Genomic DNA, 72,089 nt, shown 5'->3' on the forward strand with positions numbered 1-72,089 from the left:
CAAGTATATGTCTTGGGGTGGGCCTGTTGGGGTTTATGACTTGTGGAGTGCGCTGTGCTTCTTGGATATGTACATCTGTCTCTTTCAGTAGATTTGGGAAGTTTTCAGTCATTATTTCCTGCAACACTCTTTCTGACCCCTTTCCCTTCTCTTCACCTTCTGGAATGCCTATAATACGTATGTTTGAGCGTTTTGCATTGTCATTCAGGTCCCTAAATCCTAATTGGATTTTTTCTATCTTCTTATTGACCCCTTCTACTATCTGTTTGATTTCTGATGTACTGTCTTCCACATCACTAATTCTCTGCTCTGTCTCTTCTAGTCTGCTGATATTTGCTGCAAGTGTATTTTTGATTTCTTGAACTGTGGTGTTCATTCCCATCATATCTGTTATGTTTTTGCGTATGTCTGCAATTTCCCCTCCAAGTGATGTCTTCATGTTGTTAACCTCTTTCATTACTGCATCAATTTTGTCGGTGATAAATGTTCTGAGATCTTTCATTGCTTGTGCCAAGTTTTGCTCCCCTTCGTGATTATTGGTTTGTTGATTGGATTCAGCCATGTTTTCCTGATTATTGGTTTGGTTCGTAGATTTTTGTTGCTTTCTGGTCATCTCTTTATTTTGACGAATTTAATCAGTTCCTTAGCTTCTTTGTCTGCTCTTGGAGGTTAATTAGTTGTTATTTTTGCACAGGTGTTATATCTTCTCTTTGTCACTTTTATCTTCTTATTCTAGTTACTTGTTGTTGGTTAAGTTCACTTTAGAGGAAAGTATTAGTGTTGGGGAAAGGCAATTGTGTAAGCAAGGGAAAAGTGTAAAGTTGTATTGGTGATGTATGTTAATAAAGCAGGAATATGAGATCTGGAAGGATGGAGGTTAGATTCATGTAGATTGTATAGAGTTATAGCTGTAGGTAGAGTACCTTTTATGAAGTTGATGACTGAATTTGGGAGGAATATGGTATGAACTACACAGCTATTGTTTTCATGAGAGAGGGAAAAAGAAAAGAAAGGTAATAGTTTCAAGAGTGGATAATAGACAGAAAACAGAACAAAGGTATTAGAAATTAAGAGTTAGACACTTTGTGGATCAAAGAACGGGAGGTGGGGGGTGGAATATAGGAGAGACAGTAGATGATAGTGGATATCAAGATGCAGGGGAAGGGGGATAGTGTAGGTAGCCTAAATCAGTTCACACAGAAATGAGGCAGTGGAGGATGGGAAAACCCAGCAAATGTGAGGTGTTCCCTGTAGCACCTATTGTATACTTGAATTAAAGTAAAAATAAGTGGAAGATGAGGGACAAGAGGGAAAGAGAAAACCGAAAAAAAACAAAAACAAAAAAAAAAAAACAAACTAATTATAATAGAGAAAAAAGAAAGGCAAGAAGAAATGAAGAAAGAAAAAGAGGATGGGCAAACGGTGGGGAACGGATAGGGAGAAGAGAGATACAGGTACACACGTGTCACAATTGCAACACTATCTAAAACAACAACTTCCCCCCGCTTTGCCCTAAAACCCCCCCGTCTGTCTGCCCAAATGGGTCTGCAAGCACCTCCCTTCCCACAAACCCCCAATAGGCCGCCCAGGGCCCACGAACTCCCCAGTACTGCAGATGCTAAAAAAAAAAAAAAAAAAAAAAAAAAAAAAAAAAAATTTAAGTAAAATTAAAAAAACAAACAAACAAACAAACAAACAAACAAACAAAAAAAAACAAAAAAAAACAGAAACCCCTCCGCAGGCCCGGCTCCGCCCGCCGCGGAGGCTTGGACCGGCTCTGCCCGGCTCCTCACGCCGCCTTGGCCTGGCCTGGCTCCGCCCAGCTCCGCTCGCTACAGCGGCCCAGCCGGCTCCGGCATCCACCTCCCGCCACCGCGGCCTGGACCGGCCCTGCCCGGCTCCGTACCCGCCGCGGCCTGACCCAGGCCCGCCCGGCTCCAAACGCTACTGCGGCCCGCAGCCGGGGCCTGAACCGGCCCCGCCCGGCTCCAAGCGCTACCGCGGCCCGCAGCCGGGGCCTGCACCGGCCCCGCCCGGCTCCAAGCGCTACCGCGGCCCGCAGCCGGGGCCTGCACCGGCCCCGCCCGGCTCCAAGCGCTACCGCGGCCCGCCGCCGGGGCCTGCACCGGCCCCGCCCGGCTCCAAGCGCTACCGCGGCCCGCCGCCGGGGCCTGCACCGGCCCCGCCCGGCTCCAAGCGCTACCGCGGCCCGCCGCCGGGGCCTGCACCGGCCCCGCCCGGCTCCAAGCGCTACCGCGGCCCGCCGCCGGGGCCTGCACCGGCCCCGCCCGGCTCCAAGCGCTACCGCGGCCCGCCGCCGGGGCCTGCACCGGCCCCGCCCGGCTCCAAGCGCTACCGCGGCCCGCCGCCGGGGCCTGCACCGGCCCCGCCCGGCTCCAAGCGCTACCGCGGCCCGCCGCCGGGGCCTGCACCGGCCCCGCCCGGCTCCAAGCGCTACCGCGGCCCGCCGCCGGGGCCTGCACCGGCCCCGCCCGGCTCCAAGCGCTACCGCGGCCCGCCGCCGGGGCCTGCTCCGGCCCCGCCCGGCTCCAAGCGCTACCGCGGCCCGCCGCCGGGGCCTGCACCGGCCCCGCCCGGCTCCAAGCGCTACCGCGGCCCGCCGCCGGGGCCTGCACCGGCCCCGCCCGGCTCCAAGCGCTACCGCGGCCCGCCGCCGGGGCCTGCACCGGCCCCGCCCGGCTCCAAGCGCTACCGCGGCCCGCCGCCGGGGCCTGCACCGGCCCCGCCCGGCTCCAAGCGCTACCGCGGCCCGGCCCGGCCTGGCTCAGCCCCACCGAGCGGGGCTAGATGCCTCGTCTCCGCCTACCCAAGAAGGGAATCCTCTGCAGGTAGCTGGGATCTCCGTGTATATTTCACAGACGAATCCTCTCTGTTACCTTCCCTCCAAATCGATGTCCAGACACCTCCGGACCAGCAAAAATCCCGAAACAATCCGGTCCCCTTCATGTGCTTTTTAACCACTTGTATTTCTTCTTTGGAGAAGTATCTGTTCAAATCTTTTCCCCATTTTTTAAATGAGCTGTTCATCTTTTTATTTTCAAGATATAGGAGTTCTTTGTATATGCAGGATATGAGTCTCCTGTCTGATATATGGTTACCAAATATTTTCTCCCATTGTGTTGGCTCTCTTTTCACTTCTTGACAAAGTCCTTTGAGGTGCAGAAGGCTTTTATTTGGAGAAATTCCCATTTGTCTATTTGTTCTTTTGCTGCTCATGCTGCTCATGCCTGGTGTGAAGTTCATGAAGCCATTTCCTATTACAAGTTCCTGTAGATGCTTCCCTACATTGCTTTCCAAGGTCTTTATGGTCTTGACTCTTATTTTTAGGTCTTTGATCCATCTTGAATTGATTTTTGTATAAGGTGTGATTTGGTAATCTTCGTTCATTCTTTTACATATGGATATCCAGTTCTCCAGGCACCATTTGTTGAAGAGGCCATTCTCTCCCATTTGAGAGGGTTTGATGGCCTTGTCAAATAGTATATGGCTGTAATATATGAGGATCTATATCAGAACTCTCAGTTAGGTTCCATTGTTCAGTGAGTCTATCCTTGTGCTAATACCATGCCGTTTTCACTACTGTAGCTTTGTAGTATGTTTTGAAGTCAGGTAGTGTGATTCCCCCAATTTTCTTTTTCTTTTTCAATATGTCTTTGGCTATTTGGGGTCCCTTTCCTTTCCAAAAAAATTTCATAGTTAGTTTCTCTAGTTCATTAAAGAATGCCATGTTGATTTTTATTGGGATTGCATTGAATCTGTAGACCAGTTTTGGTAGGATAGACATCTTAGTGATATTTAGTCTCCTATCCATGAACAGGGAATATTCTTCCATTTATTTAGGTCTTCTTTGATTTCCTTGAACAGTATTGTGTAGTTTTCTGTGTATAAGTCTTTTACATCTTTATTTAAATTTATTCCTAGATATTTGATTGTTTAATTTACTATTATGAATAGTATTAGATTCCTGATTTCCTCCTCAGATTGCTCTTTATTGGTGTGCAGAAATGCTACTGATTTTTTGTGCATTGATCTTGTAACCTGAGACTTTACTGAATTCATTTTTATGGTCTAGAAGCTTTGTTGTAGACTTCTCAGGGTTTTCTATGTATAGGAGCATATCATCTGCAAATAGTGAAATTTGGACTTCTTCCTTTCCAATTTGGATGACTTTCATGTCTGATTCTTGCCTCAGTGCTCAAGCAAGTACTTCTAAGACTACATTAAATAAGAGGGGTGATAGTGGGCATCCTTGCCTTGTTCCTGATCTTAGAGGGAAAGATTTTAGGATTCCATCATTGTAAACAATGTTAGCTGTGGGTTTTTCATATATACTCCTTATCCTGTTCAGAAAGTTTGCTTCTGTTATGATCTTTTGCAGTGTTTTTACCAAGAAAGAGTGCTGTATTTTGTCAAATGCTTTTTTCTGCATCTATAGATATGATCATGTGATTTTTTTCCTTCAATCTGTTTATATGGTGTATTACACTAATTAATTTTCTTATGTTGAACCATCCTTGTATACCAGGAATGAATCCCACTTGGTCATGGTGTATAATTCATTTAATGTGTTGTTGAATATGATCAGCAAGTATTTTGTTGAGGATTTTCATGACTATGTTCTTTAGAGAAATTGGTCTGTAATTTTCCTTTCTTGTGGTGTCTTCGTTTGGCTCTGGTACTACAGTAATGTTGGCATCATAGAATGAGTTAGGCAAAGTTCCTTCTGTTTTGGTTTTTTGGAAGAGTTTATGCAAGATTGGTGTTAATTCTTTCCAGAGTGTTTGGCAGAATTCACCTGTGAAGTCATTTGGCCCAGGGCTCTTTTTAGTTGGGATGTTTTTAATGACTGATTCTATTTCTTTACTTGTCATTAATGTCTTCTTAATATCCTTTATTGCTTTAACCATATTTTTCTTTATTTCCTTGAATTATTTAGGAGATTTGTTTGAATATCTTTCATTAATTGTTCCAGATTCTTTGTCTTCTCTGAAGTTTGAATTTGTTCCCTTGACTGGGCTTTATCTTCCTGTTTCTTATTATAGCTTGTAATTTTTTGCTGGTATCTTGGCATCTGATTTTCTTGATGATTTTTCTCTGAAGGTGAGTATCTCTCTCTTGCATGGGGTTTTCTTGAAGACTGGATTTCTGTTAAGTCTCTTCTTTGATGCTTAGTTCAATTTACTCTAGACATTTAGAATAGCCTGAGTTTAATTGATCATGTTTTTTCAGTTCTTATTCATCTTACTCTTGCCATGGATGTAAGGTACAATTTTTAAAATAGCTCTTTTTGTGCAATTATTTCACCTCCTGGAGAAAGCTTCATTTCCTGTTTCTTATCCAGGTATCTTTATCTGTTCTGTTTGTTTTTGTTTGCCTCTATAGTTTTTATACACTCCTTTCATTGTCTCTATCTGCTTTTGCTTACAGGGCAAATTCTGGGAGGATGGTCAACCCAGAAAGGAATTTCCCAAGTAAATATTTCCCAGTTTAAACAGGGCCAGGGACCCACAATGGCATGCAGACCAGCTCCAAAGTGCTCTGGGGAGGTGTCAGAAGGGCTGCCAAATGACTCTTGGATGGCTTCCCAAAACTGTGCTTTCTTGGGATACCCAGCAGATGCTGCCCTTCAGCAAACTGCTCCCCACAACCCTGAGGAGGCACTGTGTCTTTAAATTTCCACTGCCTTTTCCAATGTCTGGGATTGCGTTGAAACAATGGCTGCTGCCACCTTTGTCTGTGGACATTGAAACATCCACAGACAAAGCTCAGAACCAGGATCTAGCAATCCAAATTTGCTAATAAAAAGTCATGATGAGTGCTCTGCCTCCTCTTGGGGATGAAGACTTTTTTGTCCCTTTCTGTCAACAGCAAGTAGCTGAAGACTGCATTCCAAGGTGGCCCACCATGATGGTGGGGATGGGCACCAGCAACCATCATTCAGAGAGATCTACTCCTTCGTCTTTACCTTAGTTTATCAGCTTCTTCCTTCTACTCTTCCCTGGATGCTGTACAGTGTTCTTCTGGCCTCTGGAGTCCCAGAACAGTTGTTTCAGACAGTTCCTGGTCTTTAATAGCTATTTCAGTGGAAAGATTGAGTCCTGGAGCTCCCTAATCTGCCATCTTCCCCTGAAGTCTCCCCCTCTAGTGTATTTTTTAATCTTCCTTATTGTGCCTTTCATCCCCTTAATATCTGCTATGTTCCTTTTCAATCTTTCAAAAATATATGAGGTACTGGGGACCAGGGATTGAACCCTGGACTTCATATGTGGGAAGCTGGCACTCAACCACTGAGCCCCATTGGTACCCCTGTGTTGGTTTTTTCTATTTATTTATTTATTTATTAATTTTTTTTTAAGAGGCACCAGGAACTGCAGAAACTGAACTTGGGATTTCCCATGTGGGAAGCAGATGCTCAACATCTTGAGCCACATCTGCTCCCCAAATTTTCATATTTTATGCTCACACATTGTCTTCTTAATATCCTTTAGTTCTATATCCATCATTAGTTTATTTCCATATATTTCTTCATGTCCTTGAATTGATTAGGAGATTTAGTTGAACTTCTTTGATTAGTTGTTCCAAATTCTTTGCCTCCTCTGAGGCTTTAATTAGTTCTTTTGACTGAGTCATACATTCCTGTTTCTTAGTATGACTAGTAAATTTTTGTTGATATCTGGCCATTGGTTTACTCTGAAAGTCAATTTCTCCCTCTTGCCTTGGTTTTGTTGTTAATTGGCTTTGTGTTAAGGCTCTTCTTTGATGCTTGGTCCAACTTATTCTGGACCTTTAGAGTAGCCTGAGTTTAACTGTTCAGGTTTTCTCAGCTCTACTATACCTGATGCTTATTCTGGATATATGGTATAATTTTTTAGATTGCTTTCCTGCATGCAATTGTTTCACCTCAAGGAGAAAGCTGCCTTTCCTCTTTTCCTTCTTTGGGAATTTTTATTTGTTCTGTTTTTGTGCAGAATTTCCTCCCCCAACTCTTATGATTTGTTTAAATTCTTCTCCTCACTCATACTTTTATTATACTTTTAGTTCTGGGACCCACCATATCTTATAGCAGTTTAGTCTCCCCACCTATTTTTTTCCCTGTGAAGCTTTTCTGTCTCTGGTTCCTTCCCTTTAGGGTATCCAACCCTGGGGAGCCAGGTGGTGTCATTCCAGAAAGGTCCATATTGCATTTAGGTGGTCCTGGAAAGAAACTGAATTGAGTGTGTACAGTTTACCATGGTTTTTTTTTTCCCTGGGGACACTTTTGTATATGACACTCCTCAGCTGCTTGTGTTGTGCCCTAGGTCTCTGGGGACTTGGGTCCCTGTGCCTGTATATTTGTGGGGTTCTAATTCACCGATGTGAGTGACTCTCTAGTCCTCATCCTTGGCAGGAGGACACAACTTATGCTGCCTCTGTGTGACTCTTCAACTGCATGGGACCAAGTGAGGAGGAGTTATCTAGACTGGCAGGTATGGGATATAAGTCTCCTACCAATTTTGTTGTTTCTTTTTGTTTCTTTCTTTCTTTGATTCAGCATTCATGAAATCCTTCTCCAGTCTCTGTCACTCTTCAGAGTTCCAAGGAAGTGGGGTTTGTCTTTTTATTAGTTGATTAAGAGGGAGATGTTTCCAGTGGATGTCTTACCTCTGTATAGTATTTTTAAGGAAAGGTTTTTTAACAAGGAATTCTTGTAATTTGGACATATTAAAAATTTAAGTTCTTAAATATTAGTGAGGATCTGCTAAGTTTTAAACATTGTGCTAAGCATGGAAATCCAGAGGTGAAAAGCAAATCCTGTTCCATTCAAATCAAATGAATGGGAGAATAATCCCAAAAAGAAGATCAAAATGATTAGAGGTCTTCAAAACTTTGCAAGATTGAAATTTTAACTTACATTAAATTAAGCCATAGAATTTTTACTTCTCAGCATTGTGATGCTGTGAAAAATACACTGTGATCTCTTCATTGGCATACCAATGTGGATGAACTATTTCTGTACATCTGAGCACAGATACTGTTGGTGATGTTCATCAAATGGAAAACAGCTGATCAGACCATGTAATCTTATATTGAGGGAGATAGTTTGCTGTGAGTTATAAAGATTCAGGAGGCTTAGTGGTAACAAGGAGGACGACTAACTTATTAGATTATTCTAAATCATTTTCTGATGGGATATATAAGAAACCCTAATCAGAACAGTAATTACTTCTAGTAAGCTTCCATGCAATATGGTGGGCAATCAGTGAACAGTGTGATGGATATATTTAAATGTACTAAGACAGTCTTGTATAAAAGTGATATGAAACAAGCATATGTCTCTGTTGACAGTGTTCAATACTAGAATTAATGTTAAATACCAATGTTAAGTGCTAGAATTTTTGTGATATGCCAATGGTGCCACATATTCCAATAATTTAGAACCAATAAGTGCTTGGTTTCATTGAATAGGATACATAAAACCAGATAAAAATCATAACAGACATTCTGATAGTTGCATTTTATTATATTTAATATTGCTATTTAAATAACACCTTTCCTTTAAGTTTAAAGAAAAAAGTACTAGAGTTCAAAGTATTATTGAAATTTGAGAAGTGACCAAATAGTTCTATTATGTCAATTACACATATAGACGATCAGGTTAATTATTTGATCATAGACATATGTAACACAGATGGATTTAAATTTGTTTTTGCTGTTGCAAAATCTTAATTTATATATTCCATAAAATGATTCAATAGCTATTCTTATTCATGTATGAAGAAGCATTAATAATCCTAAAATATGATGATAATTTTCATACATTGTTGCAACAATGGCCACTTGTAAAATTTAAATTCTTTTAAAAAACAATTTAGAAAGATGTATTTTTCTAGAGAAAAAATATATTTTTTCTTAATAATGTCACTTACTTTTAGAAAAAGTGGGGATATGTATGTTCCATTAGCAAAGTTCATGTGGATTGCAAAATCTTAGGAACACAGCTGATTTTGCATAATACATAATATGCCATTTTTTTCTTCATTTTTCATTATGATAGGTTTTAGGTTTTATCAATAAATTTAAAGAATAAATGTATCTTATCGAAAAATTTTATGTGAAAATGGTGTGACATTTGAAGCTTTTGTGAGTCCCTGAAAGGATCATGTTCTTGGAGTGAGTCCATTCCTGTGGGTGTGGGACCCTCTGATTGGATTGAATTCAGTTGTGATTCTTTGATTGGAGTATTTCAGTGAGTTGTGACCTAGGGTGGGTCTTGGCTGTGCTGTCCTCTTTTGCTGGAATCTTTTCTAAATGGGAGAAGCATTCAGAGACATACAGAGAAAGGGAGCACCATTTTACCCTGCCATGTGAGAGAGGACTCCAGGATCGCTTGTAGACAGAGAAAGACAGAGAAATCCTCAGAGGCTGAGAAAGGCTGAATGCTGAAATCATTGGAGCAACCAAAACTGAAGCAAAAAGGAGAGGGGGAAACGAGCCATATGTTTGATTGTCCTCAGTTGACCTCCAAAAGAAAGCATCTTTCGATGACAGTGCTATGTGTGTGATCGCCCACAGCTGCAACTTGGTGAGACAGCATTTCTTGATGATACTCTGATTTGGATGTTTTTACAGGCTTCAAACTGTAAGATTTTTCCCTGGTAAATTCCCATTATAATAGTCAACACATTTCTGGTACTTCTGCATTGGCAGCCTTTAGAAAATGAAAACAAAGTTACTTTCCTGTCATACAAAAGTCAAGAGAACAAAAATAAGACTAAATGGATCACATTTGAACTCCATCCTTATACATATTATAAGCATATGTAATTATGCATTCAAAAAAACCATTGGGTTGATAATGGGCAGTCCATAATTTGTAAAGATAAGGCCGAGTAAATCCAAAAGAAATAAGTGAGGTCAACTTCAATGCTATCTTAATAAGGGTTAATTAAGTACATGTTTTATACATTACTAAAAAGGAATGTTATTGCTTAGTTTGTTATAGTAATCATTTCCTATTTCTAAGTCATATATTGTTCCTTTGAAAGAGTGATTACTGAAATCTTCGACACTAGTAATTTTCCTTTGCTCAATGTCCTTATTGGGTGGAATAAAATAAATCAGAGACTTGATATCAATGGAAAATCTTGGCTAAACTTCTTCAAGTTTTATGTGGTTAAATATATATTTACTGCCTCCATACTTATTAGATAATTCAAGATTTAATAAGGCACACCATGTGCTGAATGCATTATTAAGAATTTCTGAATGCATATAGGATGGGATTATATTAGACAAAGACTGTTCACTAAATTTTCATTCTACTAAACTTAATGCAGGAATTTTTTAATGCTGAAATATCCTTCTGGATCATATTTTACTTAGCCTACATACTTGACATAAGTTCAAATGGATTCAGTTTTCCTATTTTTCATGACATTATTCAGTGTTGTGATCTTTACCCACTTTTCATTTAAAAATTTTATTTTGAATTTCCCCATATTGTGGAGCTGTTATGAAGTCCTCTCTAGGAAGTTCACTAAGAAATATCTGAGAATATCTCCTACTGAGGTAAAAACCTTAGCGTCTTATTTCCAAATGAACTTAATTCAGGGTGGTGCTACTAGCTGGTAATGATTGATGCAGAAATTGTGCTTCTCTGGGTAAGAAATGGCAGTCACTTATAAATATCTCAAAATTTGAACTATTTCATTATGTTTCTAGGAAGTAGACCTCATAAAAATTATCTAATATTGTTATTTAATTGTCCATGTAGTAGTGGTCAATGTCAAAATTTGGACTATCTGATAGGACATTTGCTTCTCACTAGGCATAGCTTGAGACCATTTAAAAATATTTGGACTTTTTCCCAGACATGAAATATTAACATCTGTTAAACAAGATAAGGTTTTGAACTTTTTACCTTTAGAATCCCATCTAATTGTGTTTCAAAGGACGATATTAGGCATTAGGAGCATCTATTGGATTTAGAAGATCACAAGCATCGGTTGTCTTCTGTAGCCTACCATTACCAAAATAAGGGTTTGTTCAGTTTCTGGAAGACCAAGTTTATCTGGTCCATGGTCTAGCTTACATTCTCAGTTCTCAGTTATAGGGAATTGTGTAATTTTTCTGGTTTGACATCTCTGGACTGGCTCTAAATCAGTAAAATTTATCTAAAAAATCATAAAGATCATGCACCCAATATAAACCATATTATTTTAAAGTATATATTAGCTATATATAGGCTCAACAAATGTGAAAAAATAGACATATGAAGCATTTTCTCTTACCATAAAACAATTTAATAGGAAATTAACAATAAAAGGAAAATGACTTAAAAAGTTCTTTTTGGAAACCTAAAAATACATTCTCAAAGAATTCATGGGTTACAAAAAATATTTTAGAACTGAACAATAATAGAAGTACATATCAAAACTTGTGGAATACAGATGAAAGTGGTACTTAGAACAAATCTATTACCTTAAATAAGCTTATTAAGAAATATTTTATAGGTCTCATGATAACTCTTTTCTCCTTATCTTTGAAAAATGTGTTATCTATCCAGGCTATATATTTCAATAGACAAGATGTTGGATTGTCTTTTTCACCCTTTGTGTCCATTTGAGACATGCTGAATCCACTTTTCAGATTTATACCTGGAGGTCAGGTTGAGAAAAGAAATGTACCCAGGCATCACTTGGGGGAAAATTGAATTCATTTCTTCTGTGCATAGAGATTTTATAGATTTTTGCTCTAAACTGTCTGTCAGTCTTAGTTTTGGGTGGTGGTGTGTTTTCCTCTTCCCCATGTCTTTATCAGAATTTTAGTGAAAAGATAGGTGAGGCAACATTGGATTTTAACGGGTACCATTTTAAATCTTCCTACTAATCCCCATAGGAACTGCAAATGTTTCCTGTTTCTATAGTTCTGCTTAAGTGGTGGTAAATCCATAAATGCTAGGCTATATGGTTCTTGAAAATATTTATCTGCATATTAGTGCTTTCACACTGGCCATAAATTCTTTTATTAAACTGTGTAGTATATGCTACTATTGTAGGATCAACTATGACAAATATGTTTTGAAAGTATTTAGGTTCCCAAATTCTAAGAGTTGAAATAATTGGTGCCATCTGACAAACTGCAGTATACTACCAGGTGTGATGTTCTATATAATAATCCCTTTCATCATCATTCCTCTAAACACTTTGGATAGCTCACTTGTAACAAAGTTAGGACATAAAGTCCATGAATTCTTCTGCAGAATTTTTATAGGTCTAAATGTATGAAATTGTATCAGGCTTCCAATAATTTAATTTTGGTCTATGGAACCTTGTTTTGAACTAGGCCTATGTATATCTGTTGGGGTGAGGGTGTAAGGCTTTCAAGTTAAATGTGATTATGAAATTTACACTGTATCATATTTCAAAGTCTTTTCCTTAATGGTCCAGTCTGTAAACTCCTCACTAAAAGAAATGGTATTTTCTGTGGCTATTACCAATCCTGACTTTTCTGTTTTAGCTATACTGGACATTTGTTTTGGTTTCTAAATGTCTAAATAATCACTATGAGGAGCCTAATAATATAACATTCTCCCAATTCAAGTCTAATTCTGTTAATTAGTTTGGTGATTACACTTATTCAAAGGTATATTAGTAAAACCACCATATTGTTTATTATTGGTTATCTTTTTGAATTTTTCCCTAAATGTTTCATTGCATTATTTTTGCCAAGTCTGTAGGTAACTCCTCCAGTTATATCAGTCAATATTCTATGGGTGTAATTAAGGGTGGTGTATCCCTTTTTTGGCATCTTAACACCAACACAGGTCTTATTGTTTTTTTAATGGGAAATTTGTCCTGAATAGCCAGACGCATCTTAAAATGGAAAAGCAAACCCTCACCTCCAGTCTTCAAATCACATTACCTAGTTATAGTGATAAAAACAACATGGTACTAGCATAAAGACAGACACATAGACCAATGGAACCAAATTGATGGCTCAGAAACAGACCCTCACATGTACAGTCAAGTGATTTTTGACTAGTCTGTCAAATCCACACAGCTCAGGCAGAGCAGTTCATTCAAAAAATGGTGTTGAAAGAACTGGATATCCATAGCCAAAAGAAGGAAGGAGGACCCTACTTCACACCATATCCAAAAATTAATTCAAAATGGATCAAAAACCTAAAAATAAAAGCAAGAACCATATAGTTTCTGGAAGAAATTGTAGGAAAATATATTCAAGACCTGGTAGTAGGTGATGGATTCTTAAAGGAGATAATAGGAGGACTGAGATGGACTACTGATGTTAATGTATGTAGAAGTTTTAATTAACTGTACTGTAAAACTGTGGAAATGTATAGAGTGGATGGAAACACATAGTGAGCAACAGCTAGTTTATAAATGAGGATGTGGCTGAAAATGGTAGCCTAGGTATGTATGTAAATGCCAATTGACAGAATGCTAGGGAATAATTTAGGAACTCAACAGCACAGTAAACCAAGAGGTAGATGAGAATTGTAGTTGATGGCGCAGATGCAAGAGTGTTCTTTGTGAGCTAGAGCAAATGTATATAACCACTGCCCGGTGGTGGGAATGTGGAGAAGCATGGGAAAAATACAATTGGAGTGACCTATCGACTGTGGTTAGCAGTAATAATATATTCTTGCATCTATGCCAAAGATGTACTGTGGTGATAATGGGGCAGTATGGAAAACGTGTGCCAATTGTACATTATGGACATGGTAATGATCAGATTATATTATCTTATCTGTAGCAAATGTTCCACCATGGTGTGGTGTGTTGATAGAAGGGTGTTGTTTGGGAATTCTGCACATGTGCATGATTGTTTTATGTGTTTACAACTTCTGTCATAAAAAATACATTTAAAAAATAATAATAGGGTGGGTTGGGGGAAAAATACACCAAATGTAAGATAGGGAATATAATTAGCAAGATTTTGACAATATTCTTTCAAAATTTGTAACAGACATCTCACAACAATGCAAGGTGTTGGTGGAGGGTTGAGGTATGGGATCCCTATATGATGTTACGCATGTTTGCTTTGTAAGTTCACAATTTTTACCATACACTTATTGTTTATGTATGTTCATATATAAATGATATAAAAATAATAATAGAGTAGGTTGGGGGAAAATACTTTGGTTAGCAGTAATATTTTGACAATGCTCTTCAATTGTTAATTAAAAATGTTTAACAATAATGCAAGGTATTGCTGGTAGGGTGAGTTATGAGAGTCCTGTATGATGCTATATATGTTTGTTTTGTAAGTTCAAAACTATTACCATACACTTATTATATATGTATGTTTATGTATGAGTGATATATTCAATAAATTTAAAAAAACCTCCCAAAGATGAAAAGCCTGGAACAGGTGAATATTACCAATCATTCAAAGATGATCTAACACCAATCTTGGTCAAGCTTTTCCAAAAAATTGAACAGGAAATAATGTTACAAAACTTATTCTATGAAGCCAATGTCACCCTAATACCAAAACCAGAAAAAGATACTATGAAAAAAGAAAATTACAGACCAATATCACTAATGCAAAAATCCTCAACAAAATTCTTGCAAACAGATCTCAAAAGCACATTAAAAGTATTAGACACCACGATCAAGTAGGTTTTATCCCAGGTATGCAAGGATGGTTCAACACAAAAAAATCAATTAGTGTAATAAACCACACGATAAATTGAAGAAAAATCACATGATTCTCTCGATGGATGTAGAAGAGGCATTTGACCAAATAAAGTATCTTTTTTTGATAAAAACACTCCAAAAGATAGGAATAGAAGGAAGCTTTCTCAATATGGCAAATACCATATATGAAAAACCTACAGCTAGTCCTTCTGTGAATGACTGAAAGCTTTTCCCACTGAGATCAGGAACAAGACAAGGATAGCCACTATCACCATTGTTAGTCAATATTGCCCTAAAGGTCTAGCTAGAGAAATTAGGCTAGATAAAGAAATAAAAAGCACCCAAATAGGAAAGGAAAAAGTAAAACTTTCACTATACATTGATGATATGATGCTATATCTAGAATCTCCTGAAAAATCCACAACAAGGCTCTAGAAATAATAGACAAGTTCAGCAAAGTGGTGAGATATGAGATTAAAATGCAAAAATCAACAATGTTTCTATACATTACTGAATCAGCAATCTGAGGAGGAAATCAGAAAAAAAAATTCCACTTATAATAACAATTAAAACAATCAAATACTTAGGAATAAACTTTACCAAGGACATAAAGGACCTGCATTCAGCAAACTACAAAGCATTGATAAAAGAAGCTAAAGATGGCTTAAATAAATGGAATGGCATTCTTTGTTCATGGATTGGAAGGCTAAATATCATTAAGATGTCAATTCTACCCAAACTGGTTTGTAGATTCAATGCACTCCCAATAAAAATTCCAACAGCCTTTTTTACAGAAATGGAAAACCCCCTAACAAATTTATTTGGAAGGATAAGGGCCCCAAAATAGACAAACAGATCTTTTAAAAAGCAGAACAAAGTTGGAAGACTCTCTCTTCTGGACTTTAAAATCTATTATTTAGCTACAGAGGTAAAAACAACATGGCACTGACATAAAGATGGACACATTGACCTATGGAACTGAATCAAGAACTCGGAAATAGACCCTCACATCTACAGTCATGTGATTTTTGGCAAGGTGGTCAAGCCCTCCCAGCTGGGTCAGAACAGTCTATGCAACAAATGGTACTGGGAGAACTGGATATCCATATCCAAAAGAAAGAAGGGGAAACCCCATTTCACATCATATACAAAATGAACTCAGAATGGATCAAGAACTTAAATATAAAAGTGACAACCATAAAACTCCTAGAAGAAAATGTCGGAAAACATCTTCAAGATCTCATTGTAAGGAAGTGGATTTGGCTCAACTGATAAAGCATCTGCCTACCATATGGAAGGTCCGGGTTCAAACTCGGCCTCCTGACCTGTGTGGAGAGCTGGCTGATGTGCACAAAGAGTGCTGTGTCATGCAGGGGTGTCCCCCATGTAGGGGAGCCCCACACTCAAGGAGTGCCCCCCACATGGAGAGCCACTCTACACAAGAAAAAACTAAGCCTGCCCAGGAGGGGTGCCACACACATGGAGAGCTAACGCAGCAAGATGATACAACAAAAAGAGACAGATCCCTGGTGCCCCTGACAAGAATGCAAGTGGACACAGAAGAGCACACAGCGAATGGACACAGCAGACAATGGGTTGGGGGGTTGGGGGGAAGGGGAGAGAAATAAAATTAAAAAATAAATCTTAAAAAAAAAGATCTCATGATGGGTGGTAGTTTCTTAAACCTTAAACCCAAAGCATCAGCAACAAAAGAAAATATAGATAAATGGAACCTCCTCAAAAATTAATACTTTTGCACCTCAAAAACTTTGTCAAAAGGGTGAGAAGGCAGTCAACTTAATGGGAGAAAATATCTGGAAACTAAATATCCAATAAGGGTTTACTATCCATGATATACAAAGAAATCATACAACTCAACAATAGAAAGACAAACAGCCCAATTAAAATATGGGCAAAAGACTTGAAAAGACAATTGTCCAAAGAAGAAATACAAATGACAAAGAAACACAAGAAAAAATGTCCAGCATCACTAGCAACTAGAGAAATACAAATCAAAAGTACAATATCATTTCACACCTATTAGACTGGTCACTATTAAAAATTCAGAAAACTGTAAATGTTGGAGAGGATGTGGAAAGAGAGGAACACTTATTCACTGTTGGTGGGAATGTAGAATGGTATAGCCACTGTGGAGGACTGCTTGGCAGTCCCTAAGGGAGTTGAGTATAGACTTGCCATGTAACCATATACCCAGAAGAACTGAGAGCAGTGACATGAATAGACATCTAAACACCGATGTTCACAGTGCCATTATTCATGTTTAAAAATTTTTTTTAATTAAAATTAATACATTACAAGAAATGTTATATTAAAAACTTTAAAAAAATAAGAAAGATAAGAGATTCCTATATAACCCACTCCTCACCCCCCACCACATCATTTTTGTAAATTGTATTTTTTTGAAGATATATACATCACACAAAAAAGTTACACTAAAAAATATGAGGTTCCATTATACCCCCATACCCCCACCCCACTCCTCCCACACCAACAACCTCCCTCATCATTGTGACACACTCATTGCACTTGGTGAGCACATTTTGGGGCACTGCTGCACCACACAGATAATAGTTTACCCTGCAGTTCGCACTCTTCCCCAGTACATTCAGTGGGCTATGGCGGGATATATAAGGTCCAGCATCTGACCGTGCACTATCATTAAGAACAACTCAAAATCCCAAAAATGCCCCCACATCACAAATCTTCTACCCTCTCCCTGTCCTCAGCAAATACTGTGGCCACTTTCTCCACCTCGATGCTAAAGTTTCTTCTATTACTCTTCACAGTTTCATAGTAGAATATCAGTAAGTCCACTCCAGTCCATATTTTATTTCCCCATTCTGTGGTCCCTGGGATGGTGATGTCCTCTCCACCTCTAGATCAAGAGGGGGCTTAGATTTCACATGGATGATGGATGCAATTCCTCTGCTTACAGTTGTAGGCACTCTTGATTCCCTGATGTGGTGGTTGACCATCTTCACCTCCCTGTTAGCTGACCTGGGTAAGACCAACGAACCAGAGAGTTGGAGTCACACTATGCTGAGGCTCAGGGCCTAGCTGGCACTTGGGCAGTACAGAGATTCAAGTCTCCTGAGTATGGACCATCCATAGTGCCAACCATACGTTCAATAAAAGTGACAGAAGAGGCATGTGTAGAAAAGTCACATCTAAGTTCAACTCCATCACACTCAGGAGCACAAATTCCAAAGTAGAGCCCTCTGATGTGGCACAGGGCTCCAAGTCCATCAGCCATGACTATATACCCTGTGGATCTGTGTAGCCTTCAGGAGAACCAGTACCTAGGGTTGTATCTACTTTGGCTTTTTCTGGGTTCCTGCTGAGGTGTGCATAAGCATGACCCCTCTGATGAGCTCCTGACTCTTTTTGGAAGACTCTTAGCCATATCAACTCATTTGTCTTTGCCATTTTCCCCTTTTATTCAAGGTCAAAGAGCAGTTTTTAACACTTGATCTAACATGTAGGCTGAAATATTCTGCTGGTCTGAGTTGATCCTTTTATTTGAGGTCTCTTTCTAGTTGCTTCTCAAGTTAGTGATTGGTAGTAATCCCTCGGCGCTAGGGAAGCTCATCCCCAGGAGTCATGTCCCACACTGGGGGGAAGGTAATGCATTTACATACTGAGTTTGGCTTAGAGAGTGGCCACATTTGAGCAACATGGAGGTTCTCAACAGGTAACTCTTAGGCACGCTACAGCTCTATACCTAGTTCATATTTCAGGCACGCAGGCTCTTAAGTACAGTCATCAAGGGCTCATTATTGGACCATCTTTCCTTGTTGATCTTTGCCATTGCAAATGGGGGATTACTGTTGTTCTATTGGGGAATGTGATAGAGCTCCTCTGGTTGGGAACTCAGCACTCCGTCATTGATGTTTGTTAACTGTAACTACTATAAAAATACCCCACAGATATCCTAACATATTTATGTTCCTATATACATGCCCTGGAGAACTGCCTCCCCATATGCCTCCTATCAATAACATCCCAAACCAGAGTTCCTCCCATGCCATAGTCTGTGATCTATAGACCTCTTTGTGGTCCAAAACTTCTTCAACAATGAATACTAACACATTGCTAAATTCAATTAATAGGAAATTGAAATACAGGGATGGGTTAAAGTTTAGAAATAGAATACATAGTAATTTAGAAATACTAAAATAAAGCAAAAATAAATTGGTGTATTAATAAAATGAAATATATTGTAAAGCTTTGTTTCTAATGTTTTGCCTTTCATCACTGTAATAGGTATTGTCCTGTATGTACAGTGGCAAGGCACTTCCATTTCTTCCTCAGTGCCTACATCCTTTTTTTTTTTTTTAACTTTTAATTTTGTCTTCAAAAAAGTTTTGGATCACAGTAATTCACATACACAAAATAGGGGACTCCCAGATATCCAACATCAAACCTTTTCCCCCTTTCCCCAGCAATGATCTCTTTACATGTTCATGTTATATTTCTTGCAGCTGATGTACAAATTTTGAAACAGGTATCAAACATGGTTCGTTTTTGGTTTACATTATTGTTTATATGTTAGACTGTACAAATTTCCAAATTTTTTAGTTTCTTTATGTTTTACATTATAGTTTACATTTTAGTTTATAGACTTTTATACACTTTAGATGTAAGTTGACATGTCCATCATTGCATGATCTTGTGGAGCACTTCCATTGTCCCCCAGTTCCCTGCTTCCATCCATGCTATATCTCTCTCTCCCTCCCCTCAGGGCACACCGTGACACTCAATCTTCACTACTTGAGGAACCAGATTTACAGATACTGCAGTAATGCTGCGGACTTGACACACTAATCTGCCCTAACTAATTGAGAGCCAGCGATCCTCTCCAGAGACATAATTCCCTCTCTTTGGGAACATCAGGTGTCCCCAGGATGTGAGTACACCTTCACACTCATTGTATGGATCTCCACCCAATGATATAACACACTATGACAAAATGAGCACTCACATACTCCCTAGAAGCTTGCCCCTGTACCAGATGTCCTCCCCACCCCCGTCACCTTAAACACGTGATCGTTCCTTACTATATTTTCTAAAGAGCTTTCTCAACAGTATAGTTTCAAACATATATCTGACATTCTCCCATATTCAACAGTTCCCCCCAGTTCTTCCCCCCAATTCCTTGGGTCATCTGACCTATCCGCCCAACCCTAGCCCTCCTTAAGCCCACAAAGCCCCACCCAAAGATATTCCTATGCCCCCATCTTATCCCTTTCCTGTACAAATACTTACCTCCAGCTTGTCATAGACTTCACCCATGTAGGTATCAGCTTGCAATTTTCCTCACAGCCCCCCATATTCCTTTAAGCCTATCTTCCAGTCTTTAGCTCCCTGAGACAGCTCAGTTTGCTTGTTTCATATCAGAGATGTCGTGTAGTATTTGTCCTTCAATGCCTGGCTTGCTTCACTCAACATAAGGTTCTCAAGATTCATCCATGTTATCACATGTGTTTGTACTGTATTCCTTCTTATAGCTGAGTAGTATTCCATTGTATGTATGTACCATATTTTATTTATCCATTCATCAACTGATGGGCATTTGGGTTGATTCTAACTTTTGGCAATAGTGTAAAATGCTGCTATGAACACTGGTGTACATATATCGGTTTGTGTCCTTATTTTCAGATCTTCTGGATATATACCCAGCAGTGGAATTGCTGGGTCATATGGCAAATCTATAGCTAACATTTTGAGAAACCACCAAACAGTCCTCCAGAATGGCTGGATCCTTCTGCCTTCCCACCAGCAGTGGATGAGTGTTCCCATTCCTCCACATCCTCTCCAGCACTTGTAGCCTTCTGTTTTTTTTGATAGCTGCCAGTCTCATGGGAGTAAGATGGTATCTCATTGTAGTTTTGATTTGCATTTCCCTAATAGCTAGTGATTTTGAGCATTTTTTCATGGGCTTTTCAGCCATTTGTATTTCTTCTTTGGAGAAGTGTCTGTTCAAATCTTTTCCCCATTTTTTAAATGGGTTGTTCATCTTTTTATTTTCAAGATATAGGAGTTCTTTACATATGCAGGATATAAGTCTCCTATCAGATATATGGTTACCAAATATTTTCTCCCATTGTGTAGCCTCTCTTTTCACTTTCACGACAAACTCCTTTGAGGTACAAAAGGCTTTAATTTTGAGGAAGTCTCATTTATCTATTTGTTCTTTTGCTGCTCGTGTTTTGGGTGTGGAGTTCGTGAAGCCATTTCCTTTTATAAGGCCCTGCAGATGCTTCCCTACATTGTTTTCCAAGGTCTTTATGGTCTTGGCTCTTACATTTAGGTCTTGTAAATCCATCTTTAGATCCATCTTGAGTTGATTTTTGAATAAGGTGTGAGATGGTAATCCTCTTTCCTTCTTTTGCATATTGATATCCAGTTCTCTAGACACCATTTGTTGAAGAGGTCATTCTCTCCCAGTTGAGTGGGCTTGGTGGCCTTGTCGAATATCAGATGACTGTATATATGAGGATCTATATCAGAAATCTCAATTTGGTTCCCTTGGTCAGTGTGTCTATTCTTGTACCAATACCATACTGTTTTCACTACTGTAGCTTTGAAGTATGTTTAGAAGTCTGGTAATGTGATTCCTCCAGTTTCACTTTTCTTTTTCAATATGTCTTTGGCTGTTCAGGACCTCTTTCCTTTTCAAATAAATTTCATAGCTAGTTTTTCTAGTTCATTAAAAAATGCTGTGTTGATTTTTATTGGGATTGCATTGAGTCTGTAGATCAGTGGTGGTAGGATAGACATCTTAATAATATTTAGTCTTCCTGTCCATGAACAGGGAATATTCTTCCATTTGTTTAGATCTTCTTTGATTTCCTTCAACAGTTTTGTGTAGTTTTCTGTGTACAAGTCTTTTATATCTTTGGTTAAATTTATTCCTAGGTATTTGATTTTTTAATTTACTGTTGTAAATGGTATTTGTTTCTTGATTTCCCCCTCAGATTGTTCATCATTGGTATACAGAATTGCGGCTGATTTTTGCGCATTGATCTTATACCCTGCGACTTTCCTGAACTCATAAGTTCTAGAAACTTTGTTGTAGACTTCCCAGGCTTTCTATGTATAGGATCATGTCATCTACAAATAGTGAAATTCTAACTTCTTCCTTCCCTATTTGTATTCCTTTTATATCTGGGTCTTGCTTCAGTGCTCGAGCAAGTTCTTCAAACACAATGTTAAATAGAAGAGGTGATAGTGGGCATCCTTGTCTTGTTCCTGATCTTAGAGGGAAAGATTTTAGGATTTCACCATTGTAAATGATGTTAGCTGTGGGTTTTTTATATATACCCTTTATTATGTTCAGAAAGTTTCCTTCTGTTCCTGTCTTTTGCAGTGTTTTTATCAAGAAAGGATGCTGTATTTTGTCAAATGCTTTTTCTGCATCTATGGATGTGATCATGTGATTTTTTCCCTCCAGGGTTTTTATGTGGTTTGTTACATTAATTGATTTCCTTATGTTGAACCATCCTTGCATACCAGGAATGAAGCCCACTTGGTCATGGTGTATAATTTGTTTAATGTGTTGTTGAATAAGATTAGCAAGCATTTTGTTGAGGATTTTCACATCAAGGTTCATTAAAGAGATTGGTCTGTAATTTTCCTTTCTTGCCTTTGCGTGACTTTGGTATTAGGGTAATGTTGGCATCAAAAAATGAATTATGCAGTGTTCCTTCTATTTCAATTTTTTGGAAGAGTTTAAGCAAAATTGGTGTTATTTCTTTCTGTCATATTTGGTAGAATTCACCTGTGAAGTCATCTGGCCCAGGGCTCTTCTTAGTTGGGAGGTTTTTAAGGACTGATTCTATCTCTTTACTTGTGATTGATTTGTAGAGATCATTGATTTCTTCTTTTGTCAATGTAATCTGCTTATGTGTTTCTAGTAATTTGTCCCTTTTTTCTAAATTGTCTTTCTTGTTGGAATACAGTTTTTCAAAGTATCGTCTTATGATAGTATGATAGTCTGTATTTCAGTGGGGTCAGTGGTGATATCACCCTTCTCATTTCTTATTTTGTGTATTTGCATCTTCTCTCTTTTTTTCTTTGTTAGTCTGGCTAAGGGTTTGTCAATTTTGTTGATCTCAAAGAACTAAGTCTTTGTTTTGTTTATTTTTTTGAGTGTTTTCCTATTTTCTATTTCATTTAGTTCTGCTCTGATCTTTGTTCTTTCTTTCTTTCTATTTCTTTCTTTCTATTTCTTTGTGGTTAGTTTTTTTTTTTTTTTTTACTAATTCCTCCAATTGTTCAGTTAGTTCTTCAATTTTAGCTCTTCTTTTCTGATGTATAAATTTATGGCTATGAATTTCCCTCTCAATACAGCTTTTGCTGCACCCCATAAATTTTGATAGGTTGTGTTACCATTTTCACTAATCTCAAGGTAGTTACTGATTTATGTTGAGATTTCCTCCTGATTGTTTTTCTAAGAGTGTGTTGTTTAACTTCCATATCTTGTTGCCAAATCTGGGCCTCTGACCCTTGCAGATTTCCAGCTTCACTCCACTGTGGCCAGAGAAATTATTTTGTATGATTTCAATTTTCTGAATTCATTGAGACTTTCTTTGTGACCTAGCATGTGGTCTATCTTGGAGAATGATCCATGAGCATTTGAGAAAAATATATATACACTCTATTTAGGTGTAATGTTCTGTATATGTCTATTAGGTCCAGCTCCTCTAATATATTGTTCAAAGTCTTTGTTTCTTTATTGATTCTCTTTTGAGGTGTTCTGTCCAATGGTGATAGTGGTGTGTTAAAGTCCCCCACTATAATTGTAGAGGCATTTATTCCTTAGTTTCTCCAATGTTTGCCTCACGTATTAGGAGGTACCCTTGTTAGAGGCATAAATATTTATGATTGTTCTTTCCTCTTGAAAGATCATCCCTTTCACTAATATGTAGTGTCCATCTTTGTCTCCCACAACAGTTTTGCATTTAAAGTCTATTTTGTCTGATATTAATATAACTACATCTGCCCTTTTTTGGTTATTGTTTGCCTGTAAGATTGTTTTCCAGCCATTCATTTTCAACCTCCTTGAATCCCTGGGTCTAAGATGAGTTTCTTGTAGACAACATAGATGGGTCATATTACCTTATCCAATCTTCCAAACTTTGTCTCTTAACAGGTGAGTTTAATCCATTGACATTTAGTGTTATTACTTTCAAGGAATTACTTATATTAGCTATATTTTCTTTGGATTTGCATTTCTCTTATATTGTTTGATTTCTCTCTTTTTGTAGTTTTAGTTGTTCTTATACTCTCCTCCAACTCCCTTTAGTGTTTCTTGAAGGGCAGGTTTTTTGTTTGGCATATCTCTTAATTTCTGTTTATCTGTTTATCTGTGAATATTTTTAACTCTCCAACATTTTTGAATGCTAGCTTTGATGAATAGAGTATTCTTGGTTGGAAATTCTTTTCTTTTAGTACCTTGAATATGTCATACCACTGCTTCTTGCATCCATGATTTCAGATGAGAGATCAGAATTAATCTTATGGAACCTCCCTTGTATGTGATGGTTCTCTTTTCTCTTGCTGCTTTTAGTATTTTCTCTTTGTCTTGTGCATTGGATAATTTGATAAGTATATGTCTTGGGGTAGGCCTGTTGGGATTTATGCTGTGCTGGGTGTGTTGTGCTTCCTGAACATGTGCATCCATCTCCCTCAATAGGTTTGGGAAGTTTTCAGTAATTATTTCCTCCAAAACTCCTTCTGTCCCCTTTCCCTTCTCTTCTCCTCCTGGGGTGCCTATAATGCATATGTTTGTGCATTTTGCATTGTCATTCAGGTCCCTAAGTCCCTGCTGGATTTTTTCTATCTTTTTGTCGATTAATTCTACTATCTATTTGATTTCAGATGTACTGTCTTCCACATCACTAATTCTTTCCTCTGCCTCTTCAAATCTGCTGAGAGTGTATTTTTGATTTCTTGGATTGTGCTATTGATCCCCATCATCTCCATGATCTTTTTGTGCATGATCACTATTTCTTCTGTATGCTCTCCAAGTGTTTTCTTAATATGCTTAATCTCTTCCTTCACTTCATTGAATTGGTCCATGATACATGTTTTGAGAGCTTTAATTACTTGTTTGATGTTCTACTTCTCTTCCTGGTTTTTAGTTTGTTCATTGTATTGACCCATGTTTTCCTGATTTTTGGTATGGTTTGCGGTTTTTGTTGTGGTCTGGTCATCATTTTATCTTGTTGGGTTTATTCTGTTGTTTATCTTCTTATTCTAGTTTTGGGGTTTAATTAGTTGTTGTTGTTGTGTGTGTGTTAAGTCTTCTCTTTGTCACTTTTTTCTTCTTATTCTATTTCCTTGTTGTTGGCTAAGTTCCCTTGAAGGAAAATATTAGGTCCAGAGAAAGCAAAAAGGGTAGGAAAAGAAAAATATAGTAGTAGTATTGATAGTGAATGTTAGCAGAAGAACCATGTGAGATCTAGGAGAATGAATGTAGAACTCATGGAAGCTGTGTATAGTTATAACCGTAAAACAGTGGAGTACCTATATTGAGATATTAAACTGAATATGGGGAGGAATATACTCTATATTAAAAGGTCAGTGTGGTCAGGAGAGAGGGAAAAAGAAAAGAGAGGACAATAATATAAAGAGTGAATAAATGATTGAAAACAGATTAGAGGTATTAGAGATAAAAAATCAGAAATACTGGGAGCTAAACAGAGAGAGATGGAATGTAAGAGAAACAATAAGTGATGGAAGAGAGAATGATGTAAAGTAAAGAGGATAGCATTGGTAGCCAAAATCAGTACACACTGAAAAGAGAAAATTGAGGATGAGGAAGTACAGCAAATAAGAAACATTGCCTGCAGCACTAATATAAAAAAAGAAAATAAAAAAAAAAGGAGAAAGAAAGAGAGAAGAAAAAAAAGCAGAGCAAGAAAAAGAGAAGGGCAATGGGGGGGGGGGGGGGGGGATAAAGAGGAAGCAAAAACAAGAAAACAAACCAGCAAGAAAGACCAGACAAGGCCTCAGGCAAAGAATCGTCTTTGCAATTCAATAAACTGCTTAGGAGTCTGACCTTCCCCCTTCCCTACTTCCTCACTTCCCTCTCTGCCAAGGCAGCAGGAAGTCTACGTGAGTGCTCCTGTTGGAAATTCAAATGGGTCCCTGGTGAACCAACTCACCTGAGAAAATAATGACTCTTAGTTTCTTGAGGGAGCACCCACCCCTTGCCAGGAACCCTAAATATGCTATTGGAATGCGGCGGCTTGCTCGGTCGGTAGAGGTGGGGTCTGGCTGCGGACGAGGGGTCGGTCCAGCTTAGGACAAGGGGTCGGTCCCACTTGGGACGAGGGGTCGGTTCCACCTGGGATGAGGGGTCGGTCCGGCAGCAGACGAGGGGTCGGTCTCACAGGGGTTGCGCGGTTCGGCTGATGGGGTCACCCGGCGAAGCCGGCGACGAGGGGGTCGCCTGGAGAAGCAGGTGACGAACTGGGGACAAGGGAGACCAGGCCCTTGTTGGGGGCTCTCAGGACTGGAGGGCGCACGGCAGAAGAACTACCGCGGAGACAAGGTAAACACACAAGTCCAACTTTATTGAGGGAGAGGCAACAGTTTTATAGGGGCTGGGGAAGGCTGATTGGTCGAAGCCATGCCCTGTTCTGATTGGTTGCCGGAGAAAGGTCAGTGGGAGGTACTGGAAGGGGGAGGGGTGGTGATTAGGGATTGGCTGTTGCTGTTGCTGGGGGAAGTGGCAGGGTTTAGGGATTGGTGGCTGCTGTTGCTTGGGTAGAGGGCAGACTTGAGTTTCCCGCCCACGCCTGGCTGTTGCTGCTGTTGGGGGGGGGGAAGGGCAGACTGGAATTTTTCCGCCCTGCGCCTGCGCAGGGGGAAAGAAGAAGAAGGCATCGTGTGGTGCAATCCGGGAGGAGGGGCGGCCACGGAAGCATGGCTGCCGAGAAGGGGAGACCCGAGGGCACTCTGCGCCCATGCCGAGCTTCCTTCAGGGGTAGTGGTGGGCCCGACCAACCACCCTATTATGGGGGCAGCGGTTTGGAATAGGCCTACCGCGGCTGCCGCCCCCCACCAGGCCAGCAAACCACTCTTCAGCCCGAGGGGTGGCCGCATTGGAAGCCTTTAAAGCACGTCCTACCATCCCTCTCCCTTAAGTGTGCTACAAAGGGGCTGGTTAATTTTCTCACTCCACCTTCTCCCAGAACAAGTTCCCTATCCCAGGGTGTTTAGGTAAATTGGGCTCTCTCACCAGATTCACCTCTTCTCTCTTCCTAGGCTCTCCCCAAGTCAGCTAATATGCTCCTCCAAACTCAATAAAAGGGGGGGACCAAAAAATTGAACCTGCACTCCTTGGCCCCTCTGCACCTCCCATCTAAACTCTCCCACTCCTGGAGCTAGACCACGACTGGAGGGGTAGGGCAATGCCGGATTTCTGGGAGTGCTGGGCTCGGGAAACAGAGGCCCAGGAGAACGTGGACTTGCGGTATGTAGGTCTGTGAAACGTGGGCCATGGGGGTTCAGGGGACACAGGCTTGGGGTTCATGCATTTGGGAAACATGGGGCTTAGAAACTCTGCCCCATGACTGGCAGTTCTCAGTGAATGCTGTGGCTCTTAGCCCTAGGGGGAAGGGATTTACCTTCCCACGGCTTCCACGTTCAGTGCTAGAAACCTGCTGTTCTACCTTGAACGAACACCAATTCTGCTGCAGTCTTGCCAGATTGATGTCCAGACACCTCCCGCCCTGCAGGTTCCCAAATCAGCCTGCTCCGGTAGGACTCCGTCACTGCACAGCCGGTCTTTTGTAAGAGAGATGATGGTGGTGTACTTACTCAGATGCCATCTTGCCCTGCCTCTCTCAGTGCCATTATTCTTGATTGCCAAAAGTTGGAAACAACACAGATGCCATCAACTGATGAATGGATAAACAAACTGTGGTTTATTCACAAAATGGAATGTTATGCAGTTGTAAGTAGAAATGAAGTCACGAAGCCTATGACAACATGAATGAACCTGGAGGACCTTAGTTTGAGTGAAGTAAGCGAGACACAAGAAGAGGTGATGAGTTTTGTTTGTTTGTTTTTTGTTTATCATCATTATTATTATTGAGTAAATGAAAGTGCTCTAGGAATGACTGAAGTGATGAATGCACAAGTATGTGATTATACCATGTAGGGGTTTGACATTATGAATTCCAAAAATATATATTGGATTGTGTTTGTAAACTGGTTTGTTCCTCTGGGCATATTAGATTGTATTAACTTCAGAGGTTTCACTTTTACTTGGCTAAATTAGGATTAGGGCTTTGATTGGGCCACATCAGTAGGACGTTGAGAAAACCACAGAGACAACTACATGGCAGAGGAGAGAGTTGGAGTTTCTATGCTGGAGTCCTGGGAAGTAAACACACAGGAGAAGAACACAGAGGAATAGAGATGGCTCCATGGATACAGCAGAGGTCTCAGGGAAAGAAAAAGCCTGATAGTCTATAGCTGACCTTGTGGAGAGAACAGAGCAGCTGAGCCTGGAAAGAAATGAGCCCCAGGAAGAGAGACATTTAGGAGGAAGAGGAAGGCTGAACCCTTGCAGAGACTGCCATCTTGCAGCCATCTGGCTGCCAGTGGTAACAGACTTTGATGAGGGAAGTAGCTTATACTTTATGGCCTTGTGATTATAAGCTTCTACTCCAAATAAATATACTTTATGATGACAACAGATTTCTGGTACTTTGCATCAGCACTCCTTTGCCTGACAAATACACAGTACCTCATTAAACTGCTCCCAGAGTACTTTGGATATAAATAATTCAGCTTTTGTTGTGGCTAATTTAGTTTCATGTATAGTTACATTTCCATAATAGAACATATTTGGCCCTATAACCTTAACAGTTATATGAGTATCATTTGTTATATCATAGCCCCATGGCTCTCTTCTTACTATTTCATTGTAAGGTAATGGAGGTAATTTTACCTCCATTTTACCTTAGGCGATTCTTTGGTAGAGTTTAACAATTGTTGCTGTATGAGTCATAGGCATGGTGTGTGATCATGTGATAGTATTGGATAGTGCAATTTCCCTCATCTTTGTCTTCTGCCTCCTGTCTTCTTCCTTTTCTTCCTCTTCCTCACCAAAATCACTGTCATAAACATCATTGTAATCACCACCATTAATTTCCTCAGATATCCCCTTGTATTATAGGCAAATAGTTTAATCTCTTACTAACAATTCTAAGTACTATTCATAAATTTTCCTATTTTATGAGTTATGTGGGAGTGTATCTGTTATAAGACTTGTCATATATATATTTTTAAAGATTTATTTTTATTCATTTCTCTCCCCTTCCCCTCTGTTATCTGCTCTCTGTGTCCATTCACTGTGTGTTCTTCTGGGTTTGCTTGCATTCTTGTCATGTGGAACTGGGAAACTGTCACTTTTTTGTTTTTGTTGTGTCATCTTGCTGTGTCAGCTCTCTGTGTATGGCGCCACTCCTGGGTGGGCTGTGCTTTTTTCCGCGCAGGGCGGCTCCTTGAGTGTGGGGCACCCTTATATGGGGGATACCCCTGTGTGGCACAATACTCCTTGCTCAAGGCAGCAGTGCATGTGGGCCAGATGATCACCTGGGTCAAGAGGCCCTGTGTATCAAAACCTGGACCCTCCATATGATAGACAGAGGCCCTATTAGTTGAGCCATAACTGCTTCCCAAGACTTGTCGTATTTTTGCCTTCAGGTTTATAATAACTATTCATAGCTCATCCCAGTATTATTTGGCAATTTCCCATTACTTGGTAAGCCAAGCCATAGCTATATGAATACTTATAAAGTTGTGATTGTTTGCTTTGCCCATGTAGCTAGATATGTGTTCTAATGTGCTTATGGTGGTGATTTCCATTTTCACTTTAAGAGTCTCAAGGTATCATAGCATTTTCACTAGAAACGTTGGTTAGAGTGATCTGTACAAGCATGAGAGAATAAATGTTCTTTAATTTGTATACTCATATCAATATTCTGAGGTTTGAAGGCTATGTGTTTTTGCTAGCCAGTGTAGCTAGCCAAAGATGAAATGTTTTGCTTTAATTTGTCCTTGGTAGTTGGGACTATGGTTGTAGTTTCAATACCAGAGTTATGAGTCACACTTCTATTATGTCTCCCATGATTAGAATTATTGGAGATAATACTCAGCAAAAACATAATAAACATAACATTAAACGATAATAAGTTATGTAGCCATTTAGAGCAATTTGCTGGTATTCCCGATGGATATATTACTAGTTTCCCTAAATAAGAGCTACTCTGTCAGCAAACAGCTTCTTAGAACCCTTTAGACTGCCTCATCTGGCAGATATATTGGTTCTAGGGTATTAACAGGCTATTGTGTGTAATAGGCACCTGCTCTTTCACTAATATATTACATGTGATACAGAAAGTAAGTCAGGTATTAAATCTGGGTGTTGTTCACTCAGGTCTTCAGTAGTGTTTAAAACTGCTTCTAGCTCAATCAGAATTGTCCAGGAAATTCAGTGGTGGCATTATCAAAATTCTCAGTGCCCCAGGTTGGCACTGGGCATTTTCAGTTGTCCCACTCAAGGTCCTAGAGTTACTCATCACAGCAACTTACAATGATGTTTTACTCCACTGCTTCAAAAGTGCTGAAATTATTGTGGTACAGGGTTGGTGCACTAGGAGGTATGGGTGTAACTTCGAATTCAAAAAAGGTAAAGTTATTTGACAGTGTGGCAGAGAGTGGTGTAGAAGTTGAGGATGAGCTATTACTGCTGGTTTCTCCTCCATACTTGCAGTCAGTTTGGCTTCCAACCAGGATGCAGATCAAAAAGATGAATAGTCTAATCAGGACTGCTGTGATCAGTACCTTGCAACACATCTGCAGTTGGATAGGCATGTTATTAGTATGTTCAGCCTGCGCTAGATATCCTATTCCTAGGGTTAGCTAGTAAGTCTTGCTTGAGGCTGGTGCTATAAGCTCTTTGGTCTCCAAAGTTCCATCCATTCTTCCAACTAACACTTTTCCCTCTATTCCTTTTTTAGTCTGTCTTTGTATTTTGGTATTACCTCAATTTTGTTTCAGTAGGCTGTGTTTTAATCATGTCTATAGGGCTAAGTAATATCAACCTTTCCCTATGATTTAAGGTTTTAGTGCCCTTCCAAATTTCTTTAAAACAGTCTTTCAGGTCTGTATTATTTGCTAAAATTTTCAATTTTTCTTACAGTAATCCATTATATCTTTCTATGCTTCTGCTGCTGTGGGGTTATTTGGTAAATGAAAATTCTAGCATATTCCTTCTTCTCTGCCCATTTTTGCACTCCTTTTCCTGTAAATTGGCTACCCATTTTCCTGTAAAATCTAATTGTATTATTATAAAGCATTTCCATAACATGACATCTATGTTTCAAGAGCTTAAAAAGTTAATTTCTGCTCTTTCTTTTTACATGGAGAAGGTATTTCAACTCCTACCATGTGTCTATTATGTTACAACAGTAAGCTTTATTTTTTGTGAGTGGCATTGGTCTTATATGTTAATTCGTATTATTTGAAATGCCATATCTGGATTTTAATCATCAGATACAATGTTTTTTTTTTTATGTGTCCATGTCTTGAATTTTTTTATAGATCTCACATTTGTGAACAAGTTTTCTTGCAAAGTATGTGTATGCGGGCAAATTTCTCTTTTGTGTCCATTTAATTGTATCATGTAATCCTTGGTATCTTTTCTGTTCATTTGCCCATTCATATGTTTTCCTCCATTGTGTTTTGTCATGTTTTTTGTACTTTCCATACTCCTTTTACTTTCTTTATTATTATCTCAGTTATAGTTGCTCTGTCTTCTTTTTTTTTTAACCTGGTTAACTTGTCCACTGTATTATTATGTTTTTTTCTCTCCTAAATTTGTCCTTTTGAAGTGCTGATACATGTATTATCATGATGCCTATTTTTGAATTAGCTATTTTATCCCATATTTCTTTGCCCCAAATGTTATGGTCATTAATTTGCCAATTATTCAGTTTCTATGATCCAGACCATATTGCCATACCATTAGCTACTGCTCATGAATCTATAAATATGTATATTCTCTTCTTTCTCTTTTAACATTTATTCAATTGCCAGCCACATTGCTATTTATTCTGCATACTGCTATGAATGCCCTAGGCTCTCACTAAGTAGCTTTTCGCACATTTGTGTCTTAAAGTCACAGTCTTTCAGCATACTCCAAAGGAGAATGTGGTGGCACAATCATCTGTAAACCACGCATTTTCAAGTGCCTCAGACAAGAGTGGTACCCATAATCCAACTGCTTGTGCTTGGATCAACTTGCTTCTTGGAAGTTTCAGCAGGTCTGCAGTTGACAATGCTGAGATTTTTTCAGTTAGTGTAGAGGGTTGTCCTTCCATCTGAATGTCCTGCTTGAAAATATATCATTTCCAATTGAGAACACATTGATCTGGCACAATTCTTTTGTGGTCCTTTGGTGTTTGCTTAGCTCCTGCCAGTCTAAGTTGAGGGACTGTCAGCAATATGCTTTGTTTTTCTGTTAGAGTCTCTGTATATCACAGTGCTTCATACAGTGCCCAAGCATTCTTGTTTAATGGAGGGTATCTGATCTTAATTCATGGACATTTTTTTAGTCCAGAAACCTACTGGACAGAATTGAATCTTTTGGTTCCTTATTCATAATGACCATGTGGCTCAGTCATGTGTAAACATAAATTCTAGCCTAAATATAGAGTCTGGTATGCTACCAGTGCTAATATCGGATAGGTTGTAATTGCGTCATAATTAGTTTTCTAATGTTAATTTCTGTTTTTCTCCCCAAGTGTATGTTTTTCTTTTCATTGTTGTTTTGGATATTGGTTTCAACAATAAACCTATATTGGGTATATACTCTTTCAAATAGCCAAAGTAAACCTCTCAGTTTTTGTGCCTTTTCCTTTGTATTGGGTGATTCTCGCTGTTGTGATTTGTTTGTGGTGAGATGTGGTATAGTTCATCCTTTGGAGGGTCAGTATATTCCTAAATTTTTTTACAGTAGTATCTAGCCTCTGCACCTTACCAGTATTTGTAGTCCTGCCTCTTTCTGTTAGAAAGGAGATTATATATATTTTAGTTTTCTGTTCTCTTTAGTCTGTGGCAATTATAATGATGTTGTCAGTGTAAGATAAGATAGTATCCTGGTGTGGATATGCATTAGAAAATGCATGTAAACTTTGGGTTAACAGGTTGCATGCTATTACTGGTCTATTGGGATATCCTTGTGGTCATGCAGTAAACATATATTGCCTTCCTTCCCGTGGTAATACTGTCATTGGTTGGCTTTAACCAGCAATGGGTATTGCAAACAAGTCACTAAGACCTATGGTTTATATACCATGTACTTTTCCTGTGATAATTTTATTAATTAGCATACCAATATCTGATAGTGTTCCTTTCAGTTTAGGAGTAGTCTTACTGAGATTTCTAAAATCTACAGGACATATATATGATCCATCTGGCTTTTTAACTGGCCATCGGGTAAGGATTATTATATTTTCCTTCAATAGCTCCTGTATCTTTTTAGTAATACCCTGGAAACTTCTTTTTAAATTATATTGTAGGGTATTAATTTCTCTATTTACATCTGGTAACACTACAGGAATCCATTTAGCCTTTGCTAATGCTACTGCCATATATTTCTTATTTCTATTTCCATGTGGTACCATAATGTCCATTCCCAATATGTTTGCTAAATTAGGTCCTACTAGGCTTTTAACTTTCATTAGTTCCATTTCTTCTATTATAATATATTAACCCAGTTTTCTATACTAATTTTGCCTCTCAGACCTTTTTTTTTTTTAAAAGATTTATTTATTTATTTCTCTCCCCTCCCCCCGACCCCGGTTGTCTGTTTTGTGTGTCTATTTGCTGCGTCTTGTTTCTTTGTCTGCTTCTGTTGTTGTCAGCGGCACAGGAATCTGTGTCTCTTTTTGTTGCGTCATCTTGTTGTGTCAGCTCTCCATGTGGGTGGCGCCATTCTTAGGCAGGCTGCACTTTTCTTTCGCTCTCCTTACGGGGCGTACTCCTTGAGCGTGGAGCTCCGCTACGCACGGGACACCCCAGTGTGGCAGAGCACTCCTTGCGTGCATCAGCACTGCACATGGGCCAGCTGCACACGGGTCAAGGTGGCCCGGGGTTTGAACCGCGGACCTCCCATGTGGTAGACGGATGCCCTAACCACTGGGCCAAGTCCGTTTCCCATCTCAGACCTTCGATATAATGCTTTTCATTATTTTCTTCATCGTTGTTAATCTGGCTTTTAATCATTGTAATTTGGCATCCAGTATCTACTAACATTACATGTTGCTCATATTTATAATTATCCTTAGAAATGACCATCCTTACATATGGGTGATTGTCCCCACCTTTGGCCAGGAGACATGGACTGCCAAGTCCGTATAGCGAGACAAGGTCTTAATATTTCTCCACCCTTTTTCTTGGTTTACTCTGCTTTTCATTCCTTATTGTCCAAGTTATGTAAAGGGTCTTAGATAGTCTAAAGTTCTTTCTGTCGGCCATTGCCATTGTTTCTAAATGGTGTTCTTGTCTGCCTAAATCCCCTGTTCCTACATTTGAAAGGACACCTAAGGTTTTTGTATCCCATTTTGTTTCCCATTCTGGATTAAATAGGGGTGGTCTTATTGGTTTTTCAAACATGAACAGTGCTCTGAATGTGCAATTTTTATCCTGACTTAATTCTTCAGCAGTTCAAAGTGCATCAATTAATTTGCCAATTTATTAACAATTGTGAAATAAATTGAGCCATTCTCTTAGCACTTGGTGCTGATTTTAGACAATTTTCTTAAATTGGTCTGTTGCTTTTGCTGCTAACTAACTATTGGTACAGCTTTCATAAATCTTAATCAATAGCCCCAGATTCATCAAGATATTGGTGGCATCCCCAGAAGAGGATCAAGTCCCTTTTTTACTACCATAAAATTTGGTAAGGGGGGTGAACTTGGCCCAGTGGTTAGGGCGTCCGTCTACCAAATGGGAGGTCCGCAGTTCAAACCCCAGGCCTCCTTGACCCATGTGGAGCTGGCCAATGTGCGGTGCTGATGCGTGCAAGGAGTGCCATGCCACGCAGAGGGAGGTGTCCCCCGCATAGGGGAACCCCATGCTCAAGGAGTGTGCCCCATAAGGAGGGCCGCCCAGCGCAAAAGAAATTGCAGCCTGCCCAGGAATGGCGCCGCACACATGGAAAGCTGACATAACAAGATGACGCAACAAAAAGGAACACAGATTCCCGTGCCACTGACAACGACAGAAGCGGACAAAGAACATGCAGCAAAAAGACACAGAGAACAGACAACTGGGGGGGGGGGGGAAGGGGAGAGAAATAAATAAATCTTAAAAAAAAAATTGGTAAGGGCCATCTTAATTTCTCGGTGCTAACTATACAAACTGGATGTTTTTCTTCAAAATGTTTAAGTATTTGATTCACTCTAAAGTGAAATGTTTCCTAATTGTATTAATTTGTTGCCCATTAGTAGCAAATTATACCCTCCTTTGGACCATAGAACTAATAGCCACCATGTTTCAGTTGTTTTGCCATTTTGTGAGAATTCTTGCCTTAATCTTATGATTTCTTATCTGGCAAATGCCTTTTGCTCTGTTGTTTTGATAAGGTTATCATCATTATTGTTCTTAGTAGTTTTAACTATAGTCATGGGTTTTCTACCCATCCATCCAGGCTGTGTGGATTATTCAGATGGCCATCATTGCCTGGCAAGGGATCTGGGTAGTTATCTGGAGCAAATGGGCTGGGATATGGGATTGGTCTTTTAGATACAATCCTCTTGGCCAGAACTTTCCCTTTACTTCTATCGTTGTCTATGTTGCTTATTGCTTTCAGTGATAAAGAAGGTATTTTTTCTTTATTTGCTCTTTTAATTGTAGGATATAATTCTTCCAGTCAGATGATCAGGCCAACATCCAGAGTGTTTCCAATCCTAATTTTTTGTCTTATGAGATCTTCTATTGGCTTCCAAGGATCCTCAAATTTCAACCTGTGATTTTTCCTTTTTAGTTGTTTAAAAGATTTTTTCCACATTTTGGGTATTCTCCAACATTTTCTCAGGTTTTTCCTTGAGAAAATGTAAATGCCAATTGAAATAAGAACATATAAAATTCCATAGGCAGTGAGAATTTGTCTAAATAAGAACTCTGTATCCTTTTGATTAATTCAGGTGGGATGCTTTTACATGTGCCTTTCACAAGATTCTTCTTTATATTGGCAGACACTCTCATAACATCTGTGTCCGATTTGTGGCCAGTTGTCTCTTTCACAGGATTCTTCTTTAGACTGGTGTGCACTCTTGTGGCATCTGTCTGGGTACGACCTGTAACTAGTATTTCCTGTTGTTGGGAGGCTAATTCTTACCTTCTAAAAGTTTTTTTTTGTTTTTAGACTTTAGATAAAAATATTGCCACTGTAGTACTATAATGAGGTATGCACCTTGGTATTGGTTCCCTGCAGAATATGCCAGTTGTATAAATGCAATTATCACAACAAACTGAAAGCAGATAAAAGTAAAAGTAAATTCAATACTTGAAAGGAGATTTGACATGTCAATAGTTTGAGTGCTCAATGCAGTTTATTTTACTTAATCACAAGCTGTCGACAAAACCAGTATGCGTTAAGTAGATCAAGGGCACACAATACATTTAAAGGTGAAAGATAACCAGGGTCTAAAGACCATTGGCTCAAGGGCCAAAAGAAGGAAGGTGGGTGCCTTTAATGAGAGGTCTTGGGAACTGGATCAGACCTGGTAATAGAGTGTCCAAAGCAGAAAACGGCGAGGTTCGCTGTGAGCCTCAGAGCATAGCACAGTATTGGAGCCGGAAGTCAGAAAGACCAGGTGTCGACCTGCCTCTGCTGGATGTTCACTAAAGTGGCATCTGCACTGCATTTTCTTTCTACCTTTTCTATCTTTTTAATTAGGGGAAAGTGTGCAAGCAACCCTCCACCAACACAAATTATGCAGTTGAGTTTTCCCCAAGTGTGGAAATCTCAGGGGTCAGCAGATCCCGAGTGCAATGGATAAATCTTGCCTTGGGAAAACCACCCTCATGATTATGGTGTTTTCCCTGCCAGGTAAGCGCGCTGGGTTTTTATGCCTCAGAGATCTGGTTGGTAATGTCCTTATCAAGAAAGAGTTTCTCTGGCAGGCCTCAGGTGAGTCCATATCATATCCTGGCATGAGTGTCTGGGTATTACTTGTTATAAAAACATGCTTTTCTCAATTTGTTTACATTTAAGTAGTGCTCAACATATTTACAATGATTTTAGGATTCCAGATCATTAACATCATCTCAATTCACAGCAGTACTTGTGAGCAAGGTCAAGGAGGAATTTACCTATGCTATACTTGGATCAAATTTGGACAGCATTCATGCAGATGTCAGGTTAGTTGAAGTACCTAATCACTGCTTTCGCGTGCCTCAGTGCTGGTTTTGTAATTTGCTTACTGAAAGAGCCCTCCTTAATCTTTGTGTGCTTGAGTGATGCTTACTCCAAAAATATAGTTTCTTTCTCCCATTTTACCTTAAACAAGTGTCCTTTATCTGCTTCCACTCCTAAGTTTGTAGATTTCTTAGCAGATTTATTCACTAAAACTCATAGTTAAATCCAAGAAAACTTTCAAATAACATACCAAAAGGTTGGATGTTTAACCCAGGAATTTCCACATTAAAAATTAAAATAAATATAGATTAACACTTTCCGTTGTATGATAATTCTGGAATTGTGGGTTAGACTTCATTGTTTTAAAAAGTGATTCTGATGTATGACCCTGTTGGAAAAATAAAAATCTCTGTTTTAATTTGTTAAATGCAAATTGATTGATTAATTTAGTGGGAAGTTTGTTAATTATACTCACTCTTAATCACAGATCACTGCAGTACAATTGAAACAACTTAAGGTTTGCAAAAGCTTTGTGTAAATCCCACTCTGCCACTTGTTAGATTTGTGCCTTGGGCAAGTCACTTACTCTCTCTGAGCTTCCATTTCCTCAATTTTGGAAAATGGGGATAATATCTTCCATGAGAAAGGTTTGTCAATACCTCAAAAATTCTAAATGGAAGGACTTGTCAAGAAGTGGGCAATACTTTTCTAAGAACCTAAGGTCATATGTAAGAGATCTGTGGATTAGATTGATCAGAAAGATAACTTATTTGAAGAGATTTGTTAACCTGGAAGACATTATCCCAATATCCTGCTTCAGATGATACATCTCTCACAGCTTCTCCCTGATGCCATGGTCTCATCCCTAAATGCAGTCCTCTAGGGTCCTGTTAAGTTGGCTCTGCCAGAAGCCCCTGAATGTCAGCCCTGGTCATTAGGAAACACTCTTGCCTTGGTGTTTGTGAAACAGGAGCTTGCCCTCACTGCAACCTAGCAACAGGAATGGAAGTTACGGAAAGGCAGGTTGTACCCTACTGAGTCAGCTGATTTCATGTACTAGTTATGTATTAGTCAGGATTTTCTAGGGGAACAGAACCAACAGGAGATATCTGTAAATAGTATAAAATTTTACAAAATTGTCTCACACGTTGGTGGGGATGCACAAGTCCAAATTCCATAGGGCAGGCTGCAAACCAGGGACTCCTATGAAGGTCCTTGTTGAGTTCCCTAGGAGATGCTGGCTGTCCAAAGCAGAGATGGGAATTCCTCTTCTGAATGCTGAAATCACTTCCCCCTTTAAAGCACTGTCCCAATTTCCTTTTTATTATTGTCATCTTTTTAAGATAAAAGAATTTGTGAGTGATAATTCTTCTGGTTAAATATTTTATTTTTCCAAAATTATCCAACAATTCGACAATATTTATTGAGAATTTCCTGGGTGCTAGACTCTGGCAAGGTGCAGGGGGAAGCAGCAGTGAATATGGGTAGTGGAGTCTCTGTCCTTATAGAGCTTACAGGCTAAGTAGGTGGGGGGCAGGGAGTATAGGCAGATAGTTGAGGAATGTGGAGTAACTGGGCTCTGAAGAGAAGAATTGGCTGCTGATGGGTCGCATGACCATGTATGTAATGAGAGTCTGGTAGGTCAAAGGTAGAGGGTCCAGTCCTATTTAAAGTTCAACTATTTTTCATGTTTAGTATTGAGTACAATATATATGTGCTTCTGCCAAAACACTACCAACAAATGTTTATTAGCTTTTCAAGGTTTGCTTGAAGTCACAGAATAGAAAGTATAGTTAAGATTTTGGAGTATTGTTTTATGGTGATGAAATGGGAAGAGACAAGAGTATAGTGATTAAGATGAGCTTGATTAAATACAAAGCAAAACAAAACCATAAACTTATCTCTGGGCTCCATTTCCAGAGAGCCTGATTCACAGATATAGTTTAGGGTCCAAGAATTTTAAATTGCAACAAGGCCCCTGGGAATGGTATGTTATGATGGAATTTGGTAGGATATGAGTGTGGAGAGCGATGTACCTCTACCAGTGGGGTAATCCTCTCAGAGATTAAAATTACATTTGTTTTATTTTCTTAAATTAGGAAATTTGCCTCTCTGACTCAGTGAATCTGGGAACTTGAAATCCATCTGGATCATGGAGAGTTGCGTCCTTTAGGAGGATGGGTGGAGGACACCTTGCAATGAAATAGAGTGAGACCCTGATTGTTTTGGAAGAAAATAGTTGCCAGATCTGTAGAGAAGTGTGAATCACCAGGAAGTTACAGGAAGTGAGGCTTTGGAAGACCTGTGGCAGAAGGTCCCAGAGGGTATCTAGACTCAAGGTTCTAGGAGCTGGCTGGCTTCCTACAGATATCTGGGAGTGAATTGAAAAGCTAACACTGGAGGTGCTTCATTCAGCCTTTTAAGGTCAAAGGGTCCCGTTTCTGAATATGACACTTGGGTTTTGTCTTTTCCTCAAGGGCTGCCAGTGGGCTCTGGCCAGTGTGGTTCCAGATCAGGAGGTATAGCCTCTGCCAACCCTCAGGAGCCCTTTATGGTGTGGCAGAACCTCACCTCCGTGAAGCCTACATCTTCCACTGCAGCCCCTACTGCTGTGGCCTCAAACTTGTTAGTTGACAGAGCATTGAATGAACTGTAACAGAAAGAGCCTGGGCAAATACTTTCAAAGATTCACTCATGTGAATCTCAGCATCTATACTTACCTAGTGAGCTGAGGACTTTGCTCGGATTCTGTGCTTCAGACAGCATTTGCTAGGCTCCTGACTAACAGTTGAGCCTAATAATTAAGAAGGAATTGGACTGAGCTTGGGGGTCCTGACTCCTACTCCCCTTACCAAGATATTTATGAGTAATAAGGGATCCCTGGGCTTTTCTTAGAGGTGGTGGGATACTCACAGGGGATAGACTGGGCTTCTCAACCTCCTGCTATTACTGGCAGGTAGAGGGCACCTGCTGCAGGTACATAGGCTATATTTTGTGCAATGTTTAGGCTCCTAATTATAGTAAAGGCAGGCTCAGTCAGTATCTACCTATAATTATTTGAGGTAAAATATGAAGATCTCGCTACAAAACAAAATGTGCTTCAGAGATGTCTGATGTAAAATCATTGTTAATGCATAGTCAAGGAATTTTAGAGTTGAAGGGAACTTCAAAATGATATAGAACAGCTTATGGATAAATATTCTCTCTATTGTACCCTTTTTCTTATATTCATTAATTATGTTTTCATTACAAAATCCAATGGATGTGTCATGATGATGGGAACGAGTGTTGTTGGGGGGGGAGAGGGGGGGTGGGGGGATGGGGTTGAATGGGACCTCACATATATATTTTTAATGTAATATTATTACAAAGTCAATAAAAAATAAAAAAATTTAAAAAAAAATTATATGTTTTCAGTGGTGGGAATCTGAGAACCTGTTAGATTATTTCATTAAATTGTTTTTAATTTTATCAGAATTTGATTATGTATTTTAATATCTGGTGGTTGACATTTCCACTAATTATTTATTTTTGTTTTCAAATTGTCAGCTATTTTTTTCTGGGTAATTTAAGCTTTGAACAAGTTTCAAAATCATTTTATTAAATTCTAGGTTTACACATTAATTTAGTAAGATTTGAAATCTTTGCAATATTCACATTTTCACCCAAAAACATGATTGTCTTTCCATTTGTTTACATAGAATCATCTCTTAATGAAGTTTTGTAGTCTTCTTTTTATAAGTCTTGTAGATTTCTTGTTAGTTTTATTCCTTGGCATTTTTTAATATTCCATTCTGTTAGTGGCCTCATTTTCTATTATGTTCACCTGGGTTGTTTTTGGATTTTGTGTACTTTAATTAATTTACTTTATGAGTTTCAATAATCTTCCGGTTAATTCTCATGTGTTATCTAGGTGGAAAACCAAATTATTTAAAAATAACAAACATTTTGTCTTTTTCAAAAGAGAACTTCCAGCTTTTTCTCCAAAGACTAGGACTTCTGAAACCAGTAAAATAAGGATTTGCCTCTTTCGTAATTATACCACTTCTGTTTCCTGCACTGTTAACATTAAAACCTTCTCAGACTATTTCATCTTCCTTGTTTTAAAATAGATAGGTTTTGGGGTTCTTCTCAATTAATCTTTTGAGACCTCAGCCTATTTTCTCTGGCCTTGTACAGTCCCAAATTACTTGAATTATTATTTTTGTTGTTGTTGTTATTCACGAAACAATAAGGTGACAGCCAAACCCTTTTGGAAAAAGGGAACAAAACAAATACAATTTCATTACTCCTACATATTAACTATTAGATTGTGGGGTAGTAATTGTTTTCTATCTTTAATCCAATGGTTGTTTATTTTATTTTATTTTAATTTAATTAATTAATTTATTTTTAGGAGGTACCAGGGATTGAACCCAGGACTTCATATATAGGAAGCAGCACTCAACCACTGACCTATGTCAGAACTCCCCAAAGAAAGTTGTTTTCTTCATTCGTTTTTGTTTTTAGGAGGTACTGGGAATTGAACCCAGGACCTGATATATGGAGAGTAGATGCTCAACCAGTTGAGCTACATCTGCTCCCCTTATTTTATTTTAAAGATGTAGTGTTGAAATTAGAATTTTCTCAACACTTGGTAATTGATTTAATTAGTATAATTGCAAGAAATATCTTCCAAATATCAACATTATTGTGTTAGCCAAGGGTATTTAATTTGGGAAGCTGTAGCTCATTTAGGGTATACAGAAAGATGATATATTACTATGTTATTTAATTTTTACTTAACAATTAAGTGACATGTAGTTAGGGGTAGTAATACCTAAGTTATATTAAATAAAATTACATTTCTTATTGTAAATAAAGCAAAATGACTTTAAAGTAACTTGTATTTATTTAAAATATGCTTTTGGTAAATTTTATATCCAAGTATATAAATAAAAGGATGTTTAAATTCTATTTGTGATGGAAAAAGAAGTATAAATGCTTTCTAATTTTATATGATGTACCCACACAAATTGCCATTTTGATTCTTAATTTTAAAATGTTACATATTTGTGTGTCATTGGCTCAGGTCAGAGGCTGTCTGCAGGTCTAAGTGTTTATCTATAAGCATACACATTATAAGATAATGCAATATGTACAATAATGATGTGTCAAACACCAATGAATAAAGAATATACTTATGTTAAAGTTCAGGGAATAGGGAGAAACTTTCTTTCTTGACAGGCATATCCATCCTGTTTGACCTACTCCCAATTTCCCAGCTTCTCTAGGCTAACAGTACAGAATGTACAGATGTCAACCTTGTCTAGGAGAACACAGATAATATCAGTTTTGATGTAATGGTATGAGCTCACGAATGAGAAAGATAAGGGCTGTTTTTGTGGAACTGAAGGACCATTATCTACTTATTTTAACCACATACACTTATTTCTGCACAGTTTTCCTTGATGGGTATTCAATTTCCCATTTTTTCTTTACTCTTGCCTTTCAGTGTCTTGTCTGTAACGTTTAGATAAATATTTCAATGCAAAGACTGATTTTATATTGTATGTTTTGTCTGATGTATGTTTGCATTTTTATGATTATGATTTTATTGCCATATATAATTTTTAAAACTTTTTGTTTCGAAATAATTTCAGATTTACAGGACAGCCAGCTGCAAAAATGATTCAAATCCTGTATAGAGTAGTCCAAACTACCCCCCTACCCCCGGATATCCAGATCCGCCAATTTGAACATTTTGTCACTTTGCCATGTCTGTCTGTCTGTCTGTTTATCTATCTATCAATCTATCTATCTATCTATCTATCTATCTATCTATCTATCTATCTATCTATCATCTATCTAATCTATCATCTATCATCATCTATTGAGAACAGTTTGCACACATCATAATCTTTGAACTCATAATTCTTCCATGTGCATTTTCTATGAACAAAGATATTCACTTATGTAATCACCTAGTGCAGTTATCAAGTTCAAGAAATTAACATTGATATAAAACTTACATTCTTTATTCTAATTTTTTCATATGTCTCAATAATGTTGAATTAGTCCACCAAAGGGGTGCTAATGCAAAGTACCAGAAGTATGTTGGTTTACATAGTGGGAATTTATTTGGAAATAAAACGTTCTAGTTTCCAAGGCCAAATCAAGGCATCAGCAAAGATGTATTCTTACCAAAGTCAGCTGCTATTGATCCCAGTGTGTTGGTAAAGCACATGGTAAAGCAAGATGGCCACTGATTTCTGTGAAGTTTCTCTTCCGTCTCTGGGTTTCCTCTTCTTGAGCTTTGTGTTTAAGTAATCTTATAGTCATCTTTCTACTGGGTTAGGGCTTGTTTCTTTCTGGGTTTTCTATATCAGTCTCACCTGTTCTTCTCCCTTCCCAAGGTCACCTGTAAACTATTAGGCAAATTGCTCATCTCTCCCTTGAAACTCAACTGTTTGAGCCTTCTTCTTTCTGTCATGTGGCAGGATCAAATGACAGAGCTCTCACTTTCCGTGTGTCTCTCTGTCCATGTGAGTCCATTCATATCAGACTCACAAGGGGGTGGGGACTCAACCTGAGTCACGCCTTACTGACATCATTGAATCGAAAAACCCTAAAAGGAATCTTAACAGGTAATCTAACCAAAGGCCCCTCAACTGAATTTAACACAATCAAAGCATATCACATCCGGGATTTCTCTTTTTGGGATTCATAAGTAATCTTGAACTGCCACAAACATTTGTGGCAGGAGTCTTTCTACCTCCATTTGTAGATCCCATCCAGTATCATGTATTGCATTTAATTGCAATTATCTCTTTAGTTTCTCTTCTTGTGGAAAAATCATGTGCAACATAAATCTTCCCACCCCATCCCCTTTTAAGTGTATCATTCACAAAGCTATAGTACTCTCTCCAGCATCGATAACTAGAAATTTTCTTTCACCCCAAACATTCATTTTGCATTAACTTTCCATTGTCCCTTCCCCAACACCTGGTAACTTGTACTTTACTTTCTATCTTTATGAGAGTGTATATTCCCTGATATCTTCTTTGTGATATATGGGGATTAAATTTAGTATCCTAAATGTGTAATAATTTTGTCTGCTTTAATACAAGCTAAACTTCAATAGCATACATGAAGTCTGTTCCTATTCTCCCCTTTAACACCACCTTTATGCAACACATCTCACAAATTACATGTTTATACATTATGAGTACAAAACCATTCATTTATTATTATATTTTGTGCATTTGCCTTTTAGATCCTATAGGAAGTATAAAATGAAGTAACAAATTGAAAACATAATAGTACTGATATTTATATTTACCCTTATCTTTACTGGAGATCTTTATTTCTTCATGTGGCTTTAGTCAATTTTCTGGTGTCCCTTCCTTTCAATTTGCATTTCTGGTTTGATGGAGATAAGGTCCCTCAGCTTTTGTTTATCTGGAGATGTCTTAATTCCTCCTTCATATTTGAAAGACAATTTCTCCAGATACAGAATTCTTGGTTGGCAATGTTTTGTTTTCAGGACTTTAAGTATGTCTTCTTATTACCTTCTTGCCTCCATGATTTCTGATGAGAAATCATTAATCTTATTGAGCTTCCTTGTATATGACATGTGATTTCTCTCATGTGGCTTTCAGAATTCTCTCTTCAATAACATGGCACAATGGGAGTCTATTTGGATTTATCCCATTTGGAGTTCATTGATCTTCTTAGATATTCATGTCCTTCATTAAATTTGGGGAGTTTTCTGCTATTATTTATTTGAATATTCTTTCTTTCCCCCTCTCTCTCTTTTCCTTCTGAGAGTCCCACAGTATATATTTTGTAAGTTTGATGATGTCCCTTGAGTTCCTTGGGCTCTTTTCACTTTTCTTCATTCTTTTTTGTGTTTACTCCTTAGACTGGATGATTTCAATTGTCTTATCTTCAATGTCACTGATTCTTTCTTCTGCCAGTTCTAATCTGCTATTGAATCTCTCTAGGGAATTTTTAATTTCTGCTACTGTAGGCTTCTGCCCTGTTTGGTCCCTTGTCATAATTCCTATCTCTCTAATGATATTCTCTTTGTGTTCACCTATCATTGTCCTGATATCCTTTAATTCTTTGTCTATGTTTTTCTTTAGCTCTTTGAACATATTTAGGACCATTTTTAAAAGTTTTAGTCTAGAATGTCCCATGTGTGAACCTTCACATTGATGGTTTCTAATGCTTTAATCTTCTCCTTTGCCTGGGCCATCGCTTCCTGTTTCTTTGTTTGCTTTTGTGATCTTTTGTTGAGACCTGGACATTTCATAATTTTAATGTTATCATTAGAATTTAGACTCTGAAGCATCTGTTCCTTAAACTTATATCCATCTAGTATTATGACTGAGATTCCTTGAATGCCATGCACTAAAAAAATAAGACAATAAAAGAAAACACCTTTCCCATTGTTTCTAGACTGATCTGTGCAGGTGCTTTTCTTCAGAGCTTATCTACACAATGAGATTAGAGAATAACTTCAGGCCAAAGCACAGGGACCTCCCTGATGCTTTCTGTGCATGCATCTTGTCTTGGACATGTATAGCCCTAGGAAATCCCCTGTATTCATGAACATGAATATCCCCTTTTCCCTAGGAAATTATTTCCTCATGGTCCAGGGCACTGCACTGTATGTCCCACAGTCAGCAATCCCTTAGCACCTTGCACTACTGTGGTACCTCTGTAACAATTAATGAAATAATATTATTATGGAACAATTACTATAGTCCATGGTTTGCATTAGGCTTCTCTATTTGCATTGTACAGTCCTATGTTTTAAAATTTTTTTATTCTAGTAACATATATACAAGCTAAAATTTCCTCTTTTAACCACATTTAATTATATAATTCAGTGTTATTAATTATGTTCACAGTATCGTGCTACCATCACCACCATCCATTACCAAAACTTTTCCACCACTCCAAATAGAAACTTTGTATAATTAGAAAATTCCCTGCCACCACCTCAGCCCCTGGTAACCTATATTCTAGTTTCTGACTTAATGAATTTGTTTATTATATTTCATATTAGTAAGGTCATATAATATGTGTCCTTTTGTGTCTGACTTATTTCGTTCAACATGGTGCCTTCAGGATTCATCCAGCCACCCTATACTTTTAATGCTGAATCCTTCTTACTCTGTAATACTAAGTAATTTTATACTAGTTTTGTGTACAACACACAGAACACACATGAATAACAGAATCACAAACTTACCCTAAGAAAATAAACATTTCATATATAGTGGAGAAATGGTTGTGGCACACAGAAAACATGAGTTTTAAGAATATTCAATATTTCATAGAAAGCAGAGAAGTTCTCTCTCCTGTCACCCACCCTTCTCTCCTAATTTCTGGTTGATGTCTTTAAAAATTTCTTATAATAAAACCTTTTCTCTTTTGGTTTAGGGTAATAATATATAAAAAATCTAATTCCTTGATTTGGACATTTTCAGAGTCTCAGAACTGTAGGCATCTAAGTTAATGACTCTCCACTGTACAGGCCAACCCATTTCTGGTATACCTTTCTGGTATACATTTCTGGTATAGGCAACCTTTAGGAAACTAAAACAAATATCAACAGTATGGGATTTTTTTAAAAAGACTGACACATTTCCAGAAAATGGAATATCATGGAGCCATTAAATTGTGATAGAAGAACCTTCAAACTCATGGGAGTTTTCAATAAATATTTAGTAAATTAATGAATACATGATTTGAATTGATTAAGTGTGAAAAATAGGATATAGTATATCATGTTACTAATTTCATTTAAATTGCCAATACATGTGTTTAATATGCACATAAAAAGTAATTTGAAAGACCTATATTAAATAGTTATCATGGATATCTTGGAGTGATAGAATTATCGGTGCATCCTGGTTTCTTTTTGCAACTTATAATAAAATGAAAGAAGAAAGGGAAAAGCTGAGAATTGAACTTCTAGACATAAAGAAACTAGAAATTGATGGTTTGGAAAATTCTGAGCTTCTACAAAGCAAGTCCCCAGAAAATAGTGCTCTATATGAGGGTTTCACTGAACATAGAAATAGTCAGAAATTTCCATACAAGCCAGGATTAGAGATGAAGTTATCCAAGAAATATCTGTGGAAAGTCCTACTCTCTGAAAGTTTGGACCTCCATACACTTCATGCAGAATTGACAAGGTTTTTTGTTGTTGTTGTTGTTGTTGTTTTTTGTTGTTGTTTTTTTGGCATAATCTTTATGGATGAAACCACTGCCAGCCTGGACTACAAGAGACAGAGAAGGGACAAATTGAAGGTCAAAATCACTTCAATGGCAGAAGCATGAAAGCTGAGGTCTGGACTGAAAGCAATTTCTTGGGCTAAGAGGGTAGGGCCACACAACTGTGTGAAAAGGGTGAGTCTGTCCTGGCATTTGGAGAGGGTGGGCCTTTTGCCCAGTTGTTCAGGAAGAGGGTATAGCCTGTTCCCTGGGGATTGTGGAGAACCTGGCTACCAGCCTAATGCTTGAAGAGGGTAGAACCTTTACCTCAGTGTTCAGGGATAGCATGATTGCTATGAAAGCACCTGAAGAGGGTGGAGCTGCTGCTCCACCAGACCCAGAGGACAAAATATCCATCCATAAATAACTCAGACCTTGAAATTTAATGGAATATGCTCTGCAGTGTTTTTGAATTGTTTGAAATCTGTGACCCTGTTTTCTTTCCAATTTCTCCCTTCTGGAATGGAAATGTCTATCCTATGCTAGTCCATCTTTTGTTTATTGGAAACAGATAACTTGTTCTCTGGGTTTCACAAGTTCACAGAGGTGAATTATGCCCCAGGACAGAATACACCCATAATCTATTTTGATGAGATTTTGTATTAAACATTGCTTCTGAAATGACTTAAGGATTTTGGGGTATTATGATAGAATGGCTGTATTTTGCATATAGAAGGAACATGTCTCTTTGCGTGGGTGGAGTGTGGTGGTTTGAAGCTGTATATAACCCAGAGAAAACATGTTTCTAAATCGAATCCATTCTTGTCAGTGTCAACCCATTATAAGTAGGTTCTTTTGATGAGGTGACTTCAGTTAAGGTGTGAGCCACTTCATTCAGGATGGATCTTAATCCTCTTACTGGAGTCCTTCATAAGAGAAGTGAAATTCAGATACAGAGAGAGAACCATGGAAGCAAGAAGATGAAATCAACTAAATTTGGAAGAGAAGGAAGAGACTAGCAAATGTTGTCATGTACCTTGTCATGTGACAGAGGAGCTAAGGATTTCGGTGATAGCCAGTCTTTGGGAGGAAAGCATCACCTTGATGATGCCTTGATTTGGACATTTTCCTGGCTTCAAACTGTGAACACATAAATTTCCATTGTGTAACCCGATCCATTTCATGGTATTTGCTTTGAGTACCCTAGGAAACTAAAATACCAGGTAATTTCCGAGGACTGGAATTGCTCTTTTAAGAGGCATACATGTATTAAAGATAACGTTGTGCCATGTTATACTCAATGAAACAGTATATAAAAGTGTGTTTCTTAGTACTCTAGTTCACATTGTTAATTTTAAAAAATTGTTAGTTTTACTCTACAGTTCTTTATGTAAAAATAGGCTGATAGGGTTATTTTTTCAGGTTCAGTGAAGTCTTGATTTCCTTTGTTGACCTACTTGATCATATTTTTTAATCTTTTTTAAACTGGGCTATTAATTTTCACACTGCTGTGTAAAATCTGTTGGTATATTAAGAATAATAGTTCTTTAGTTGTTTTATACGTGGACTTAAGTTTTCTGGTTTATTTGCTTTTAGCTTTTTATTTTTATGTGTACAAGTTAATCTCTGCAAGTAAAATCTGTCAACTTCTTCACATTTTCTGCCTTTGCTTTTATGCTTAAAGCAGTCTTCATCAAGAGATTAAAGTTGATAGTCATGGACATTTTCTTCTAGTACTTTTGGATATCATTGCTATACTTTTTACTTTTTAATGTATTTGTCTTAGTTTTGCTAGGCTGCTATAACAAACTGGTTTTGGCTCAAACAATAAGAATTTATTGGCTGGCAGTTTTAGATGCCAGAAGACTTGCCTTCTTCTGGAGTTGTCAACATTCTGACTGGCTGGCAATCCTTGTGTTCCTTGGCTTCCCCGTCATTTAATGAGATCCTCTCCTTTCTCTTCTGGTTCCATTGACTTCCAACTTCTGGCTCCTCCCTGTGAATTTCTCCCACTATATCTGAATTTTTTCTTATAGAGGATTGTGGCCATCTGGATTAAGACCCAACTTCTTTCAGTTAGGCAACACCTTAACTAAAATAACATCTTCAAGAGCCTATTTACAATGGGTTCACACCCACAGGAATGTGGATCAAGATTGATAGTATGTCCAAATTGGGGTACATAATTTAATCCACCAAGGTATTGAAAAGTGATTTTGGTGTATATGGGTAGTGTATTTTCTGGGTTCACAGGATGACTGAAGAATACATTACTGTTGACTTCATATATGGATACCAAAAGGATTGAGTTCAGGTTTCTTTGGCCCATACTTTTATACTCCAAATTTCATAGATGTTCCTCCCTTGTATCTTACTAGTTAATGAAGACAGTTTGATTTTCCCTTAAAGAAATACATTGTCTGTTCTTTTCCCTTGTTGGATACATGCTAATCTTTATTCTTAAAACTGAAATATTTACCAAGATATATCCAGATTTTGGCCTATTTTCATTAAGTTTACTTTAATTATGGTGAATACTTTTTAAATATCTAGATTCATGTGTATTTTTAAGTTCTGGAAAGTTGGTTTTTTAATACTATATCTTTCTGTCCTATTTTGGTTCCATGTGTTCTTTACTTCCTCAGGAGTCCCAATTATCTGAATAGGGTATCACTTTCCTATGTGTCTACTATTTTCTCTTATGATTTTTACCTCTTTGTTATTCTCTCTGTGTTATAGGTAGAATACTGAAGCTTTCTCCCAAATGGATTTTCTGCAGTTTGATTCTGCTCTTTATTGCTTCTAAGACCTGTTTAAATTCTGTCACTATGTTTTAGATTCTTTCATTTTTTTCTTTATCTCATCTATTTTTCTTGCCTCTCAACAAGATCACCTTTCAGCTTAGTATGTTTTCTTTTCAGTTCATCTTTTATCTCTCTCTTATTTATTTACTTATTTAAAAATATTTTTTAAAAAAATATATTGATTGAGGATGTAAAACAGATACTGTTTCTTGTGGCATGCTCTTCTTTTTATTTTATGTTACTAAGTCTTTTTATATGCCTTCCCCCCTTTTTTTTTCTCATCTCTAAAAATTAGAGATGTATCTAGGGCCAACATATGGCCAATAATAATATAATGTGTATAACAGTGATATCCTATATTCAAACCAAGAAATAGGTTCACTTGGAGATAAAGGAAGATATCTCTAATTCTCAGAGAGATAAAGAAACTGGAGCATGTCTTTCTTTTATTGACCATCCTTCTTAGCATATCCTGTATTGAACCCAATATCTTCAGATTTTCCAAAGGCTAATGGTGTAAAGTGTACAGATCCCAACCTTGGATGAAGAATCACAGATCATATCAATTTAATAACAACTGTATGAATCTGGTGTGAATCCAGCCATGTAATTTGGAAAGGGATATACTCACACACATGAAACCAAACTCTATAAAGGTTTAATGAGATTGCTTCATAGTTTTAGTGCTTTTCTATTATTTGTCTCATTTCTTATCACTTCCTCTGATTTTTGTATTTTCTTATTCTTGTTTCCTCTGATTTTTATCTTCCTCATCTTGAAATATCTGTTCTTATGTGGACATTGTTTACTACATATTACAGAATAACATACACTCTCTACCTAGGAGATTGCTAGATTTATTCTTGCATTCTTAAAATTCAGCAATTTTACTAAGTTATGTTTATGTGTGTCAAGCATTCCTGAAATTTGGCTCACTCTTTCAACTTGGGGACCCTAATTTTTCATCACAGAAATTGTATCTATTATTGTATAATCACAGTATTATCACATAATATTCCCTCACCCCCAAACACCTATCCTTTGTGTTCTGTATTTGAAGCTTCTTATCTCTTCCTTTAAGATATTTGTTTTTATATATTTGTCCTTATCTCTTCCTTTAAGATATTTGTTTTTATATATTTGGACTGGAATTAGGGAATTAGTGGCCCAGAAGATAAAAAATAGACATCTTTTTAAATTTTTAATTTGGAAATCATGTTGTTTATTTCCAAAAAGGATTTTGTCACACAAATTTCAATCTTATTACATCTTCTTCATGCTTTTTAGTTCAATTGTTATTTTTTCCCCTTGGTAGTTCTCTTCTACAAGGTGGCATTTCTGTTCTGAGTCTCTCTGGCTGCTGCTATATGTTATAGGGAATGGGTGGGTAGAGGTGAGGAAAGCAGCAGAGGGGGGTAAAAGGAGTTCCTATCTTCCCAGAATTCCTTTGTGCTATTTTTTTCTTTTTCTTTTTAATTTTATCTCACCCAAATGGCTCCCAAGTCTGTTTGCTCATTGTCTGCTTGTTTTCTGTTTGTTTTCTCCTTTAGGAAGCACGTGGAACCAAACCCAGCACCTCCCATGTGGGATGCAGGTGCACTATTGCTTGAGCCATGTTTACTCCCTGCTCATTGTTTTTTGTTTTTACTCATTGTCTTCTCATTGTTTTTTGTTTATGTTTTTTTCTCATTGTTTGTTATTTTTCCTTATTAGTTTTTCTCATTTTTTCTTGATGTTTTTGTTTGATGTCTGCTCGTTGTTTGTTTGTCTTCTTTAGGAGGCACTGGGAATTGCACCTGGGCCCTCCCATGTGGGAGGTGGGTGTTCAAATGCTTGAGACACATCTGCTCTCCTGTGCTGGTTTTTCATGCAGTCTATCATTGAACATTTCTGTCTTACTGGTCTTGTAGATTTTATGTTAGGAATCATGGATCACATTTTAATTTAAAGAGAAAAATTCTATTTTTTTCCCTTAACAAAAAAAAAAATAGATCTATTTTACTGCTTGAAAATTTTCTTCTCCTCATTGTTAGGGCTGTTTTGCAGGGGTTTGTCACCCAAAATTTATTTGAAATAATGTCAGAACCTAATGATATCATGAATACTGACAGGATCTTATTTTTGTTAGTGAAGATTTATAGTATAATTCCATATAACCTGCTGCTGTCTAAATATTAATGATTTATAAAAATATATGGGGCATGAGGAAACATATTTTATTGAAAAATATTTTTTCAGTATCTTAATTTCTATATTTTATTTTGTTCTCTCTGCTTCATGGCTCAGTGACAGAACAGTAACCAGTCCCTGAAAAAGAGAACAGGCATCTTCCAAAGGCATTTCCACAGCACCTCCATAAATCAGAAGGAAAGGCACTGAAGAGAGCAGTAAATCAGCACCCTGGACTCTGTCCTCTCATTACACCTTCCTTCTTGAGCAGGATAAGTCTATTTTTATTCCCTAAATTGGGCCTTTCATGTGAACATTTGAAAAAAAATGATATCCTTTGGCTTTTGGGAAACTTTAGGAATGTGATTTCATATTTGTACACAAAAATATATTTCTGTTTGTACATTTTGATGACTGGGTATACAAGTATATATAATTTACCAGAATAGGCATCTTTTCCTCATCTCATTCTTTGTTTTAAATTTCATTTCAATATACATCCATTGAGTAATCTGCTACATCATAACTCTGTGGGTGTTGCAGATAAAAATATATAGATAATAGCATGGTCCTAGTGTGCACATAAAATTTCTTATAAATACACAACATATAATTCTAGTTAAAATATTTAGTATTCTCATAAGGCTATAATGTTTTTAGATCATAACAGAGGTAGTGTAAGTTTATGATTGGCCTATTTGTAGGTAAATTATTCAGAACTTTGGACAGGTGGAGAAATAGGAATTATTCCCTTTTATCTTTATTCTTTTATTCTCACCCAGTCACAAAAATTAGTTGTCTATTTCCTGGCAAGTTAAAAAATATTCTAAGGCCCTAAAAACATTCATTATCTCTTTCATTGTTTCACAAAATTATATCAACTTTAAAAGGTATTTTTAACCTATTGGAAAGTAGTCCTATTGTGGGAAATAAATATACTGATATAGAGTCTTGGCCTATAGGAGCCAGTAATAGCTCAAAATTTCTGTACTTTGATGATTCAAAATAGAGCATACCTCAAATTTTAGTTCAATGGAAAGCTTGGTTTTATAAATTATATTAATCTTATGAATACTCTAAGGAGCTTGTCTTCTGTCAGCTATTTTTATAGAAACCAAGGCATAATCTATAATTCAGTTGCAATTAGCTATAAACATATAAGGTGACTATAGTTGAAATTAGCATGTATGTTCATACATTTATGGCAAATACTAAATTTTAGAATCACAAGCATGTGTAATAGATGTTCAGGTATAAACAAATTTGAGGGATTCACCTGTAATCTAAAAAATATCTAAATTAAGGAGCTTATTAAATTATTTTAGGAACAGAAGACTTTGAGTAATAGTTGTTGAAAAAAATGGCATTATTCAACTTTCATGGAGCAAAGTAGATAAATGAGCCAAAGTAGAGCAATATACAGAAATAAAAATTTTTCAGGAGAATAACTTACAAAGTAAAGTAAAAGTTTTTGAAGTTTCTTGTACCTTCAAAATGATAAAGATGGAGATCTTGCTCTTCAGATAAGACAATGGGCATCTCTATGAATCTTTCTAGTTAGTTGTTGTAGACTTTGAGAGAGGTTCAATTATTTGCGTATAGAGAGGCCAGGACTCAGGAATGATTTTGAGAAGGTTTATTGACGGCCGACCGGACTTGGAAGCTTTCTGTTTCAATCCCGAGCCCGGAACAAGATTTTTGAGTCCCTTTTATACAGAGAGGAAAGGCCAAATGGTCCTTTTGTTTCAGTTCTCAAATAGGCTTGAATTAGCATATATATATCTTCCACATCTTAGGTAAGCTTTTAGGCATTCTAGATAAACTTTTAGAATATTTGGTTTGCATTTCCCCTGAATACTTAAAGTTTATAGACCTTGTACTGTTAAACTGTTTCCTGGGACTGGAGTCCTTGCCATGGTCACCAAGGGCAGGATTGCAGCCTTCTACAGTCTCACACCCACAAGTCAGACAGCATAGGTCATCTATGAAGAGACAAAGAGCCTCCTACCCATAGCCCACAGCAAGGTAACTGTTTTTTAATTGTGGTTGAGATCTGTGATAAAACAGTCTGCTTCAGTCAGTCCTTGTGAGTTTAAGACAACTGACTGGACTAGAAATGGGCTATGAAGTCAACTGGAAAACAGTTTACTTCCAGTATTTATCTTACAATTTATTTTTTTTCAGGCTTATGTATGTAATGGCATAATATAGCCAAAGTTGCTTCAAATTTGTGAAGAAGTCTACAAGTTTGTTAGATAGAAAAAAGAATGTGCAATAATATATATTAGTGTTATTTTTAAAGCAACATTTTTTTTTTTTAAGAAACCTAAAGAAAATACCATAAAATATTTTCTAGGATTTGAATATTAGGTTATCCATCCTAAATCTTCCTTCATAGATGAATTGTTTTTGGCCTTAAGATCAAATAGATTGGGGTGTATTTTACTTACATCAAGTGTTTCCATAGTAAAATAACTCTCCGTTAGATAAATGTGTTCAAATGTATTGTTCATGTTACTTAGATTTCTAGGGTTATTAAAATATTTGACTTTGATAAGCATAATTTTGACAGTGTTAATTTGAAAGGGGTGGCAAACAAGTACTACTTCCCAGTCGCTTTTTTCTTTCAGTTTTGTTTATTTTCCTCCCAGCTCTTTGTATAATGGACCAAATCAGGCCTTCCAGAGAGCTGTTTGTCTTTGAACAAGAACAGAAAAGACATGAGGCATTTCCTTTCTCAAATTTTGAAGTATAGAGCCCCAGTATTTCCACAGCGAATTTTAAGTCTGATGGTTCTGAAAATTGCAAGTTAAAAAGAACATTAGTAATTGTTTCTGAATTGCACCAGAAATTATAGACAAGTTCAAAACAAATTGCTGATATTTAATGTCACCCTTATATGCAACAGAAGTGTTTTACAATGGAAATTTTTGTTTATGATTATTGCTTGCCCTATATCCTTCTTTCAGCGAAGTCGTTGCTTTTCCTTTTTAAGAAGCTATTAAAAATAATTTTCCTAAGGGTATGATAAGGGTTGCTGCATAGAACAGATTAATAAAAATGGAAAATTCTACATTTCATTTCTGAGCTTTGCCCATTGTGAGTTACTAACAAGTTCAATATCTGGGTCTCCCCATGGCGAAAAATAGAAGTTTAATTGTTATTTATCCCCAAAGGTGCTTAATTATCAATAGGAGAGACTTGATGCTAAAGAGCAACTTAAACATGCATTGTTTTAAACATATAAGTGTAAAAGCAAAGGAATTATCTTTAGTACGGGGCTAGTCTGCTCCCTGTCTCCCCCCCCCCCCTTCACTTCTCCCTTCCTATTATTTCTGTCAGAATGCATGGGTAACCTAGATACTAAAACTGAGAGATACAAAGAGAATCCATTTGAGAGAGAGGAAATTATTTCCCTTGCATTTTTTTTAAGTTTGTTTCTTTTCTGCATAAAAGGAATTGCTGATATTTTGTACATGAAAGGTTTTATTTATCTAAGGATTCCTTTGAACTCCTACCATTCTTTGGCCAAAAAAATGTAGGTTTTGTATAGGGGGAAAAACAACAAAAACAACTATCACATTGTAGCTGGACAGTAGAGTCATGGTTAGTTATTTAGTTAAAAGACAGTAAAATGGATAAGACAGAGGACTTAAAGTGGAAATTAAGTGTTTGCTTTGATGTATGGTTTCACTGGCTTTCTTGGGTTTTTCATCATGTGCTGTGATGGGTTTTTGGTATTTATCATGTTTGTATTTTTCTTACCTTGTGGGGACATGGAATGGCCGCTTTCCCCTCCTCCCTAGTTATTTGTGAGATTGCTGGAAAAGGTGGGGTTGAACTTGCCAGCGACCTGATCCTCTTGGGTGTAACGATTGGCCATAAGAGAGGTGACAAGATGTTTAAACTGTATTTGTGCACGTAGGCTCTAGTCAAGTTTATTACTAACTGTACCTGTGCTCATTGCACCCATTACCTATGCCACAAAAAGTGTGCTGTTCCCTGCTTGCCCACGTACACCGCCCTATATAAACCTGTAGCCCCCAAAAGGCAGCGGGGAGCCTGTCCTGGCTGGCCACTGTCAGGTTACATGAGTAATTGTGAATAATAAAGGCATGACTGACGCTGGGCTCCCATGTGATTTCTCTGGAATATCGAATCATTTGGTCAGACTTCCTGGGCTAGACCTCCTGCGTTATGTACCTTTGAGCTTTGATGCAGATAAAAGACTCTCCTGAGTAAGTGTGTTTTTAATGGGGAAAGCATGTTGAACTTTGAACACTACAGTCTGTGTTTAGTCCATAAATATATTAAAATATAGATATTGTCAATAATGTGTTTCCCTCCTATCTTTGATTTCCCACTTTCATTCTTCAGCCATTTGGAGTTGGAACTTCCCTTGCGGTTGCTTCTGCTTTCCAACATGTCCCAGTCCTTCTGCTCTATCTTCTTCTGTTAGTGGTTATATTAGCTCAACAGTATTTAACTACAGTTTTCATGGTCAATTATTAATGAATGTTTCATTTTATCTGTAGTATTACTTTGCCAACAAAACTGCTGTGAAGTTAATTACCTGGCAGTTTTTAAAGGATAAAATTGAAAGAAATGGCGTTTGCTGTTAAATTGTCCTGCAGTCTCACTTTTGTCATTGCAGGATAACAACAGATCCCTTTGATAACTAAGCCAACAAGGTCAGTCTCTCTCCATTGTTCAAATGGCTGATAAAATATTCACAAAACTGAAATCTGGTGGGCCTGAAACTTATGGCTTTGCAATTTGGATGGCATTTGATTATGTCTTGGTCAATGGTTCATGTTTCTTGAACAGAGCTGAAAAAAATGTTTATATTTTGACCTGCTGAGTTCCTAACATTTAAAAAGAGAATAAATGCCTTCCACAAATCAAGGCACCCCAGGCAGCAAAGGTTTGTCTTGCAAACAATAGTTGAGAGACACCAAACCGCAGACTGCATTGTGACACCAGCTGAATTGTGCAGAAGGGATGTTCAGGAAATTGCAATTCCTAAAAGGTTATGTGCTTTTAGGACTTAAGACTCCTGTCTGTTTTGACTCATTTAAAAAATTCTTCTCCACTAAAATACTAAGGCAAGTGCTTTAATGTTTTTTATTAGGATCTTTCTTGTGTGTTGTTAGGGAGAACACAGTTCTCCATTGTAGCATTGCCAGACTTAGCCAACAAAAATATGTGGCATCCAATTAAATTTGAAATTCAGAAAACAATACTTTTTTAGTGTATGTCTCATGCATCCTGTACTTTATGTGGTAACCCTACATTTGAGTGCTTTCTATCTCAACCCTTATTTTACTCCCATGGGTAGAGTGTAAGGGGAGAATTCATGACCATATTATCAAGTGAAAATCAAATTGATAATGATTATAGTTTTTGAGAACACTCCATTAAATTCAGTTTGGAACAGCTTTAAGATTTTTCTAAATGTTTCAAAGCAATGGTTTACAAACTTGGCTACTGTTATGGGTTGAATTGCGTCTCCTCCAAAAGAAAGGATCAAGTCCTAACTTCCAGATCCATTGGTGTAACGTTGTTTAGAAACAGGGTATTTGAAGATTGATTAGTTAAGATGAGGCCAAACTGGGTTATGGCAGGCCTTAATATAATGACTGGTGTCTGTAGAAGAAGATGGAAATTTGGGCAAAGAGACAGACAAGAGCCAGGGGCTGTGTGAAGGAGGCAGGGGTAGGAGTTATACTGCCACAGGCCCAGGAACCCTGGGACCACCAGAGGACAAGACAGAGGCCTGGAGCAGATTTTTCCCTAGAGACTTGAGTGGGAGCAAAAGGCCCTGCCAACACCTTGCTTTCAGACTTCTAGTTTCCTGAACCATAAGAAAATAAGTTTCTGTTTTAAGCCTCCCAGGTTGTGGTCCTATGTTACAGCAGCCCCACGAGACTAAGACAGATCCCTATCAAATTCTTACCTGGAGGGGTAATAAAGCCCGTGCAAATAGAACAAGGTACCTAATACTTTTACCAAGTTCTCCAGGTCATTCTGACACCACCCCAAGTATAAGAATCACTGGTTTAAAGCAATCTTTTACAAACACCAGAGTGATAAGCCTTGAGATCTATTTGTAATGCTCTGAGAAATATCTGCTTACCTCTAATGGCATCTGTATAAATTAAAAAAAATTTTTTTAAAGTCATCTGCTCACCGTGTTCTTTTGTCCAACTCAATCTAGCAGTGCTTTCCTATCTTTTAACCAAGCTGAAGTTCCTGGGGAATATGGCATAGCCCTCTAAGTGAAAGTGTCTTAATGAGACAGTGGCTGAGGCCAGAGAGAGCCTGTTAGCATTGGGTGGCATGAGGAGGAGGGATGAGAAACGAGTCAAAGTCCCTGGGGTGGTTCTGCTTCTTTCAGTCTTGCCCCTCATTGAGAAAGCCTATTTCTGGTAGGTTGAGTTGTCCTTTGGTTTGCCTAGGCAGATTGCTCAGCAGGGAGATAATGTTTTACCTGTCTTCTGTTTCCTCACTTCCCAGCAAAGTGCCTAACAATAAATAAAAGCTTAGTAAAATACTCTTTTCTTTAGTCTTTTGCAGGATTTTTCTCACCTTCTCAGTGTGTACCCATCCTTTTTTTATGCCTTTTTTATGGTATGGTATAAAATTAATTTAACTTTACATGTGAAATTTTTCTGTGGGACTTTTTTTATTGATGAGACAGGGAGAATATTCCAAATTAGAAGAGGAAAGAGAGTAGTAACTTAAAAATTTTTTTTTCCAGCAAAAGAATTACCAATTCTAAACCACGTAATAGGTTTTTTAATACCTTTCATTGACTCAAAGTTTTCCCAGTTGAGGAAACTAAAACTCAGGCAGAACACTTCAACTGCCCAAGGTCATGCAGCCAAGTAGCGATACAACTAGAACTAGACTACTTGCCTCTTGAGAATTCAATCCTAATCTGTTAATTTAACAGTTCATGAGAGCCTACTATGTGCCTTACACCATATTAAGTACTGGGGATATAAACACAATTACTACATGGTTCCTATAAATGCTGAGGTAGATGGAGAGACAGAAAACAAAACAATGTAATATTATTTGATAAATATTTGACCAAAATATGAGATGTTTGTTTCTAATCATCTAATGAGTCTTCTGTCCCAGAGACTTTTTATGAATCTTTTGCTTTTTAAAAACAAAAATTAATAAAGACATTTACTTGTGATTAACTCCTACTTGAACTAAATATTTTAAAAGAACTTCATTATTACTTGAGTACCAGCTCTCTCTAGCAAGTGAATCTGCCGGTTACTGATGGCCAGGTGTCTGGGAAGCTCATGGATTCTGCAGATGTTCTTTGCACAGAACCACCAGACACTAATTTAGCCTGATGTATATGGCCAGAAGCATGGGTACATGTGATGCATATTTTGTCTGGTTCTGCAAAACTGTATATGAGCTTGCAAGTTGAAATCATGTAAAGTAATCTAAATCCATGGGAAAAATTACAATTGTGCTGTGATGTTAAAGAATTTTTGTCAAAATATTAAAAACTTTCTTACTGTCAGTTATCAATGCATAGGAAAATGAGAAAGAAATAAAATTATTTATTTAGTGCACTGAAATATTAGAAACATTGAGAAAATATTAGCTTGGTGCAAAAGTAATTGCTGTTTTGCTTTGTTGAAATTTGCCATTTGATATTGGCATACATTCTTAAATAAATGTGATTATGTTATACATCACTTTAATGTGCATTTCTCGCTTTATGTTTTTTTGCTAATGACTTTTTACTTGCTGTTTATTTTATATTAATTATAGACTATGGAAATGATGTTAGACAAAAAGCAAATTCAGCGATTTTCTTATTTGAGTTCAAAATGGGATGTAAAGCAACAAAGACAACTCACAACATCAGCAATGCATTTGGCCCAGGAATTGCTAAGGAACATTCAGTGCAGGGATAGTTCAACATTCAAGAAGTTCTGTGAAGGAGAGGAGAGCCTTGAAGATGGGGAGCATAGTGGCTGGCCTTTGGAAGTTGACTAATTGAGAGCAATCACCGAAGGTAATTCTCTTAAACTATGCAAGAAGTTGCCAAAGAACTCACCGTTGACCATTCTGCAATCACTCGGCATTTGAAGCAAATTGGAAAGGTGTAAAATCTCTATAAATGGGTGCCTCATGAGTTGACTGAAATTCAAAAGAATAGTTGTTTTTAAGTATCATCTTCTCTTATTCTATGCAACAAAGAACCATTTCTTGATGGGGTTCGTTTGACGAAAAGTGAATTTTATACGACAACCAGTGATGATGAGCTCAGTGGTTAGAGTAAAAAGAAGGTCCAAAGCACTTCCCAAAGCCAAACTTGCTCCAGAAAAGATCATGGTTACTGTTTGGTGGTCTGCTGCTGGTCTGATCCACTACAGCTTTCTGAATCCTGGCAAAATCATTACATTTGAGAAGTATGCTCAGTAAATCAATGAGATGCACGAAAACTGCAATGCCTGCAGCTGGCATTGGTCAACAGAAAGGGCCCAATTCTTTTCCATGATAATGCCTGACCAGACGTTGCACAACCAACATTTCAAAAATTGAACAAATTGTGCTACGAAATTTTGCCTCATCTGCTATATTCAAACCAGCAGGATGCAGGAAATCCTTTCCTAGAGTTCATCAAATCCTAAAGCATGGAGCTTTATGTTACAGGAATAAACAAGTTTATTTCTCATTGGCAAAAATGTGTTGATTGTAATGGTTCTTATTTTGATCAATAAAGTTGTGTTTGAACCTAGTTATAATTATTTAAAATTGAGTCCAAAACCATAATTCCTCTTGGACTAACCTAATATATTTTTTGTAAAAACACTTATCAAAAATAGTTTGAACAGTGCTCCCCTTCTTATCAAATAACTTATGATATGAAGTGAGCATCTTTTGGTGAATTACACTCCTTTCTAAGTTTGGATCAACAACCAACATTTTCTTCTTCATTCTTTCAATACTCTAAGAGCTCTGTTAATATGAAGTTTTTTTTTTTTTGTTTTTTTTTTTTTTGGTCTTACTTCCTCTGGGACATACTCATTTTTTTCCCATCAAAATAACTTTCTTTATTTATGTCAATCAATTTGCTTTCATTAAATTCCTCTGGCTGTATATCTAGAGTCTCTGGAACAGTGGCCATGTGGTTAGCTATTTCTTCTATAACTCAATTTATGTTTGACTTGGATTTCTTATTACCTTTATCACTTTTCATTGCTTTGCTTTACTTTCATATTTGTTGGCCAATTCCCTCTTTCAATTATTCATTTTTATAAAATGTAACATGAATTAAAAACTGGGAAACAAGAAGGAAACACAATTGCATGCTTTGCTGTCTGTGGTGAACTGAATAACTGATATGCAGTGACCAGTCACCAAGAGTCTTTGAAAGAAGTGACATGATTAGTCACTGGTCAGGGTGCACATCTATTATTTATGTAGTGCTTAGTAGACTAAAGAACTAGCAGCACAGTTTATACTTTATGCAATTCCTCACAGTTACTAGACAAGGGTATGGTGGTTTGGAACGGTATGTACCCTAGAAAATCATATTCTTGAAGCTAATCTATTTCTGTGAGTGTAAACCCATTGTATGTTGTTCATGAGGCGACTTCACTTAAGGTGTGACCCAGGATGGGTCTTAATCTTCTTACTGGAACTCTTTTAAACAGAATGAATATGGAGAGAGCCACAGAAACAAGAAGCTGAAAGCAGTGCAACCTGGAAGAGAAGGGAGAGAGCAGCAAATACCACTGTGTGCCTTGCCATGTGACAGAGGGGTTCAGGATTATTAGCAGCCAGTTTTCAGGAAGAAAGCATCATCTTGATGATGCCATGAAAGAAAAACATTTTTATGACCTCAAAACTGTAAGCTTGCAGGCTAATAAATTCCCATTGTTAAAAGCTAACTCATTCCATGGATATTGCTTTCAGCAGCCTAGCAAACTAAACCAATGGTTACAGAAATTTGAACAGGATTGTTAGGGAATTGGTATCATTTAACTAAACTGCAGTAATTGAAATTGGTGCATATTGGAACAATGCTAAGTGATGGCTGCCTGTAGTTTGAATAATTTGCTGTGTATACCTTAGTCTACTATCTTCTGATTCTCTGATAATGACTTTGATTAGTGCATGTAATAGGTGGAAGTTCTTGAGTCTATATAATTTAAGGATAGCTGCATTTTCTAAGAAAGCCCTTGGTGCAATAACACTCCTTGGTCTAGTAGCTTGTATTTCTGCTTTATTTGAACAGGGGGTATTGGTGAGGGAATGAGAAAGGAGGGTGAAATGTGATAGCTGGATTTCCTGAGAGGGAGGCAATAATATATAGCTTTTTATCTCACTAGATGGAAATTCAGTGAGGCAGGGATGATGTTTTTTTTTTCCTGATTGCTTCCTCTTTTGTGCAGTGTCTGAGAAATAGGTGTCAATAAATACTTGTTACAAAAATGATCAAATCAAAACCAGACATATGGCTAAGAATAACTCCTTAGATTTAACATATTAAGTAGCACATGAAAATACAAAATTAAGAAGTACCTTGCAAACTGTAACAACTAAAAATGTCCCCAAACAAGGACAAAATGTCCCCTGGGGGGTAAAATTGCCCCATATCAAGAACTGCTATACTAGAGGATTTAGATGGGCCTTATTGAAGTGAAATCAGAATGTATATGAAGGACTATACTTTTTTACATGAACAAGATACAGTTGAGCTTTGCATATAAGAAAAACAAGCAAATGTACTGATAATTTTAAAGAATATCATCTGTTCATTAGTAATTCAGAGCAAATCAGAAGGTACATCTGTGTTCCTTTATGAAATTTATGGATGGGTTGTATTGATGTGGGCTATGGGTGGGAGGTTCTTTGTCTCTTCAGAGACAACCTAAGCTGTTTGACTTGTGGGTGTGGAATGGTAAGAGGCTGCAGTCCTGCCCTTAGTGACAATGGCAATGACTCCAGTCCCAGGAAACAGTTTAACAATGCAAGGTCTATAAACTTTAAGTATTTAGGGGAAATGCAAACCAAATATGCTAAAAGCTTACCTAGAATGTCTGAAGTCCATGCTAAAAGCTTACCTAAGATGTGGAAGATATATATGCTAATTCAAGCCTATTGAGAACTGAAACAAAGGGACCATTTGGCCTTTCCTCTCTGTATAAAAGAAATTTGAAAATCTTGTTAGGGGCTCGGGATTGAAACAGAAAGCTCCCGAGTCCGGCTGGCCATCAATAAACCATTTTTCCTTCTCAAAATCATTCCTGAGTCCTGGCCTCTCTATAAGCAAATAATTGAACCTCTCTCAAATTCTACATTTTTGGTGACTCCGTCGGGACTGCAAATGAAGGCCAGAGATGGTAGCATTTTGCTGCCCCTTCCAAATCCCTGAGGAAGCCAGGAGGACTTGGGTGAACCCCAAATTTGGGCACCCCTGGATTAAATTTAATCCAGAAAAGATGTGGGCTCCACCAGAATCTTCCTGACAAAAATCGAGGGCAATGGAAGGTCTGAAGAGAAAGATTCTGGGAACAAAAAAGAACTCTGAACATGGAAGAAGGTAAGACTCCCCGGGTGAGCACAGTCTGGAAAGCCCTAGCTTTAATTGCTAGGAAGGGGAGGCTGATCACCTCCCAAGAGAACCCTAGTAGCCCCAGAAAACCGGGGGGAAGCCGTTATCTCTAGGCCTGGGAAAAGGAGAAAAACCGGGGAAAGCCCTGGTGTTTTAGGTTTGCCTAACTGCATGTTAAAAGCTGGTACTGGTCTCACATCCACTGAAGGAGTGGAGTCTTGATTTTAATAGGAAGGGTTGTTTATAGGTTAAAGTCCTAATGTCCTGGAAATTGGTCTAGATTTAAAAAAACAAAAAACAAAACTTGGTCACAGGAAAATGGATCGGCTTTTCCAGTGGAGCTTGGTCTGGGTGTAAAGTTAAACAGTGGAAAAAGTCTAGCTGAAATCTTTTGTTATGGTGCTAAATTGTGAATGAATTTGCTTTATACTAAATGTTAAGTGTTCTAAGGTTTGTGATGGCTGTGGGGGCAGCAGTGCTGAAAAAAAAATATATAGAACTTGTGGGTCAGATTAGTAACCTGGATGTTTGCAGAGTCTAGATGTTTGTGCATGCTCTGCTGTCTTGTCTCTGGTCTGCCCCTTTGCCAGGGCTTGGAGGCCATCTGTGTCCACGCCACACACCCAAGTTTGTTGGTGCTGCCCCAGTCAGGGTGGCTGGGTCCCCGGGAGAGTTGCCGAATTAGAGTAGGTTCTGTCTGCCCATTTTGGCCTGAAAACTGGAAAAGGGGAAGCTGCTTGCCCCTTTCCAGTGAGTCCACACCTTCTATTCAAAAGCTACATTCCTGTTTGATTGTTGTGCACCCAACTGCCTGGAAGGGGGCAGAAGGAGTGAAGGGGGTGAAAAGCAGAATCAGAATAAATGCAGTAAAGTTCCCTCCCTAGGGTGTCAAAGCCAAAATACGTTTGCATTCTGCCCAGGTTCTTAGAAGGTATTGTAGTAACTTTAAGTAAGAGAATGTGTTCTGTGAAGGTAAAAATTGTCTTAAAGGTATAAATAATTATAAAAATTTAACAAAGCATTGTTTAAATTAAGGTATTTAAATGGCTAATTGCAGAAAATCATTATTAAACAAAAACTGAATTGATAATAATAATAATAAAAGGTAATTTTATAACAAGAAAACTTTCCTTTGGCAGCCAGCCTCCCCTGCCAACTTGCTTCCAAAAAAACTGTTTCTGGTATTATATGCTACTAAGTATTTAAAGTGAAGAAAAGTTCATTATTTTAACAAGCTTGTTTAGTATTAATGGCAATTATATGTTGTAAGAAGTTTGCCTGGTAACTTAGTATGTGGGATATATGGAATGTGTTTTTATTGCTAAGGAAACAGAGATGATTTTGTCCTATGGTGAAATGATTGATTATTGGAAAGAGTAGAGTGTGGGACAAAACCTGAATGAATACTGAAAGTGTAGAAGGTTTGTGGAAGGAAAATTTTTATGATTAAAATTGAATAAAATCAGTATACAAAGAAAATCCGTTTTATCAAAATAGCTTCTTGTGCTTTAACCTCATCATTTCCTCAGTATTTGAAGAAGAGTCTTACCTCTTTTAAAAGAACATTATGTTCTAGAAATCAAATCCTGAAAAGTAGCTTTTTATTTCAAACTAAGTGCAAGACATTTATTCTTTGACCTTAAAAGAAAAAGTAATGGTTAAGTTCATTTAATATGTTATAATTCGAATGAAAGGTGTTTAAAAGTGTTAAAAATTAACAGGTTTTTTAAAAAAATTAATAAAAACTGTAACTAAGTTAAAATCATTTATAAGTGCATTTTTATTATAAAACAGTGAAAAGATAATAACCGAAATTATAGCTGGGTGAATTTAGCCTGAAACTATTATTTAAGTGTAAATTCTAAACTAACCTTTCTTTTGTTTATGGTTACTTCAAACCTAAGCTCATTCCTTGCCTTTGCCTATGGTTATTTCATAATAGTTTCTGCCCCTACAGGCCAGAGAAGAGCTGGGACATCACTGTCTCCTGTCCTGGTATTAGTAACCCTTTCTCTCATGAATTCAAGTGTAAACTAAATAAATTGCTGCCTGATGGAATAAGGTTAAATGACCACTGGAGTTTTATTATCTCCAAAATCAAAAAGGGGGGTGGAGGGGGAGAAGTCTCCTGCCTTGACGGTCAGTGTTCCTAAGAGTGGCAATTCATGAGAGAAACCAGTCTGTCTCCCTGAGGCTTCAAATAGCCTCAGTAAATATATATAAAAGTAATCTTGTTGCTTATCCAAAATTCTGCTAAATTCAAATATTTTTATAGAAACAACTGGGAAAGGGCCTCCTCTTTGCAAGAGCTTTAAAGGCAAGACTAGGTGTGGCAGATTAAACCTGTCTACTAGGCTAGGGAATTAAGAATCAGTTCACCCTGTAATTTCCCAGTTTAAACCTTTTGTCAGTCATAAAATGTAAAAAACAAAGATTAGATTAGTTTTCACATAAAGAAAAAAAAAATGTTGGTGTAACCTGGTGGCCTGCTGCCTCAGTTTCCCACTCTGGGGTTGGACAGCAGTGGAGAAGACCAGCTTAGGCCAGTCCTATGGGCAGTGGAAGGATGCCCAAGAAGGAGCTAAGTCGGTGCCATTTCAGCACTAAATTCTATTCCTTATTTGACAAAGGGGAGCAGGTAAAAACTAAAATGGTTAGAATGTGATAGCGGAAGCAGTTAAATCACAAACTTTTGCTCGGGATAGTTAGATCTCAGATAAGCTGTTAACTTCTGAAGTATCCAATCTATGGAAAAACAGAGGAAGAGTTTGCGTGCCAGGCTTAGGAGTATAAATTGTGTCATTTTTCTTTGTTTGGGGCGCCAGCCATATCTGCCTCTGAGCCCCTTCTTGCAAGATTGAGAATAAATTCTTTTCTTCTCCACAATCTGGTGAGCCTTATTTTCTTCCAGAAGATTTCTTTCCAGCAAAATTAAGGTAATTAGTGGCTCTATTAACAAATTTCAGTAAGTAAAGGAAAGTCCATAAAAGCTACGAGAGATCTTTCCTGGGTTATGATTAAGTAATTGTGTAATGTGTTTTAAAACCTGGTAGTCAGTATGCTTTTAAATTATTCATTTTCATAACTTAAACAAAGAAAAGAAGTTTTTAGCTTCCTGTAAGGGAAAAAGAGAACATTCCTTGCATAAACTATAATGATTTCAATTTTATTTAACTTGAGTGTAATCTCCCATAGTTAATTTATAAACTAAATTAACATTATATGTACGAAATCTTTAGAGTAATGAAAATTGTAAGTTCACATTGGTGAACTTAGGCTAAAGGAAAAAGATTGTAGATATGCTCTCTTAAATAGATAGAGTAAATTTCTTTGGTTGGTAATTGTAACTTAATGTTTATTTAAACATGAAGTGGCTAGTCAATGTGGTTATAGTAAATTATAAGGAGTTTGTAAAACATCTTCCAAGCTGAAAATGTTTAAATAATTCTAGTTCTAGAAGTCATTGTTAACTAAAAACTTAGATTGGTATTGGTAGCAGAAATAACTTCGTGATAATAAAACCTGTCTGAAGGCCACCGCAAAGTACATATTTAAGTAAATGGTAATAAAAAGTTATCTTGATTTTATTAGAAATCTTCTGTTTTCATTTTAACAATGAAAAATCATTTTTTTCCTCTATTACTAAAGTACCTACTGTTATCTTCATGGTAAATTTGTGTAAGTAAACAGTCATTTGATATATGATGTGTTGCATTAAATTGTTTAAAAAATATATATATAAACAAGGAATAAACTTTAACATTATCAAACTTTTTTGTGCATTCAAACCAGGCCTTGTATACATTGCATTTTGCCTCTCCATGTGAGTTATTGGCTAGGCTGGTCACTGACCCCTCAATTAAAATATTTGCTATATCAGCCTCTGGTTCTGCTCCTGAAGTCTATGGAAACTACATTGCAATTTCAAGCTCCTGCAGCAGCCAATGATGACTCAGTACCGCCAAGTGTACAATGGACATCGCCTCCAGACTGGTGCTGTTCCATAGTGCCAGAGAGCACTATGCACCAGGCTAGTAGAACACTGGAAACTCTCTCTAGAATCAATGATGCTGCCACTTGCTCACTGCGTGAAGAACATGCTAAGTGGAGCCATGGTACCAGAATACTACTGTAAGTGAAACTTAAACACAATTGGCATTATGGCCTGCTCTCATGGAGAGATAACATATAAAGTATTACAAACCTGAAACTTAAAACTAATAATTGCAACTCTGAATCCTTATGCATTAAGTAATACATTAGTTAATATTAAGTGCTGTACTTTTATCCTGTACTAAATATATGCCTAATAATTTTAACATTATCTTTTCTATTTTGGATCAAGAGCAGAAGTATATTAGATATGTTAAATTCCTAGTAAATTCATTTTCTAAACAGTTAATAAACATGTCTATAGAATAAGGTGTCAGTCTCACCCAGGCTCAGTCAACTTACTATATTCTACGGTACTCTACTGTGTAGCAAAGGTGAGGCTTGCTTGCTGATGGTGAGTCACCTATTGAACAAGTCAAAATTGCTAGAAGTTGTACAATTAAAACCAAGGTGTAAAAAACCTTTATTCTGTAGTTCTGATCACTCCCACAGCTGAAAACTAAGAGAATTTCCAACTTAGTGTTCTAATCCTGAATGAAGCCAGTTGCCCAAGGAGTGCCAGTTCACCAGGAGCATCTGACGGAGCGAATGAGTGCCAATCATTGAACAGCTTGGAATGTGTCTTCAGACAAAGCTAAGTGTCTGTTGCAATTTCTCTCTGAAGATAAAAAACTTAAAAAAGAATATATATGCTGTTCCCACCAGCTTTTAAGAAGGAGTGCCATCTTATAGACACCTAACTTTACCTACCTCTGTAATCCAATGTCCTCTTTTAAAAATGGGTATTCCAAATTTTTAATTAAGTTTGTTTCTTTCAGAGTGAACATCTTATTAACTATATGAAAACTTCATCCAACTTCGTATAGAATGCCGGATCCATCTTCCTCCAGTTAAAATAAGAAGTTTACACCTTGTTAGGCAATGACTACAGCCCATGGCCAGCAGGAAGCAGTTACAGAAAAGAGATCATCTCCCTTCAGCACCCCTTTTAAATTAAAGGTGTAAACTCTTTAAGGGTAAAATAAAACTAATAGATGGATCTGGAACCTGACTGGAAATCCACGTGAGCGCCGGTGGCCACAGGATAACTGCAGGAGGCCCCTGCCCAAGATTTTGTTGTCCAGAATGAAAAGTTCTAAACTTCTAAAAATAGTCCTGGATGCTGCACTAAAGATTGATACAAACAGCCATCCACCTCATAGCTCCAACAATAATTATGCCAAAGCTTAGCAAGTTAAACTTTGTCAAAGGGGGGAAATGATGTGGGTTGTGGGTGGGAGGCTTTTTGTTTCTTCAGAGATAACCTAAGCTGTTTGACTTGTGGGTGTGGAATGGTAAGAGGCTGCAGTCCTGCCCTTAGTGACAATGGCAATGACTCCAGTCCCAGGAAACAGTTTAACAATGCAAGGTCTATAAACTTTAAGTATTTAGGGGAAATGCAAACCAAATATGCTAAAAGCTTACCTAGAATGTCTGAAGTCCATGCTAAAAGCTTACCTAAGATGTGGAAGATATATATGCTAATTCAAGCCTATTGAGAACTGAAACAAAGGGACCATTTGGCCTTTCCTCTCTGTATAAAAGAAATTTGAAAATCTTGTTAGGGGCTCGGGATTGAAACAGAAAGCTCCCGAGTCCGGCTGGCCATCAATAAACCATTTTTCCTTCTCAAAATCATTCCTGAGTCCTGGCCTCTCTATAAGCAAATAATTGAACCTCTCTCAAATTCTACAACAGTATGACAGCAATTTGTTTCTTCTTCAATCCCAATTTGTCATTATACCTTCATCAGGTTCTGCACATTCCCCGCCCCACCCCCTGCGGGTTTCAAGCTCATAGAGTTTAAGACTGTTGATTAAAAAGTGTGTGTGTGTATGTGTGTAAAATGATACTTGGATTAACAAATTCTTTTTAAAAAACTCCTTTATAGCAAAGTACGTGTTTAAAAATAGCAACAATAAATCTTCACAAATCATTCAAATAGAGTTGCATGCATCTCCAGCTTAATTTAACAAGAGACATCTTGACACAGCTTCTTTTTCTCTAGAGAGATGCCAGGTAACATGCAGTTTCCTAGACAGGGTTACGAATCGTGCAAAAATTGTTTCCTGCACTCCAATTACCTGTTTTCTGAATCTCTTCCCACTTTAGTATAGACAGTTCTTCCTTTTAGGTAGGCAACACACCTGGGCTTTCTGGTGGCATATCTTCCCTGGTACCTATCACAGATGTTTAGTTGCCTGACTAAATTTGAATCAGCTTCAGTAAACCAAGCACATGCATTTTAGTTTTAATTATCAAGGGAAAGACTTTCTTCCTACTCTCTGATTTCAGACATCATCAAGCATATAAGGAGATGGAGGAGAGAAGAGCAAGGGTTCCTTGCAACCAAATGTTAGTGGTTTCTTTCTAACACTCCTTTTAAAATTCAGTACAAAGATCTGATTCTGAGATGAGAAATTTAATCTGCACAGTCTTCATGAGACTTTCTTATGAGGAAGGCAGTCAATGGAAGAGAACAATTCTGTTTCCTAGGTTTCCAGTGGAAAAAGGTGGAAATCCTTGTGGTCACTGTGGGAAGGAGACAGGGTGGCATGGTGTGAGGATGGAGGGTATAATGTACAGAGGGGTAAGGTTGTGAGGCTACCTTGTGGAGGTTTTGTGGGACTTCAGAGTGTCAGAAGCTGAGAATGGGAAAAGGAAGCCCGTGCTGAGAGTCCCAGGAATCTCCTGCTGTTCATGGGAAGACTGTGGATGGTGAGAAGATTTTAAAAATGTTTTGATGAGCATTAGGAAAACCACTTCCTTTGGCCTGTTTTCAGATGACTGAGTAGAGACCGAGCATACATTTAATTAATCTTTCTTTGGGCATACTTTAATTGTTTTTTCCATATGGATAGGGAATATTTGATGCCCTATTCTGGAAGTTATCCATGACAGAAAGATCTATATCTACTTATCACCCTTTCCTTGTGCAGCTCCCCAGTGTTATCTCTCTTTCCTGGAGGGGGGGGGGGGGGCGGGGGACGGGACAATAAGGATAACTTTGTCTCTTTCTTTAACCTGAAGTCCTTTTCTCTTTTTCTTTTGGCACAAGATTTTCAGAAGAATCTGTGCTTTTTAAATAGCACATTTAAAGTATCTTTAATTTTTAATGTTTTCTTTACTACATGCTTCATCTTATCTGATGTCTATTCTGGTGCCTTAATCAGTGCATTTTCTTCTATCTCTACTAAACAATTTGCTAATATACTATTTCATTGAAATACCGTCTTTTTATTTTTTGATATAACATTTTAGTCAGTCTTGATTAGTGCATGATCACCAGCTTTATTTCCTTTTGTTTCTAGAATTTTGGACCTAAAAAGTCATATCGCTTTTTCCAGTTCCTTGATACTTATCTAAAATAAATCCGTAGTTTACTTTTCTAAGGATTCTTAATTTCATTAATATTTTTCTTTAAAAATAACTTGTTTTCTAGAATAATATGTAGTTATTTTCTAGTCTTTCTTTTCCAGCTATTTTCATTTGAAAAGTAGATGATTTTTTTTGCAGAGATGTATATGCAAATACTTGAATGGACCTCATTAGTTAAAAATGCTTATGGTGTGTGAACAAAATCGTTAAAAAATGCTTTATATTTGAATTTATTGAAATTGAGCTTATCCATTAATTCAAATGAGAAATAAAGTAAAAAACTGTAATCTTGAATTTTGTGTAATTTTGAATTGTGTGTAAACTTTACTGTTGAAAAAACATACTTATAAATATCTTTGCATATCATTGATGAGTTTAAAAAGTTACTCTTGTACACATCGGCACAGAAACCTAAACATTACTATGAAAAATGTGTACAAATTTGATAAAATCAAGTGAGTGTTTTAAAAAAACTTGTATTGCTTTTGCATGGAAAAAAAAGATATATATATACATACTACCTCCACATAGGAAGCTACCAAAATTTTTAAAAATAAGTTTATATTTCAGACCTTTACTAGATTGTTTCTATACATGCATATATGCATATTTATACTGTACTTCACTTCTGTAATTTGACAATT

The 72,089-nt window shown here is 37.7% G+C and overlaps 1 non-coding gene across 1 annotated transcript; it reads right to left on the minus strand.

Moving 5' to 3' along the window:
* Positions 1-36,669: 36,669 nt before the first annotated feature.
* LOC111759995 (U1 spliceosomal RNA) lies at positions 36,670-36,833 on the minus strand. The gene has a single exon (XR_002793811.2). It is a non-coding gene; the product is annotated as a U1 spliceosomal RNA (small nuclear RNA).
* Between the last annotated feature and the right edge of the window lie 35,256 nt (positions 36,834-72,089).

Source organism: Dasypus novemcinctus, chromosome 11 (genome assembly GCF_030445035.2).
Source record: "Dasypus novemcinctus isolate mDasNov1 chromosome 11, mDasNov1.1.hap2, whole genome shotgun sequence".
In the NCBI taxonomy this organism is placed as follows: domain Eukaryota; kingdom Metazoa; phylum Chordata; class Mammalia; order Cingulata; family Dasypodidae; genus Dasypus; species Dasypus novemcinctus.